Raw genomic sequence first — 72089 nt, 5'->3', positions numbered from 1 at the left:
GTATTCTCAGAAATGGATAAAAAATCAGTATTGAGTAACTTTTAAACTTTTATCATAAAGTTTGTTTGCATAGCATGCTCCAACTTGCTCCAACATGCTATTACCATTGTTTCTAGTGTTTCTACTTACTCCAACCACTCGGAGTGATTAGAAGCTGTGGTAGAAGTATATTAAAGCATATTAGAGCATGCGACGTGAACGAACTTTTAAAGCTAGACAGAGATTATATTCTTTTGTTCTTTTTTCTGTTACATATTGTGATGAATTTTAAATTCTAAACAATTAATAATTTGAAACGTACAAAAATAATGACGGAATTATATACATATATAAATGCGTATCATTCACTCGTTGTATCTTAATATTTCTCAGTTCCGTTAATAAAATCTAATTAAAATTGCATATTCAAGATTCATATTTGCATCAAAATTACATTTCGATCTAAACATAAAATTTAAATATGGAAATACATTTCCACAGGTTGAACTAATTAGCGAAGAAGATACTCTCTAAATTCTTTGGAATGGAATTTCACTTTTAAAGAATGAAAATTGAGTCAGTCTTAAAAAAGAACAATCAATTTTCAAGCAAGTGAAATTTTACTTTTCAAAGTGAGATTTACTCTAATATACAATTGTACTACAGAGTAAGGACCGTTAGAGCCAGGCATATTGCATTGTGTGCGCGTTTGAGCGTTCGATTGTGGATAAAAGTAATGTAATATAACGGGAGAACTATTTTCCCTCAGTAAATGATCCTGTCCGATTGAAAACCAGAGTAGACGTGAGAGGAATCGATTGCCTTGATTATTTCTATTACAATGCAATTGGTATGCCTGGTGCAATCGGTATGATTCATGCTTTACATGCGTGGTAGACTTATAACTCGCAAAAGATGTTTGCCACTATACTTTCGTAAAAGATCAAAAAACGTAGTAAATAAAAGCAGCTGCTACGAAAACATCAAAAGGATCGAAGAATCTTAAGAGAAACTTATCAAACAAATCAAACCGTTGTGTAATCATATTGTGTGAATGAATTGACAGAGTAAATGGACCAGATATTTTGAGAAATATTGAAAACATCCGAAAAAAAAGAAATTGAACAATTTTCTTACAATTTGAACGATTTTGAGCGACTTTATATTAGATTGTTTGGAATGTTCGTTCGAAATTTCATTTTAAGTTTAAGAAAAATCTTTATTATGGAGGGTATTCTGGGTATCATGCAATGATGCAGTTATTCGAGATATAGATCAAAGTCATTGAATAAACTAATAAAGCTATATATATTTTCAATAAAATTATTTTTTGATTAAAGTGCGTCCTGAACTTACATAGAAAAAAATTTGAAATGAATTTTCCGAACAATCTAATATCTACAGATTGTTGGACTTGAGTACAAGTTAGTAAGATAATCGGGCTCTATTTTAGTACTTTTGTTTTCCAGACCATGAATTTTAATTTATCTAAACATCGAAGAAATAAGTAGATTAAGTCAATTATTTAAAAAATAATTAAATTGTATTCTTATAACATGTCAATATGTTAATAAACTCATAATCTTATAAAAGTAACAACAATGGATCTTTATTTTCCATCTTTAACAAAAATTTTTTCATAAAAAAAGAAAAAAAATATATATATATATATAAATCCTATATTTAAGTATATTTGTACCTAATATGATCTATTTTTTTTTAATCTTCGCTGCCTTCTTTTTATTTAAACATATCTTATATTTTTTTTTAATATTCAGAAATGTTTCCCTTCTGAATTTGATTATCAATTTTGGATTCAGTAAAAAAATTAGAAAAAAAATTACAAATCTTAGAGAGACTATAGGGTCTGATTATCTTATATATTTCAGCCAGCTGTAAACCAAATAAAAAATGTACGATTTTACATAAAAAATAGAGGACTTCGAATTTTCATAGAACAAAATTGAAAACAGAATTTTTTTATAAATTAATTTAAAAGCACAAGGCCTACTTGTACAAATCTACGTATCTATACAAATTCTATTTTGATTTCCGCTTGACATATACCTTTGGCTGAATCTTATCCTTCAAATCAGAGCATCCGTAATCAATTTGACTTTTAGACAATTAGATAATATAGCGCGATTTTAACAAACCGCGTTAAGCGTCCTCGAAAGATTCCGCGAATCATCGAAGAAAGGATAATCTAATTTTGGCAAAAGAGCGTGCTTTTCAATTCGTTGCTCAGTTTGCGTACGCTGTAGACGCGCCTATGTGGGTGTATCCTGTGCTCATCGTGTTTTTTGTTTATTATGCTAACATGCCTGCCTGGCTTATATTGTGCCGATGGTGTAAATGCGTGGTCCGCGCCGTTCTCGAAACCGAGATCGGCGATACATAAACCCTCCGAGCAAACCGCACTTTCCATTTCTGCGTCTTTCTGTAAAGTCGATCAGAAATCGCGGATCGTACGGTCGAATTATTTTTCTCGTGGATCACTTCCAAACTATCACGCGTAAACGTGAACGCTTTCGTATTAACATTACTAAAAAAAATTTACTAAATTTTAATACATATATATACTTTGAATAGTACTAAGTAAACATTTACTTGCAGTAAAGAAATGTTTACTCAATAAAAAATATAATCAAATCAAATTAATGGTTTTTGTACGAAATACATATTTTCATTTAGTAAATATTTAATTACTATTCAAACAAATATTTACTAAAATTTAGTTTTTTTTTTTTAGTAAATAGTTGGAAAAGTAGTTTTTTTTCCAGTGTACGTATCGTGTACCGTGTGTCTACTGTGCACATCTACCGTGCAAGTGCTAGAAAAACAATGGATTTTTATCAACGAGCGAGAAACGCTTGAAATTTTCACGGTGTAATAATTGTGCGATTTTATCGTGCTTTATTTGGGTTAATTGTGAATTACCCTACCTTATGGTATATTTTGTGGCCACCCTTCGGTGGCTTCTTTTTCGCGTAATTAATCGCGGCTTTTAACTACGGTTATGCTGCGCAAACGTGGTCGTTCTAATTATCCCCTAATAACATTAATAAATCTACAAATAAAATTATGGTGCATCCGCAATTCGTACATGATAAGCATAATAAGAACTTAAAGATTTTAGTTGTAGGAATTGTTCAATAACATACCGTATTAAGGAAAAAATAGAACATGCGGTTAAACATTAATTGTTATAGTGTATTTTATAAATGTTCTTGATATATAATTTTTGTATAAATATGTTTAAATTTCTGTTGATTTTTAATTAATGTCCATCAAAAAATAATTTATAGTTGAAAATTTAATATAAAAAGTTGAATATTTATAATATTTATTTGTAATAAACTTTATTAATTCTTTTTATAATAACATTAACTTTTCTGATAATTATTCATTAGTTTATATATAGAACTGCACCATCAATTAAGATATAAACTCCATGAGTAACAGTTCTTAATTATATGACTATATTTAACGTGCTCTTTTATGTGTAACATTTAATTAAACGTCGTCGCTTTTTTTCTGTTTGAATATATAAAACTTATATCTTAATGAAAAGATATTTTTTAAATTTCATAATAAAATTTCAAACTTTCACCGTTTGGTGCTACTCTCAGAAAGGAAGAACTCTCTGTAATATTGTATATCTCGCATTCAAGCCAAGTTACATTAAAAGTATGGTTAAGATTTTACGTATTAAACATCCAATTTGAAACAGAGGGACAATTCCATAGGAACTTGACTTTTTATTTCATTTAACCTAGTAATTACAGATGCATTTATAATCGTGGACGAAAATTCGTCAGAAGGACAAAGACTATCTTATAATTTGGCAACAGATTGCTATTGTATTATCAAACTGAATCACGTTTGTGACAAAGTGTTTTTTCGCATAGTGGAAAAAACTGTATGTTACTGTCAGTGCCATGCCGCTTCGATCATCGAATGTTTCATCGAGGGATTTTACTTTTTCACAACCGGTTGGTTTTCCGAAAGAATATCGCAGTGATTTTGTAACACAGGGTAACTGCTGGGAAAGATACACACACACACACACACACACACACACACACACACACACACACACACACACACACGCGTGTGTGTGTGTATCTTTCCCTTTTACATTCGGCATATAATATCTACACAAGAAAAAGTCTGGTTACATTAATTGGAATTCTCTGATTAAAATTAAAATGTTCTGGTTAAATCTATTATAATTCTAGTTGAGATAACCAGAATTCTTGATTGATGTGATTAGAATTTTCTGATTCTTTCATTTTTAACCAGAAATTTTCCTCTGTGTACACACTTCAGCAGAAATACAATTTGAATACGATAGTGAAACGAAGTGTTTGAGTACCGATAGACTACTAGATTTATGTGAATTGCTATGGTTACATAATTTAGTAAAAAAAAAAAGAGACAAGACGTGAACAATCATATGTTAAAAAAGACAAAATTGAGAAAAATTGTTCACACAAAAATTGGAGAAATTGTGCATCAGAGAGAATAAAAATAGATCTAATACTTTCGACGCGTCAAAATTGAATGCTCGCCCTTCGTTTTGAATTGTCCTTTGCGCTTATCGCTCACAGACGCTACTTGTAAAACTGACGTTAAATAAATAAATTCTAAACTAAATGCGTGCCTTCCTAAAGCAATGTAATTAGTTCCGCACATCTGCTCTGAAATCAACGCATATCCGCTTCATCACTTGCCTGTTAATTGTTTATTGCCTGTCGAACGTATATGAAGCATTTGAACGCTATTAAAAGCACTTTTACAATTTTTCGATTAAAATACTGATATAGAAAAATCGACTGAAGCTTTTTAACCTTTCCAATTTTTTTGTACAATATTTTTATGCTGTTAAAAAATTATGAACGAAATAAAACAAATAAAACACTTCTTGAGAAGCAACGTTCACTCTCCTAAAAAAGATAATAATTTTCATATCAGCCGCTTTATACTATTTGCGTGAGACAAATCATGTTTAAAAATGATAATGTTTGAATATCGATAATTCTCTAACAACTTCGATCTTCTCTAACAACGAGATGCATCATAACGAATAAAAATAACGATCTATAGAAGTCGCATTGGGCCTCGAAATGCAAAACAGTGATAATGTCCATGGCAAAATATTCATTAAATATGCGTGTGATATTTCTGTTATCAGGAAGATCATCGTCGTACCGGAAGATATGTCGCGGGTGGAACGGCTCTCGCATTTATGTTGCTCGGACTGCATCATCTGTTTCTACGGGGTACGTCGACTATAGCGGGGGTGTGCGTACCCGCTATCATAATGGCATCGTACATAATTTGGGTGCTATATTCTGCTCGCAGAGATAGACGGAAGGTAGTTACCAGATTCGCACTGTTGTCATTATACTGCATGCTTTTGTCGCTCTCCGAACGATATGCTGGTTGCAGCGAGAGAATTTGCGAAATTATGAGATTAACATGCGAGAAAGCCAGAAATTATGTCGAGATACGATTATGTTTTCGATAAATGCCGACGAGACATATACGAACAATTATGGTTTATTCAAAATGCGATATTGAAAATTAATAGTTACAATTTACTATTACGCGGTTGTCATTTTCCAAATTTTTATTCATTTTCGTCACTATTTCTTTTATGTCCATCTCTGCGTGGTAATGGAATCCCTAGGCAAAATTAATAAACAGTAATTTACTGCGAAAGAAAGTAATTTTTACATAAAACTCGCGAAAAGGCGTTTTGTCAATCGCAGATTAAAATTGAAAAATAATGAGATTATCGATTGATCGTCGGCAATTGATTTCGTGAGATTGTGTCTAGAATGAGTGTTTTCCATTTGTGATACAAGTCGACATAAATATCTATCTTTTTTGACATTCAGACAGCAGCAATGAACAACATTTTGTGTTAATTTGTGTCATCAAATAGAAAATAAAAATTTTATAACAGCTCCCGGTATAACGGAATAAAACATTTAAACTATAAACTTATATTTTATTATAAAAATGGCATACAATTCGGGATGCGTCGTGTTTTACCATTTTTTAACCTTTTACTGACATATTGCAATGCTTTCTGCATTTCTGTTGCGCCACTTTTTTCGTTAAAACTATATTTTGCTATCTCTCTACGTTTTTTCATGAAATGTAATTAATTTAACGGATATAAAATGGTGCACTGCAGGGTTATTTATCACTTTTTATTTGGTAAGTGAATTGCGTGCCTTAACAACAAATATTTTTTATAAAGCTTATATTCGTTAGAAAGCTATTTTTATAGAAGTTGTATACAAATTACATGCAGCATATATTTATATAGACATGCTATTTATAACTATATTTAAATTTTTGTCATAGAAAAAAATGTAACAAAAAAGATATTCAAATTTTAATTGATATAAATATAGCTTATAAAAAATGTCATAAATTTGATTCTATTTGCCTTAATAAAGATATTGCTTAATCATTTAAAATTATACAATATTAAATTGAAGAAAATGTTAAGAACAAATGGAATAAAATGAAAGATATGAAACTCAGATCTTTTATAGAATTTTAGAGAACTTCGATGAATCTAAAGTTTTGGTCAATGCCACGTGAAATGTTTCCTCGTAAAATTCTATAAACAATCGTACGCTCTGAGCAACGGAACGAAAATATCTGCAGTCGTATTTGCCTTTCTGAGACGGCAACCGGATACAAATTCCAATAGACCGGAACAATTCCAGACGCGCGCATTATTACGCTGTCGGACATCAGAATTAGTATTCATATTGACATGCAACGAGGGAAGATCAATCCTCTGAAGAAGCAAAAAGCGAGTGACATGAATAAGATCGTCAATCCTATTATACATAGCGTCAATCAAAGACGAAATTACGAGTAATACGCAAATTTGACAGAAATAGAGCGTTCGTTCGTTCACACAATTTATTTGCGATTCATCAAGTAACTTTTCTTGCTCTCTTTCAATTTCATTCGTTTATATTTAGCTATTTGGCATATCATGCCGGTGATAGTATAATGACATACCATGTATAATAACGTAGCATAATAACGTAGCCAATTAAATAGAAATGAACCAGATATCAAGTTGTCTCCAGAGGGTCCTATTCTTGAGCATGAATAATTTTCGCATACGAAAAAGACAATTTCTCAATTGTGATATGTCGAGTGTATACGGAATTGATATTTTTGTATGCGATATCTGTTCAAGAATAGGGCTCTAGATCGGATTTTCTGTTAATCATCGATGCAATTCGCGATGCAATTGCTACAAATGGGAGTACACAGTGGAGATAGATCTCAGTGGGATAGGTCGCCAAGCCGGAAATATATCTGTCGATGTATCTCGCGACATGGTTGATAATTCTATTTTTCTTCATATCGAGAAAGATGATTCTTCATATCACCACGAAATGTCTATTAAGAATGTGAATTTTGAATTATTCACAAAACTTCGGAAATCGCAAAGACAATAATTAATCTACGGCATTAGAATGAATTTCAAATGATATAGAAATTAATTTAAATTTATTGTGATCAAACAATTAGATTTGCAAAGAAAACTTTGAATTTTTTGTAACTCATTTTCATCTTTCAGAATCTATCTAAATCAATATTATCTGTTTAAGAGTAGAATATCTGTTTGCGTGTATATATAATATTTTATTTTGTACTTTGTATTGAAGTGCACGATAATCGCATATATAATGAATACAATGTACGCAATCGACGAGCACCTGGACCTACACAATGCATTATGCAGATTTTACTAATCATGTGTGGTAAATGTTATATTGTTTCTAATTTGATATAGGACGCGTGCATAATTATAACTACGTCATATGATGTTTTTAACAAGCAGCATGCGGTAAGCACGCGTTTGTAGAGACCTGTTATTCATTATGTAACGTTCATACGCGAAAATTGTCAACAACAGGCGCAATAACTTTCCTCCCAATTTGAGTTCTATATTTGAGGTAAATGAAAGAATGACTTGAACTAATATCCGTATTCATGAAAAATAAATTACATCTGTTCGTCAGCTAGAAAATTCAATATACGCAAATAATAGCTTTTAAAAAATTAAAAGTAACATTTTAAAAAACTATGCACGCGCAATATATTCGCGGAAAATATCGGTTTCGAAATCATCTCACGCCGTACACAAAAGTGGCCGCATAAAGACAAGTTTTCTGTAAAGCCGTTCTTTTAAAGCCAGAATTCTCGTTGTGAAAATTCTTAAGATTGAAGATTATTAGCTGTGAACGGAGCATGACGGAGTTGCGCCACACTCGTGAATGCGGTTGCAAATTTGGTGTAAATTTGGCAGAAATTTGTTTAAGTTTATTTTAACATCGATTCTATTTTTGCATAAAATATCAATTATTAAATACGTTAACAATTTGCACGTCAAATGTTGCAAATAGGTGTTTACAATTATGTACTATAATACTACATATATGATTAAATAGATTAGGACAGAATCAAAGAAACGGATGCAATTAAATACATTGTGCGTTTCGCGTATTTACACACTGAAAGAAAAATGTTTTGTATTTGTAACTATAATTACATATTACTATAATTATGATTATTAATGCTATAACAATAATAACAGTAACTATGTATATAATTCTAGCAACAAATGTATACAGTTGGCAACTTAAAACGACTATAATTATAGTTATTATAAAATAGTTGAAATTATTAGGTGTTGGAATTAATTCGTAGCGTTTTTTAATGAAAGAATGTTATTTATTTCACATGAGCATTAAAAAATACATTAATGAAAGTACTTCCCATCACTTGTAAAACGCTACGAATTAATTCCAACACCTAATAAATTAAAAATTACATAAAAAATATGGTTGTCCCAAAATATAACTATAAAGTTATAGTCATTTGAATCATTTTTATGGTAATTTCAACTATTTTATAGTTATAATAATTATTATATTAATTATAGTTATTTTAAGTTGTCAACTATATACATTTGTTGCTAGCACTATATACATAATTACTATTATTATTATTATTATTATAGCAGTAATAATCATAATTATAGTAATTTGTAATTATAGTTACAAATATTATAGTTACAAATATAAAACAGTTTTCTCTCAATGCATAATCTTGTTTGTCATTAATTTGTTGATTGCTTTATTGCATTAACGCACCTTGGACTGTTTTTGTCTATTATACTGCAATTATAAGAACACTTTTAATAAAAAATAACTATTATTTTGTATAATTATATTATATCAAATACAATTTTTATATCAAATAAATAAATATATATATACACACACACACATATATAATTAATATATATAATATATATGTAATTTTAATTGTTGATTTCAGGCGCTAAGATCTGCCATGGCAATGCAGCTCACTGAGGTTGTTACTGTGCCTTCCAAGTCTACATCTAACGCTATTTGCAAAGATGCTAATTGTAAGAGCGATGACAACATTGAAAAAAACTCGTCAAATCCCTACAAATCGCAGAACACTCGCGAAAATCCAGCTTTCTTTGATAAAGATGAAGTATGAAGGTTAAAAACCAAGATTTGGATAAATAAATATAACTTTGTAAATGTAACTTTCGTCAATAAATGCTCAAAAATATTGCGTGTGTGTAAAATCAATATCGTTTAATTCTTAAGAATTCATTCTTAAAAACTTTATGCAAAACACGTATGATACTATATGTATGCCACTATATGTAGATTAAAAGTTTCTTATGAAGTATTCTTATAAAAATAATAAAAAGCTTCTTCTTTCTCTGTCATTTGTGATTTTAATTTGAAAATTGTGAGACTTGTTGGCTTGTAAATTTTTTAATTAAAATTTTTAAGTAATACCAAGAAAGTTTTTTAAAACTAAATTTATGATGCAATTTCGTGTAGTTTTTATATTTTGTAATCTAATTTTAATTTTTTGAAATTTTCTTTAATCTTATAAATTGTTTTCTTAAAATAATATTCATAGATTACACAATCTTATAAATTTTCTTAAAATAATTTCATAGATTATACTCTAAAATAATATTCATAGATTACACAGACCGACAAAATTTAGAAGGGGTCTTGTGCTTTGAATTTTGAAAGATGTTTTCGTAGGATTTTGATGCGCTGAACGCAACGAAAAAATATTTTTAATATTGTTGGAATATTTCTGAGTTAAATACCGTAAAACAGACATGGATATCATTTTTTGTTTAATCGGAAAAAATTAATAAAAAAGTTACTTCCGGAAAAAACTATTTTTGTGATAATTTAAATGAAAAGTAGTGGAAAAAAATGGACAACGTCGTTGTTTTCAGCATCAAAATCCTACCGAAACATCTTTCAAAGTTCAAAGTACAAGATCGACCCTAAATTTTATCGTCCTGTGTTATATAAGACTGCAATATTAAGGTTATTACTTTTTTTAAGATTATTTTAAATGTAATAATTATATAAATTATAGTTTTTAGATCTGTGATAAAAACAAATTAAACGATAATTAAAAAACTGAATTTTTTAAAACTTATAATTGTTTACACAATAAAAATTTACATTAGATTTAAATATATTTGATATATTTAATATAGTTTCAACATTTCAAGAATACTCTTAAGAATCTTATAAATCATACATTTTAGCTTTATATTTGATAGATATTTTTCTTTTTTAATTTAAAAGTAGAGTTAAATATCATGATGTTCCTATTCATTTCTTGTTATTTAGCTTTCATTAATTCTGTTTCTAGTTGATTTTATTTTTTAATCAAAGTTCTAATGATTATAATCATTGTATTATTTTGCTTTGGTAATGTAAATATTTGTCATATTTATATTCATATAGGGATTAGATTGTTAAACATTTTTTTCCTAATGTGCTACATTAAAAAATATTTATGATATACATATAATATTTATGAATACATCTAATATCGAAATTGTGTTTAACAGGCTATACCGAATATATTGTGCAAATAATCAAGACATTTATGTAATTGAATAGTTTATTAAATCTCTGTGAAAAAAAAGAAATGTAAAATTTAATTAAATTTTCGCTTTCCACAATCTTCGATTACGCTTCTATTACTCTCTCCTTAATTCAATTGCTTTGATCTTTTTTTGTCAAAGAACAGCTAAGTTCAACAGAGAAACAGCTTTATAATTGTTGTAAAATTCTTTAATATGCTTGTCCTTATAGTTCAGATCTAAATGTACAAATCAAACTTATTAAAAAATCTTACAATAGTTGTATGTGTGTGTGTGTGTTTTGTGAGTGCAAAACTATTTTTTTTTGTTGAACGCAGCTAATCATTAAAATCCCATTTTATAAATTATCAAAATTATGGTTTTGTACGTGTTATAAGCATTTAGAAATTTGCATTGATCTAATGTAAGTGAAAATTTTATTTTATCGTACAGATTGTTCAAATTATGTTTTGAAAATTATTAAAATTACTGAATGCATTAAAATATCTGTAATTAATTTTATAATATTATATATTCTTTATAATATTATATATTCTAATATTATATATTCTCTATATTTCAATAAAATACTATTGTTATCTATACTATTTTTGCAAAATCATGAATTATGTCTCATTTACTGACGTAAAGTTCATGTAAATTCTCGATGTGTACTTTCGATCGATCATTGAAAAGTCTAACCATCTCGATATCGTACTGAAATTATTGTATCCCTAGTCATATTCTCGATCTACGAAGTTCTATATTATTATGAGAATCAAGTTGTTAAATATATATCTCGAAGTATAAGGACGTCGATTAAACTTCGCTGTAACGGAGAAAGTTCCAAACGCATTCATGGAAAATATGCTGTATTATATAACTTGAAATTTGATAAGTAAAAAAAAATTCATATACTGATTATAATATAAAAAAAATTATATTAAATTCTCCTAAATATATATGTTGAAGATAAGTTAAGAATATCTAATAGGAATTATGCATATTATTCCAATTTCCTAGAAAAGATTAGAATAGATGTTACAACAGATTTCATCAAAATCTTCAAAATACATCTTCAAAATAAATTTTGCTAGTGTATTCGTCGCAATATACTATATCGATAATATAATGATTTTATCAGTGAGTCATTTGTCACAAATAATCACACTGATTAAATCGCAGTAATTATTTTCAAAGCAGCGCGTAAAAACCGAGTCATTTAATTTAATAGTCTCTGCACAGCCACAATACATCTACATATAAATAATCACATATACAATCACAGTGAACGCATGATTTTTCCATTGCTAGAAGCAGTCCTGGAAGGACTTTTCTGGAATTGCTTTCAGTTCCCTCAGCAAATTTTCTTTTATGGCTTCAATTGTTTCAAATCATTTTCCTTTCATGGGTGTTTTGAGTTTTGGAAACGGAAAAAGTCAAAAGAGGCCAAATCTGGTGAAGGTAAGTGAAGAAATATAGTCGTGCCGTTTTTACTAAAACACTTGCGAACTGACAACGCGGAATAAGCTGTTGCGTTGTCAAAAACCGTTTTAGTAAAAACGGCTGATTGTACTTTCCCATCTATTCTACTCATTAGATTTGGTAGGATATACACATACATTGGGCGCGAACAAAGCGAGCAACTAGCCTGTTCGCCGAACGATTGAATGTGATTGATTGTATCTATAAGTAACAATCAATCATATTCATTTGCTTGACGAACAGCCTAGCCGCTTTGTCGAATTGAACGTATCCATTGTACATGCACGCACTTACATTAAATTAAGGAGTGTTAAAATTTGAAATTCACACCTTAATTTTCTTTTGATAAAGTTTCCTACAATAATTTGTTGTCTGCCCGAGACATTACAAAGAAAAGAGGACCGCCGATAAAATTGGCGCAGGTGGTGGAAACTCTCTATAGCTCGTTTTTGCTTTTTTTTAAATTATACTTTAAATTGATATCATATGTTTAGAAAAGTTTGAATTGATTAAAAGTCTCTATAATTGCTAATGTAGTTATAGAAACTTTGATACATACTAGTAATTATGTTTGGTAAAAACGGGCTGAAAATTTGTATGAAGAAACATAACTTTGTAATTTTATAAAATATTATAAAATAAATATAAGACAAAAGTTATATAAATTAACTTGTTTGAATTTTCAGTTTCATTTATTAAAATTCAATAATTTTTATTTACATATGTAGAAGATGCGAAATTAAAATTTTTTCGTTCAAAGACTCATTAAATTATCCCTTCTAAGTCCTATGGATAGTCGGCTTCTATCAGAGAGAAACCTGAGAGAGGCCATGCCGGCCTTTTTCCTGTTATAATCGAAATCGCTCGTACATCTATTTCATTTTGGGAACTACGTGACTATATACATTTGCTGATACTATCGATAAAATCATATCGTCGAAAGTAGATGTGTTTCGTCTCTGTACTAAATCCTCAGGACAGACAGAAGCGTGCCGACTATAATTACTAGTATGTCTCAAAATCTCTATAATTACTAGTAATTAGCAGAGACTTTTAATAAATTCAATCTCTTCTAAACATATATTGTCCATTTAAAGTATAATTTAGCAAAAACGAGCTGTAAAGACCCTCCACCACCCCCGTCAACTTTATCAACGGTCCTCTTTTCTTGTAAGTGTACTCATTCTTTAAGTATAAAACAAACTAATAAATTTAATAACTCGTTTTAGCAGGTAAGTGTATTTTTAATTTATCTTTAATTAATTTTTTTATTTTTATGTCTAATTATTATTTGTATTTCGCTAATGAAATTGCACTAACTTTTTAAATGTTATTCTTTATTGTATTATCTCTAATTCAAATAAAAGGAGAGTTACTTAAAAATTACTTTAAAATTTTATACAAATTTATATTTGCTAAAATCTTTAGAAAATATACATAATTATTTTAAAGAATATATAATTATTTTATCTAAATTTTAAATAATTCTCCTTTTATCTAAATTAGAGTTAATTTTTATTACTTAAAAATTATTTTAATATTTTATATAAATTTATGTTTGTTCTTTAAAGAGATCTTTAAAAAAAATATATAATTATTTTAGAGAATATATATAATTATTTAAGAGAGAGAGAGAATACATAATTATTAGATAGAAATATTTTATAGAATTATTTTGCAAAATCATTTTATATAATTATTTTATAGAATACATAATTATTCAAATCATTTTATTTAACAATGATTTAAAAATAATCATTTTTAAATCAATGTCAAATACAATGATATGAATAATTATATATTCTATAAAAAAAAAATTAATTTTACACAAGAAAAAAAATATTTACCGCAAGATTGTTCCGACGGTGCTGATGCCTCTCCTAGATCTCCTCCTCTCAGAAAAGCGTTGACATCTCACGCACAGGTTACTCGCGTAAAACACTCGCGAATAAAACTATAATCGCGCGCGGACTATAACTTGAGTCCGATAACTTAAACGACACTCCCGATGCAAACGCGCGACGCGACGAACCGGCTGCGGTTCGTTCATTTTCAAGTAAATCTTCCCCGTGGAAGCTAACGTACTTTTTTATTTTTTACACGAAGAGAATGATTTTACTCAAGTATCTAAATTTTTATCTAGAAATATCATTCAGATAGATCCGACAATTTTTAGATACTTGAGAAAAACCATTCTTTTCGTGTAAATCTTCCGGGTACTGAGCCCTCCCATCACGTCAAGGTGTACCCATGAGAGGGAAAATAATATAGTGAGAAATATATAGCTATTATCTATACTACGCAATTATTATGCAATCGATTAATTTTTAGAAACGAATATCACACATGTCTGCAATTCGTTATCATTGCGAAATAAATTCAGAGCAGATAAAAGGGTTGAATCTTTTATTTATAGATGATGTCTGTAAAATATGATTAGAGTTAATAAAGTGAGCTATAAAAAAAGAGAAATGTTTATTTTATTATATCGGTAATAATAGTTTCAAAGAGTTACGTTTAATTTTTAAACGGAAGGTATACTCGTATAACGGAAGGTGCACAAAAACAAAAAAAAAATAATTAAATTATTAAACTATATTAATTCTGAAAGCAGGAATTGCGTTATTTGCATGAGAGTATTATTCATGTTAACGTTGCTTTTTTTATGACTCGTATGATACCGTTCGTACAGACAAATGCGGCCGTGTCGCATGCCGCTCTTCTTCACATTTCTTTTTGAAACATATTGTATAATAATCGCAAAAAATGCTAGATATATAATAAGAAATGTTGTATTTTATGAATATTCACGTAATTCGATTACTAGAATAATTAATTATTCATAAAGTACAACGTTTCGTATTATATTTAGCATTCTTCGCGATAAGATTTCAAAAAGTAATGTGAAAAGAAGCCGTAACACAGCTACGTTGTTTGTACGAGCTTCGGTAAGGGAATAATCACTGCGCGATAACTAAAAAATAATGTGAAAGAATCGCACGCGACACGATTACCTATTTCTAAGAATCTCAGTAAGGGACCGCGCAGCAACTACGCGTAAACGTAAACATGACGCGCCGCTCCGTGCCACCCCGTACCATCCTCAACACAAGGTCGCGCCAACCGTCGTCTAACTGCCGAAATAAAACGAATATTACGAATAAGTAAAATAATATATTCTTCCCATTTTTAATGTTCTTCGATTAATAAAACGATTATTTCTAGTTTTAGTGGCGCGAATCGTTTAATGCGATATCATAATTATATTGCGATATACCGAGGAACATATTTGATAATTTTTATAATTTTATTTTATAATTTTAAATATCAATTTTTCGTATCAATTACAATGTACTGACTAAAGAAGTAAAAAGAGATTCTTATTAGTGTGATTTTCCTTACATAATTGCTCACGTGAAATGATTTTGACATCCCAATATTATATCTCAATTTTGATTACTCTTTTCTGTGATGTACAATTAAATAAAGATTAATAATATGTCATCCTTTTTTTAAACGAAGATAAATACAAAAATTTATTTTGAATTATAAAACAATTTTGACTAAATAGAATAATAGCATGCATCTAACAATAAGAATCTCATTTTTATTGTTAGTTACCGTACATCCGCGAACGTACGAAATATTTAAAATATTCATGAGCTGCGTATGTGAATAATGAATCTCAGAAATAAAGGGAAAAAGTGCATACAACCTATAATCCTTTTCAATCCTTAATATACTCCTTAGTTTTAGGCAACCTTATGTAATTCGCGTTCGTAGATATTACTATTAATTAATGCGACACGCGGAGCGACTCGAAAACACGTACATCTCCCACCGAGATCGCCTAGCGAATGCCAAAGTGACGATCGACCACTGCGCCGCGCCCCCCTACACCTTCGCCTCGCGACCCACCGCTTTTCGTCGCGCGCGACCCCCTTCCCCCCCGAGCTTTTCGCCAGATGTTTTTAGATTTCACCCAACTATCGCGTATGAAAAATATTCAACGATTTATTCAATTTTTCATATTTTACATGATTTTGACAAACGGATATCGCCGTACATTTCGCGTTTTGCTTTGTGGCATCTCGGGCACAATCCTATATTATTTGCATGGTTCTCTTAAACGAATTAGTAATTATTCGCGTGAGATATTTTTAATATTTTCAATAATTCTCAATTTTCATGATTCTTTTTAATGATCCATACTTCAATAAAGATTGATAAAATATTCTATATATGTTCTTTATATAAAGATAAACGCAAAAAATTTTAATAAAATGAAACAATTTGTGGTTAAATACAGTGGCCTAAATACAGGTTTGATTAAAAGTACTAAATATCTTGTTAATCGTTATTTAATTTTTCAGTTAATAAATTAATTTAAGACACTACTTTTACTGCAAATTATTCTGTGTTTCAGAAATTCTTTAAATGTATGTATAATAAAATAATTCTGCATTACAAAAATTTATTAATTATGCTCCTATGTTATCATTTTTATTATATTGTTGCAACAGCATTGATAATTGTATATTGTATTGTAAATAATTAATATAATTGTAATATCGAATTGTATAAAGGATAATACAATAAAGAATAATATTTAAAAAGTTATTACAATTTCACGAAATACAATAAAATAATTAGACATAAAAATAAAAAAATTAATTAAAGACTGCAAAAACGGCTACTAAATTTATTAGTAGCTTGTTTGTTTTATGTAAATATACTTACAAAAAAAAGAGGACCACCGATAAAATTGGCGGGGGTGGTGGAGGGCCTCTATACCTCATTTTTGTTAAATTATATCTTAAATTGACAATATATGTTTTGAAAAGATTGAATTTATTAAAAGTCTCTATAATTGCTAGAGACTTATACTAGTAATTATATTTGATAAATACTGGCTGAAAATTTACATAACTTTGTAATTTTATAAGATATTATAAGATAAATGATATATATAAAATAAAATTCACTAAATTAACTTGTTTTTTCAGTTTCATTTATTAAAATTCAACAACTTTTATTTACATATGTAGCAGATGCGGAATTAAAATTTTTTCGTTCAAAAACCCATTAAACTATCCCTCCTATGGATATTAGATAATTAACTCGCTTCTATCCTGAGGATGTATTACAGTGACGAACCACTTTCGACGATACGATTTTATCGACAGTGACAGAAAATGTATGTAGTCATGTAGTTTCCAAACTAAAAATGTATTGGCGGTAGTGTACGGCGATTTCGACGGTAATGGGAAGAAGGCCAGCATGGCCTCTCTTAGGTTTCTCTCTGGTATGGTCGATTATTTCACGAAAAATATAAAAAAGACAGGGATCAAGAATGGACTTTGTCAGGAGCCTTAGGTTTCTTTGGATTTCTCTCTAATAATGCCAAGTGAATTGTATTTTTTTATCCATGTTTTATGTCTAAAGCTGGAATGACACATTAAGGCACTGGGGCACTCGTGAAGTTTCAACTAGCAGCAACCTATATTGCTCCTGTCTTATAATTTATAGTCAGCTATTTAACCATGGCAATTTAAAGTTTGATATAAAAAAATAATGTACTATCACGAATTTAAACTGTATGATGTAAAGAAGTTGAATTCTATTTTGCACAATTAATAAGGATGACTAAATAATATCGTTATGTTACAATTTATGTTGTCTCATTGAACAATATTAGTATACTGTTACTATATATTACTTGAATGTTGAATACACAATAATTTGTAATTTCGAACTCATTTTAAAAGTAACAGTGAAAAATCATTTCATTCATGTATGCTATATTTTTAATGAATAATGGAAGCCATTAATGATGTGGAACAATTTCTTGCTGATATTTGGCATGATATTGCTGGTTTTGTAAGTGAATCTGCGGTCTATATAGATCATGCAGCAACGGAATGCCTTCACTGGCATACTGGTGGCAAGATACATTCCTTCTTTAAGGATGCTGGTGCAATGTCAGTTCATGAATTGGATATGTATAACTTTCGTGTATGTGATTAGCAAATGCATTTGTCACAAAAAAATTTCATAATTAAATAATTAATTTATTATGCAATTTGTTACAGTATGTCAAAGTACAGAATTGCAAAAAGGTAGTTATTATTTCTACTTCTACTGATCTAGCTTTTTATCAACGTACAGTTAAGATGATGTTAGAGAAAAATGCATTTGAACATTGCACAATTATTACTGCTGCACATTCAAGCGTGTTAAATTATGAGGATTCAGTGTCACTAGAGGATAGAACAGATTATATCAAATTAAAGAGAGATGTAAAAAGCTGGATGCATTCTAATCAACAGTTGCAGGTAGTACTTATTCGTTTAATATACAAGTCCAATTTCCAACTTTAAATTATTATATAAAGTTTATTATATATTATTAAAATTTTATTATTATACATTGATTTTTATAGGACTGTTCAGTGACAATACTATTTCGACCAATTTTTATTAGTCTAATTGACAATGGTCTGTTTGTAACACCACCTTTCAGTGATCTATTATCACCATTAAATAATGCATTGTTAAAGAATTCACAGTATGCAGTTGATCATTTTGTGAGTTTGTTCAACAGTTTATTAACATATTTGAATTTGAAAGAAGATATTTATTCAATTGGAAAATTTAGCGAATATGTTGCTGAAAAATTAGAAACGTTACCAATAGCCATCGATCGTAGAAACGTAAGTTTATGAAAGAATAATTCTAATGATTACAATTAAAAAAGACCAACAAAGATTTTAAAAATATTAAACGTTTTACTTTAATATTTAATTTTATATAGAGTTTAGTTGCTACAAAGAGAAAGGGAGTATCTTTAATCTTTGTCGATAGAGTATTAGATCTTTGTACTTCCACTAGTAATAATACTGAATCGTTGCTATCCAGAATATTGTGTACTTTACCTCATTTACCTCATCATTACAATGACGTTGCAATAAATATGTCTCCTCTATTTTGCGGTCCACAGGTATAATAGCTCATTATAATATGTGATATACATATCTCATTTAAATATTATGAACAAGATTATAGAATTGTCAATTATTACATGAAAATTGCATAAAAGTATTTTTTATATTTTAAGGAATTTATCGATGTACCAGGATGCTTGGCTAGCAATGATAAAACGCTGATGAATATATTAATCACAAAAAAACAAAAGGAAGTATTGGCTACTATGAATAAAATACTTATCGACATACTTTCATCAAAAGAAAATTTAAAACTAAGAGAAAACTTGAAACCAAAATTAGCAACGAGAATTTCTGCACATAGTTTAGAGAAGCTTGTAAATAAATTTAAAGATGTAGATGATCTTCACATTATATCAGAATCAAGCAAAAAGCTTCAAGTATGTGTACCCTAATAATAAAATATTAAAATTTAATATATGCTTTGCTTTGATAGTCAAAATGGTTTCTAGATATGTATAATTTTCTCTTCTTAATATCATATAAACAATTTAGAAAAACATGTATTTGAATATTATTTATTTTATAGGTGGTACTGGGAATTATACAAGCCTTAACATCAGAAAAGACTTCACGATTAGATTTATTAATTAGTCTCGAGAAATTAATTTTACAAAACATAGCTGTGAGTCGTGATTCTACAAGCGTGCTTGGGCAAGTAAATATCGTATTTAGTTTCTTTTACACTCTCAATATTTCCATCATTTTTAATAAGATTTCTTTCGAATATTTTCAGTTAAGCAATATAATAAAAACGCGCGAAAAACGAGGCCTAGATACAGATAATATATTGGCACTTTTGGTGCACATTTATGCGTTAGTTGGAACTGAAATACAATTCTCTCTTCAACAAGAGCAACAGTTGAAAGAAGCGATCACTGATGCTATATTTGAGGACATTACAAAATTAAAAGAAAATATACTGAACAGCAAGATGTCAGTGTATCAACAAACTTTATCGCTTTTCGGTTAGTAAAATGTGCTATAAAATACAAAAATAATAAATCATTAACATATTATAAAAAATATTTTAATATTACAAATATAAAACAAAATCCGAGAATATATATAATAAGTAATATAAAATTTGACAATGAAAAATAACATCTATTCTGTATATAAAATTGATTGTATTTAATCTAAATTATACAAAATTGTTTTTATCTTCCTAATATATTAAACTATTTATTCATAATATATACCAAATATATATCAAATATGCTTAAAAATATTATTACACTGATAATAATTTTATGTAAAAAATATAAATTATATTAAACTTTTTTATTTTATTTTATGGTCAATTTCGTCATCTCTAGATAAGTTATCTCTCAGATATCTCATAAATAAATGAGATATCTGGAAGATCTCATAGATAAAGTTATCAACAACTTAATTAGAGATAAAGAAATTAATTTTTTATTAAATTTTTTTATATAAATGTATTATGAAAATATAGATTATAAATTCATTAAGATGTTTGAGCTTATTGAATAATTAAAGATAAGTAATAAGTGTGTAATATAATAATTTGCAACATAATACTGATATATATCTAAATTAGATGTTACAGAGACTGAGAGTATAAAGGAAACATCTGTAAAAATAGCGAATCATATTATGAAGACGTTACATGAAATAGCACAGCAACGTGCGTCTCTACATAACTATACGTATGAAATTATAAAGATATATACATATCTTATATATAATTTACACATAATTATTATAGAATATGTATTTATGTCTGTATATGCATATTACACATTTTTTAATATTTATATTTACAAAAATAAAATTCATTTTGAAATTGAATATATTCGGATTTAGAATGATTCTAATTCTTATTTTATATTTTACGTGTTTAAATATTCATATTTGCTCAAATATGAATATAAAAAATATATAGTGGCATTTTAAATATTTCTTACAGTTCTATGATGTCTAAATCAAGTTCTCAAGAAATCGTTCGACGTGTCGGCATCTTGCAACAATTATTAACAGATATACTCCAGCCAGATAAATATGAACTTCCTGATTTACATCAGAGATCACCTTCGTTTATTTCTGCTGGATTCAAGTAAGTTTATATATTATATTATATTATCATCTACATTATATTATGCATTATTATAATATATTATAATATATTATATTATATGTTTATTATTATAATATATATTATATTAAATGGATGTTGTCTCAGTTTTCCTAAAGAAATTCTGAAGAAAATCTAGTTTTGAATATCTTTGACAGCTTATTTTCTAAAGGAAGAATAAAACATCATCCATGTGATAACAATTGGATTATCATTTATGTCATTGGAGGTATAACACCAGAAGAAATAAGAGAAACTAAAGAAATTATATCATTATTTAATTCAAATTGCCAAATAACAATAGCAGGTTCGAGACTGTTAAATCCATTAGACATAGTGGAGAAGGTTCTTCTTTCATCAATTAATTACTGAAACTTATTTACTTTCAATTTATATTTATTATCTCATCCATTTTATACCAGAATCAGAGATTGTATAATAAATCTGTTTTACATTATTAGTAAATTGTACATGACACATAAACTCACGAATTCTAGTACTTTTACTAAGCTGCAGTCTATAATTTACACCTGTCCTCTCTAATGTATCTGTACATTCCGCATATGATTCGTACTTGGGCACTGGTCCATCCCATCTAGTGTAAACTGTCACTGTGTGAAACTGAGATGTTTGAGACCGAATGATTTTGAGTAAGCTTATAGCATAATAATTCATAGTAAGTAGATTCTCTTTCCTTGCCTGCCAATAGTATGCCAGTATATTATCTATAGCTAACAAAGTGATTCTTTTATTGCTGACAAACTCGTTTTCAAGCGTGTGCAGAATCAGCAGGAGTTGATCGTTGTTACAACAGTTGATCACTGTTAAATTTTCCAGAGATTGATTTATTATGTAGTCTATCGTTTCGGCTGACGGTTGTACATTAGCTACCTGATATGCGTTACGTACCATGGACGTCATTAGTTCAGCTATCTTACTCATCTGTACATGGCCAAGTGTGTTGATCAGTATCGCACAAGCATCACATCCGTCGATCTTGATCTCCTTATATTGCGCGGGTAGTATACATTTTGCTATGAATTGGCACAATAATACAGTCTTTCCAGTGGATGAAGCCCCGGTGATCTCTATGATGCTCTTATTGCTGATATCAGTTGAGAAAAGAACGTCGTCGAGGTTAATTGAACGTGATTTCTCGCTAAATCTCGATAATAGCTCTAACCCGCTTTCAGAATGGAACTGCATGTTATTAATAATTTATGAAGATATATCTGTTTCCTTTCTATTTCATTATAATGATTCAAATTTTATTAATTAATGTGTATCAATCTATTGTTAATTATTCGCAGAATTCGACCAAATCCCGCCAGATCTTTCGTAGCAGCCATTTTTGTTTTAATGACGTCACGTAGATGCGATACTATCGATATTCCATCGCACACAATTCAATTCTAATATTATTTTCAATATTAAAAATTCTTACATATGTTACAATTAATTCGTTTTTTTTTGCCATTTCTAATGACTAATAAAATATTTCAGATTATATTTCTACATTAGAAAGTTATTATAATTTATTGTTTTCATCGTATTGATGTTTCGAGAATCTATTCCTTATTTTTGATAGATTTCGAATTTCGTAGAATTAAAAAAATGAATTCAAATCGTTTTATTACAGATATATAATTCTTACGTATATTAAATTCATTATTACAATTATTAGATACAATAATTTATTATTTTTTAGCCATGTCTGATAATACGAATTCAAATCGCTTCGAACAGATTCAAAGAATATAATATAAAAATTATTTTTTTCAAGAATTTACTTCTTTAATGTATATACAGAATATGCTGAAATTTGCAAATCAAAATACAGCAAGAAGATTTTTAAAAAAATTAAGTAATGAAGTTATTTGTAAATTTTTATTTTAAGCAATATTTTGCAAAATAATAAGGCTTTAAATAATGTATTACATTTTTTAGATGGTTTTAGACGATTTTAGACGATTTTAGACGGAATATATTTAAACGTTGAAGAGCGTATTTTTTAATATCATATTTTCATGAACAGGTGATCATCTAAACATAATTTATAATTGGTTATATTTAAATATAAATTATATGTAGGTCACATATGGCTATATTTATACATTTATATTTTCCAACATGTTTTCAATATTTTCAATAATATATATATAATTATATAATTTTACAGAATCGATGAAGGAAAAATTACACAGGCATACAATAAAAAATTTTGTTATTCGTAGCTTAGACAATTCTTATGTATTTTGATGCTCTAAAGTCTAAATTGTTCTCCATCACGTCACAATTTTTTTCTTTCGACGGAAAATAGTTCGATATTTCAATATATTTAATCTACTACTTGCATATTAACTTTATAAGCGTGCATATGATTGTCGAATTTATTTTTGTCTCTTTTATTTTAACTAGCATATTAAAAACTATAAATGACTAAAAATATTAGAAAATCGAGCTATTTTCTATCAATAAAAAAATTGTAACTTGATGGAACAATTTGGATATTGGATTCAGTTTCAAAGCATTAATATATGTATAAATAGTAGTCTAATCTACGGATCAAATAATGAATTTTATTTTAAGTGCCTGTGTTATTTAAAATCGATTTTTTCGAACAAATTTGATTACAACAATAATTGAAAAGGTTGCAATTAAATAAAAAATTTTAAGTTCCTATATTAGAATCTTATTTTATATATATATATATATATATATATATATATTTATATATATATATATATCCCTAATATAGGAACTGAAAGGAATACAGCCACTTTGAATAATAATATACGGAATTAAATTCGAAATATGTGCAATAAAAATGAATATCTATTTAATATTTTTTAATATTTTATTTATGTATGATCAAATTCGCATTTTTATGTTTGTGCAAGAATATAACAGCAGAAGTATATTAATAATAGTAATTTTCTATTTTACATCGTCAAATACAGCGCCATGATTCTTATTACAAATTTCTCGATTCTAAAATTTCTAAAATTTTATATTTTTTAAAATTGTATTTTTTTAATCAAAATTCTTCTGAACGATAAATGAAAATAAAATCACACAATTAAATAGAGAATAATTTTTTTATTTGTCTAGAATGTTTAGATAAATTATAAAAATTTAAAATTCAAGGCCGATACGAATGTAAAACACAAATGTATGTGCAATGTAAATATATTCCTTTTTTATGCATTTTCAATGAAAAAATTCTTTTAATAAAATAAAGTCAATCGAGGAATTTTTTGTATGTACAAAGAATTATATCACAGAGATTATAAAATTGCATTACTTTCGTTTTTATTTCATAAATAAAAGAGTAATAAAAGAAAGTATTCAAAAGGTTGTTAAAAGAATTAAATTAAACAATACTTTTAATTAAACTGAAAAAAATTATACTTTTTTAACGATCTCATCAATACTATATCTTTAAAATTATCTCGATTCATAAAAAAAATGTAATCTTTTTCAGATGTCTCAAAATTAATGGAAAAGATGAAAATCATCAACGTTATAAAACCAAAATGGTAAAAAATGCTAGAGTAAAAAGATTATGAAAACATTTTTCTTTATCGTCAATAGCTATTTCTATAACAGATAAAAACAAATAATGATATTTGTAATGTGATAACGTCAAGCATTTCGATCCACTTTGTATATTCTCCCTGAAATTCTCAAAATCAAGTTTCGCCGCGCCAAACTCAACAGGCCAAATCAGCACACAGCATGCTGCCTAACATCATGCCCACACGAATGTCTTGCCCCTCCACAAGACGACCGTTCGTTTTTCACCCGTTCGCTTGCTCATTCGCCCGTATACTCACTACCTACATATTGCTAGCGAGCTCTCCCAGTTCAGGCAAAGTGTGAAGACCAGTACAATCGCGTTGCGTTTCCCGCTATCTCTACGTATCAGTCCGCATGAGTTGCTCGGTGCGTGAAGGTTGACAAGACTGACCCGCCTATATCTCAGTCTATCTCAGTCAATCGACCGATCAAAGAGCAGTCGATAGTATTCGTCGTGATGAGTGTCCGCGGCAAGCAAGTGCAAAATGGTACCTACGAGTTTGATTATATGCGAGCACCTGATACTAGAACTCGCTGGCAAATAATTCGCCATAGTTTCCACAATCCGATAGAAGGAACTTACTGTGGTCATACACCTAAAAAATGGGGTAAGTTATTTTAAATATTTCAAACATCTGTATTCAAATACTTAGATGTTTAAATAGTTGAGTAAAGTAATTACTATTGGATACATATAAGAAAGAACTTAAAAGTTTTATTCGTTATTGCTCGAAAAATGATGTATAAATTGAAACATTATGTTATACTGATGTTAATATTAGAATTTTATAAAAAAATTTTTGAAAGATTTCTCACTTCTCTCATTGTAGTTTTTTTTTTAATTATGCCTCAGCATAATCAGTACTCACATTCCGAAAAAAAATCGACGTTATAAGATAAAATTAAGACAGAAAATTTGAATCACATACTATATTTTTATAAACTGTTTAAAAATAAATTAAGCTAAATTAATAGATGATAAATTTTATGCGTAAAATTAAAACTGATTTTACTATGCTAATGTCTTTTTATATAACTATTTCAGATTAATATTTACTACTTTGCATTTTAATATTGAGATTTGACAATTTCTAATTTTTTTTTTAAATTTAGGAGAACATTTTAATGTTAGTAAAGGATTCTATTGATTAACATCGATTTAAATTTAAAAGTGGAAATACGAATGCATTATTTTACATTGAAATTGAATAACAAGGTTTTGTTTCTATGAGAATATGATTCCTTGTAGAAAAGTATTTAATTACAAGGACGATAGTAATTATATTCGTATTATTATCGACATTATATTAAAAGAATTGTTATTTTTCTGTTCAACAAGGGAATTCTTATGATTCATATAAAATTTTACGATCAATATTTCTTAAGAATTGCAGTAAATCAATTAAGAATATAATGATACTTTTATAGTATAATGCCAGGACAAGTTTGTGATCATATTCAATTCAAATAAAATTGATTCTTAATCTTATTATCTTCCAGTGTTAGATTATCGATATGCAGAAATCTTATCTCAAAAACAGCATGACGATATAATGACATCTATTTCATTAAATGTCACTCCGCTAATCGGAGTGACATTCTCCTCCTCCTACTTTTTTCATATTTTGTTTCATACATATACATATTGATAATTTTGTTTTTCAAATTATTTTTGAAACATTTAAATGCGGTATCTATATTTATGATGCATACAATTAAAAATATATATAATAGTATTTATGTTCATGCACGCAAGCAATTTATAAGCTACATCTTATATTATTGTTTTGTTCTGCCTAATTACATCAAACAGAGAGTAACGAGAATGTGAGATAAAAATCATACTTCTGCAGTTAGAATTAAATGTATGATCAAAACACACGATAGAGAGTCTCAAATACAAATTATTCTGACTAAAGAATATTAAACACAATTATTTTATATTATTGTATATAAGTACATATATATAAGTACATATAATCCGTATTATTATATACATTAAAGCAAATATGCTTGTATTTTATTATTAAATATATTAAACTGTTTTTCCAAATTTTTACCTATTTTTAATAAATTACTTGAATGCTAAATTTTTCATGATTAGAACTTTTTATTAAATTTTTTAAATTATTAATATTATGAATAACATTTTTACACGTAAATTTCTGACAAGTCTGATATTTTTCTTGAGAGCAATTTTAGTCGAAACGATTAATGCATTAAGTAGTAACGTATCGTAGTGTTAGCGTTATCGAAAGAACTCAGATAACATAGAGTTCAAAAAGAATTTAAAAAGAATTCAGTCGTATGTGATCAATTCTGAATTAATTTTCAAATGTAAGAAGAATTTTTTTCGGAACTTTAAAAAAAAATTCTCTTTATATCTGAAAATGAATTCAGAATTAATGATAGGACTGAATTCTTTTTGAACTCTTTATACTATCTGGGAAGTCAGATATTGGGTGCTTTCCAGCAAGAGACACAGATGACACAATAGTAACGTAATAGTGAATCATAATATCTTTGCAATGTTAAATACAAATGAAACGATTACTGTGTCACTTGCTGTAAAATATTATTCCTATCACGATATTTTTTTAAAGAATGAAAAGAAAGAATATTATATTTAGACGCATAGAAAAGTTTTATTAATATTCTTAGTATTTCTTAAGTTATTAATGAATATTAATTTAATGGATTAAAAATAAATATTTAATGATTAATCATTAATCATTCAGTGAATTTACAAATTAATTTCGTGAATTAACTAAATTAATTTTGATTACACATAATGATACTTTTTTTATTTGATTTATATGAATGAAGGAGTTATTGAAAATTAAATATCCAACAGTGACACGTGCATGTACGTATATACACATACTGAAAATGTTTTACGTAGACTTCTTGGCGACTGCTTAGAAGCAGCCGACCCTGAGTCTCACGTTTTGGCTAGTATGAGAGAGCACCGGAAATAAGTATCGGTGATGGTAACATATAGCGAACAACGAAGGGAGCATTTGGCCGCTTCAGCACGCTATCTTTCTTTCAAATCTTAAGATGTGAATCATGTCAATCGCGCTTCGAGTAATTCATGCTTAGCAAATTCACAGACGTTCACGAATGTTGGAAAACATTTTCTCTCCTTTCTTTATAGGATACAAAATGTTGTCCTTATAATCCTTCAAAACGCGATTTTTAAGATTCTATTTGAAGAATGTATTTGAGAACGCACTATACAAGTGTGTCTGTTAATGTATTATATTTGACCATATATTTCTCATCAATAACATTATCAATTTTTTCTTATATATTTTTAATGATGTTACTCACTGAATTTTGTAGAATATTACGAAATGCACTCGGAATTTATGTCTCTCGCGATTTTATAATCCGTGTTCTTCAAAAAGTCATGAATAAGATATTTGCGGTGTAGTGAAAATTGTAGGTAAAGTTAGATAATATTAGATTTTTTTGCGCAGTGTGGAAGGATGAATGTGGTTAAGAAATTTAGTGTAAACCAAGTCTCTTCGTAAGCTGAAAAAATAAAATTCTATTCTATAATCCGTGTTCTTAATACGTCCTTCATTGCATTTCGCAAGATAGTTGTTCTTAATTGAGATACATATGTAACTTATAATGTAGAACGATTTGTGAAAGTCTTGTTTGACTCACAAGAAACTTGGCCTTTTTATAATGTCTTTGAGAAGTCTTCCTTTTAGTAACAATTTGAATTTGAACTAATTCGAAAGCAATCGAGTTGGCTTATTTATATTTTATCTTCTCAATTTGATTCCCTGCAAAAAAGTTTTGTTTTTATGAATTATAATTTTTACTAGAAAGAATACTTATCAATTAATATAATCTGTAATTCAATCAATGAATATTATAATTAATACATACAAAAAATTAAATTGCGTATTATTTTTTTATCGATACAGCCAATATATAGTTATGGAACAGACATTGAAAAATATGAAAATGACGTAAAGCTTAATAAAATAAGAAAAAAGAAAAGTCATGTATAACGAGCTTAAAATTAGTTGTAATTAAATTAATAATACAAGCATAAAATTCATGGCAGAACTTTCTTGACTTTGTCTTCATCAGCCATATAATTAGCTGAAATGATATAATAATAAATTAAACACATGTAAAATGTTAGACGTATGAATGATTATGTAAATAAAAATCAAGATAAAAATAATGACAAAAGCTGTATCCACTATTAGACTTACAGGAACAATGATATAATAATTAATTGTTAAATTAATACAATAACGCATTTTTATGGTGTAAGTAATTGATATAAAGATATCTATATTATAAGATTGTGAAGATTCTTTTCGAAGAAACTGATGACGAGAAATAAGTTATGTCGAAATATTTTATCACGAATCTCATGATTGTAATAAATTATTAATTTAATTCCAATTAATTTTATTATCCATGACTTTTCATTTGTCTTCAATTACGTTAGCAACATGAGCGCAATTTTATTAATTGACGTAAAGCTATATTAATGTTGGTGTCCTCATTAGGGCAACGTTTCAAATATTATTGCATGTATGCCAATTGCTAAAAATAATATATTCAAAAGCGTCCAAGTACATATAAGTAAATTGCTTTTGCAGATATGTAATCAATTAGCTAAACGTTTTTTCATAAAATATACGAAATCGATTTGATGTTATCTTTAACAATAAGTCTTCGTCAAAAATATCAGTCTTGCAACATTTTACTCATTTCAATTGAAAACCTTGATTTTAATTAAATGAATGTGTATTTTATTAATTATACTTAGTAAGTCGATTTTGTCATGTTACAATCAAACGAACTCTATCAACATTATAAATATATCTCTTCTAATTTTTACGATGACTTTTCGATTGTTTTATTCGAAGAAGGATAATCAATATAGCGCGATTTCGAGTAAATTATAATCTCGGATCTTTGGTTTTTGAATAGTAACATCGATTCCAAACATCTTCTTTGAAAAAGTTGCGCAATAGAATATAGTAGAAATCGGTGAAACGTGTCGCAATGTGCTTTAGGAGAAACGTTGATCACAAACATGTTTTGTATGTAAAACAATCGTCGAAAGATATATTCAATGCCGTTCGCTTTTCACATACAGTCTGATCGCTCGATCGTTTATTTGAATTTGTTGCATCGATATTACGATAATGATTATGACGACGTTGATTAATGCGGCACATGCATCTTTAATTAATTTCACATTTAGGATCTGTTGTTTTTTCAATGAAATATTTCTATGAGTAATTTCAAATTGGTCATTATTTCTTATTCTTACCAATTTTACTTTTTGTGTTTGCATGTACTATTGACATTGATTATCGTAAAGTTTGACGCAATCAAATGTTCTTCGAAATAATAAATCTTACGATTTACATAATGCGCTTGGAACTTTAAACTTTTAAAGCAATTTTTATCAAAATAAAAACTCAATAATTAGTAATTTAAAATAATTGTTATTAAAACAATTTAAGATAAAAATAATATCTATTTTAATATCTTTATTCTATTTTAATATCTTCAGATTGTATTATTTTTTCTATGCGGAAAAATCTTCATTTTTTTTTATGTCCAAATATACATAAATTATCGAATATTTATTATAAATATTTATTTTAATAAAAGTAAAAACATTGATTTAAAAATTATAAGATAAAAATAAAATTCTATTTGAGTAAAGAATGTATTTCTCTATTCTCTAAAAAAAAACTTTTATGTTCAAATACATAAATATTTCAAGAAAGACAGAAAATGTTTTATTCCTTAAAATGAAAGAAAAGTTACATGTAATAACATTTATAATTTATAAAGTTTATGCGCTGGCAATGTTATATACTGTCAATGTTATTCATTAAGAAAATGTCATTTTTCGACGATAAGATTCCCGTGACAAGATAATTCAAACGTCTTATCACGAATATACTATTTTTTCACTAAATTGATGTCATCATGTCATTATTTTCCTTCTGTACAAGAAGGAAAATAAGGAACCAGTCACCAGTAGCGTATTCACAAGAAATACATGTTTTCGATCAAATTATATATTACCGTGACCGCATTATTGACAATTATGACATCCGATATTCGCTCTATTTATGTGATTAGAATGTGCTTCTTTATACATGAAATACTTTTCAGCTCAAATAGTTTACTGAGGATTGACTGACGATGAGTGTGAATATATATATCAAGCACGCAGAAAAATTGTTTTCCAGGTTTCTGGCTATGCGATCATTCACGGATATATATGTTATGTGGATTAGCACGAGGTCGACGCAGTGATATTCAACAGGTGTTTCGCGACGAACGAATCTTTTCTTAAGGAAACATTTATATTTATATTTTACAATATCTCGATAATTATAAAATAAGCAATATCTTAAGGTATGATAGAAAGAAAAATACTGAATATAAAATACAATAGATATTTATTCTTCTTTAAATTGTTTTTATATATTAGGTGTTGGAATTAATTCGTAGCGTTTTTAATGAAAGAATGTTATTTATTTCACATGAGCATTAAAAAATACATTAATGAAAGTACTTCCCATCACTTGTAAAACGCTACGAATTAATTCCAACACCTAATAATATTATTGTATATATTTATTAATTAAGTGATAATTTATGGATAAATTATGCAGGTCTTAACTAACAGTAGTTTAACATACGTCAAATTATTATTTTACTAGAATATCTGACTCATAAGGACTTTTTAAAATTTGCATTCCGCATATATATCCGACGAATGATAAATTAGCAAGTGCGTTACTGTATTCTTTACCGCGACTGTAACATGGATGTATACTATATACATACAATTCCATTTGTAAATTTTTACGCTAATCAAATCCAATTCTCACGCGGTTTCAGTGTCGCTAAATTCTCGTGTGACTATGCAATCGAGGATCGGATAGAATTTTCAACAAAAAAGAAAGGAAATGGTGTTTCGCTGAAATAAAATTTTGTTCTTGAATTTTTGCACGACGCGATACAAATCGTATGACATTTACATTACTGAGAATCCGACATGAAACTATTTAAAAAGAATCTTTGAATCTTTCGAAGGAATTCGCGTGTACAAATATTTCTTTCTTATTCGTATTTCACCTAGAAATAACCAGCGTGACATGAATTGATTTTTAACTACAATTTTCTTATTGTTCTGCTCTCTTATCGTAATTTAATTTAAGATCGGTATTCATAATTAGTTCTTACATTTAATACTGTCTTAAATATAATCTTAAGATGATCATAAACTAATCACAGAGCTCTATTAATAATACACTCAAAATACACATCTAAAATGATCTTGAAATAAGATTTAGCCAATCTCTTTTAAGCTACAGTGCTTTTAAATCTTTTAAACGCAACGAAACTCATTGGAACATTTGTAGAAATTCTCGAGACATCTATCTCTATGACGGACAATTTTAAAAAAACGTTTTAACGATTCGATTTAATTTTCCTCTTTGTGCGTTTTTAAACTGCTTTAGTAAAAATTGGAATGTTATTTATTCAGCTTAATCGAAATTCCGAAGTGATTTCTTAAGATGTTTGCGAATTTCCTGGTTTTTGCGAATTTCCTGGTTTTTGCGAATTTCCTGGTTTTTGCGATTCATACAGCACATACTTTCAAGGAATATCCTTCCAAAGGACAACCTATGTCCTAAAAATGTTTCCAGGATAAATGTGCTGTGTGAAGAATCATAATCGAAAGTACTATGTAGTTGTAGATCAACAACCGGATGATGATAACATCCCCGATCACATGCGGTCACGTGTATTATCGTGTTCGTGCTATGTACATTCCATCTATAGCTTTCAGGCCTTATCTTGCAACCTCGAGTGTACTGTCCTGAAATATGTTTTACCGATTCGCATTCTCGATCTTATACAGACAAATTTCACTTTCAATCTGCCAAACAGAAACTCCAAAGCCAGACAGCGCAGACACGTTTGATGATATCACTGTGCTTCTGGTGCAACTTAATAAATAAAAGACCCACATTTTCTTCACGCATCTAAAACCGGTCCGTTCTATAGAATCATGATTCTGTTAGGAAAAGAATTAAAGGAAGAAGACTAGCATACTTAGAATAGAGTCTAGTTTAACTCTTTTCTTTCAATGTTTATTTAAAAGCTTGCAATATTTATTTTTATTATAATTTAATATTTTTTGTATATTTGTAAACTTCTACTTAAATAAGTGTTTTATGTATAAAATATTTTTAAAATAGAAGAGCGTAGGGTACGTATATATTTTAAAGATCATGTAAATGTGACTGTAAAACTTTATTTTTGAATTAACAAAGTCGTGGCTTATTTAGAGCTTATAATTAGATTGACTTTAAATTAATACAATTAATATATAACAATGTAAATACAGGGTTGGCCATATTCGACGGAAAGATGTTTTTTTTTTCAATCATGGGAAAGAGATGTTAGATCGAGTAACGATGTTTCCCATGATTGAAAAAAAAAAACATCTTTCCGTCGAATATGGCCAACCCTGTACTATATAATAATCTAAATACAATTAATAAAATAATATAAAATTTTTACATTTTGACATTCAAATCTTATATGAATTGACACATTATCACTGGTTTATAAATAGTTCATTATATGCGCTATCTAATTGGTTTGTTAATTTAATAATGTATTTTTGTTTTATACACTAAAGAAAGCTTTGTAAGCCGAAACGTTTGTAATTTTATATTTTTTTTATTATTTTATTAATTATATTTAGATTATTATATAGTATTTACATTGTTATATTAATTGTATTAATTTAAAGTCAGTCTAACTACAAGCTCGAAATAAGCCACGACTTTGTTAATTCAAAAATAAAGTTTTACAGTGTCACATTTACATGATCTTTAAAATATATACGTACTCTACGCTCTTCTATTTTAAAAATATTTTAAATATTTTTTTGTTAATTTGTTTTAAAAATATACGAGCATTTTCACTCTGATTTTATTTTTGAAAACAAGTTTCCATTCACAAATTTTATCAAAGTTTGTTATATTATGATTTTAATCCACACGATTTGTCATATGTTTTAGCGTATTATAAAATATTTAATTATAGTTTAATATATTTATTCAAAAATTAATAACTGATAGTTTCTAAGTAAACTATTTCTATTGCTATATTATGTGCAACTAGAGAGACTGTCTAATAAGAGTCAAGTCTAAATCTAATAAGAGTGCAGTTTTGTATGCAAGATAGATTTTAACAAAAAATTGCGAAAGAGAAGGGTATACATTTACTATTTCTTTTTCTTTCTCATTCTATTGTATCCATTTTTTATTTCTTTCTCTCTTTCTCTTTCACAGAAATTATTAAAACATAGCGAACCAATCAAAAGTGGCTTTCTCATGTCCAGACTTTTATTAGAAAGTGTCTACGTGTAACGCATTTTAGTATGTGATTCTCCTGTGAAAAGCAAGCAACACTTAGATATTAAAATTGAAACACAATACATTTGTTACGTTATAACAAAAAACTGTCATTTGAATACTTTGAATATGATGTACTTGCACGTAGCGCATATTGTTATCATTCTAATGCATCACACTGCGCGATTATGTTCATTATGCAAATGAAAATAATGACATGATGAAAAAGTTATCACGAACGATTCAAGAAATCTAAGCTAAAGCACTTAACGTCGACACTCGAGGGAGATATGATAAGAGAATAGCTCGATAAGCATTTGCTTGAAAGTCCTCAATTTCAGAGACATAATAGACGCCGTATATTTATCAAATGTTAATTAGGAACATTCCATCTCTTTGAGACACTTCAAAATAATTTTATTGTTTTTTAATAAAGTTTTAGTAAAATTATTATAATTATGATTCTTAGATAAAAATAATAATAATAAATAATAATAATTAATATTAAAATTATCATTAAATTTATTTTTCCTAGATGTTCTCAATCTTTATATCTTCATCACAAAATTTTGAAGAACTATTAATGATAAATAAAAATACACTAGAAAAAATCTTGTTATGTTGATTAGAATTCTGATTCAACCTGAAAGATAACAAATCAGATATTTATAGTTAAATTTATTAAACGTCCTAGTCAAGAAAACTAAAATTTAGGATAATTAAAATTTTGATTTACATGATCAGAATTCGTTTTATTTGTATTTTCTGTCGATACAATCAGAATTATTTTTCTCAGTAATACTTTTATAAGTCTTGTATTACTCGCATACATTATAATTAAATTAAAACTTTCAAAGCGGATTTATTGTGAGTTACAGCATTATTGACTATTTAAAATGTTTATCCTATCTTTTTCTAATGTCTCAGAATAAATTTTCATACAGCCATCTTTATGTTAGATAACAGAAGATAAGAATAGATAGAGAAAAGCAATATTCAACAATTCGACATTACATGCAAATTTAAACGAATCTTTTTCTTCAAAATATATCTTTTTGCAAATGCATATAAAAATTACCTAAATAATAAATAAATTTTTAAACATTTACGTAATATTCAAATGCTGAAACATCCAAGTATTCTACGGATTTAATCTTCAAAAAATATTTGAACTTTTTCTGGAGTTAATAACAGTATGATGTAGCAGTTGGCCGCTATCATGCGATCCACGTTGCTTCTGAAAAAGAATCTATATTTAGAGCGTGTGCTGGCGCAGTGCCCTGTGCTTTAAATATTTTCTGTTTGATCAACGAAATATTGAAAACTTTCGTATCTGTGTGGTTGCATAAGTAACCGAAGTAAGCAGGTCATAACACCAAACTACGAGTTTAGATCTGTCTACAGGAAAAAAAATGTGTGGGAAAGGGAATGGGCTTATACGTTAGTTACTCTCACATGGTTTTTAAACACACACTCGTGTTCGCGCGCGATGAATATTTGGATCACGCAACAGCGCTCAGATACGTCAATGACGAAAGTATAAATAACTGATAATTCTTATTCCTCTTTTTTTTTCATAAAATTATAAAAATATCAAAATTAACAATTTTTGAATGAAAGAATTCTTTATATATCATATTTTTTTTAATGCATCAAAAGATTGTTAAACTTTAAAAATATACCATTTTTATGTTAATCTATTGATCGTTTATTTAGTTTAGTTCATTATACATTTTTACGTAACAGAACTTAGCATAACCATTCATATTCTTCTTAACATACAGAATACAAGGAAACTCATAAAAGATGATAATAATCTTCTCTCACGGTTTTGTATTCCTTCAGGCATAACTCTTATCTTCTACACTTTCTTCTATGCTGCGCTCGCGATACTTTTCAGCATTTCCATGAAAGGCTTGCTGGCCACATTGAGCGATGAGAAACCTAAATGGACCTTAAGTAGCAGCATTATAGGTACTAATCCAGGTAATCACTCTGACACGTCTAAAAAGTTATATATTATAAATCAATCTGATTATTTTTTATTTTTAATATTACTTTTTGACAATATATTTTTAAAAATTATGTTATTTGATAGAAATAATTATTTACAATACATACTTGAATTAATTCGTTTGAATTTTTTGATTGCGTTTGTCAATGCAAATCATCAGGATTGGGATTCCGACCGATTTCGGATAATCCCGATGAGAGATCACTTGTTTGGTACAGCGCATCAAATGCGACTGATATACAAAAATGGACAAAACGCTTGGATAAATTTTTGGAAAGTGAGTAATATGAAATCTATTGACTTATTTTCAATAATGGCATTGCTGTTAATTCATTAGTGTTATTATACTATTCATATATACTATTCATATATATATATATATATATATATACACACACACACACACACACACACACACACACACACACGAAATACTGATTATTAGTAATACATTAAAAAAAATTATTAAAAAGATATTTACACATCCAAAAAAGCTAATTCTTATTGCAATAGAAATATAATTAATACTTTTCCAATTTTGTTAAATTCAAATATCAATTTAAATTAAATTCTCGAATTTTCCTTTAATTTCAATACTCTCTTCCTCTCTCTCTCTCTCTCTCTCTCTCTCTCTCTCTCTCTCTCTCTTTCTGTTACATAATTTAGAATACATAAATATCAAATATAAATGATATTTATAAATATATAAATATTATTTTAATAAATTTGTCCATTTCATATATTTAAAAAAATTCTTTTCACATTTCTATCATCGTTAAAATAAATTTTCATTTTTTTATGTTATAAATTAATCATAATCCAATCGTGTTTCTATTATTTACTTAAATAGACTACATCAATCCATCACTTTTGTCAAATGGCGGCAGAAATCAACAAATTTGCAGTTATAACAAGCCGGCAAAACCTGGTAACGTATGTGCAGTCGATGTAAACAATTGGGGACCATGTTCTCCGAATCAACAATATGGTTTCAATAATTCGGCACCTTGCATTTTCATTAAACTTAACAGGGTAAGGCAGCAATACACGCATAAAATCTTTTGCTAAATCATATCATATAAGATTGGAATGAAATGTATCTTAATTAATAGATCGGATCAGGTCGGGAATTTTTATTGGGATTGGGTCGGGTTCCCGAAGCTTTCGGGATTCTCGATAGAGTCAGGATTCCCGACAGAGTCGAAATTCTCGAAAGAATCAAATTCTCGATGGATTCAATATTCTCGAATCTGTCGTTTTTCTTGAAAATTTGATTACCGTTTCGATTACTCGTTTTAATAAAAATTTTGTAATTGTTTTTGTAATTGTAATTGTAACCATCAAGCATAAATAATCTGTCGTTAAGTCTTCATTATTCGTTAAAACGACTTTAAGTAGCAATTGGGTTGTCGAAATTTTCGGAAATATAAATTTTTTCGAGAATTTTGACTTTATCAAGAATTTCAACTCCCTCAGGAACTCCCCCGAACATTTTCGAGAATTCTGATACTTTCGAGAATCTTGAAATTTTTGGAACCCGACCTGACTCGACCCGATGTCTTCCCGACCCGTCACGATCATCGGGTTCTCGATATTTTTGGGTCCTTGTGAGGATCCAACACACACCTCTTTTTCTTAATTTATCTGTAAATTTATTCATAAAAAATTATGTTCATAAAATTTTATGAGAATTCATATCCCATATACATATAAATGTCCAAATTATCACAGAGACAGCCTAAAAATATCGTTTGCAGAATCCGTATAATATATTCAGAATATTTCTATGTGTAAGATAAAGCAATCTAATAATAGTATCTAAAAACCTGTGGCACACGATGCTTGTTTTCCTGCTGGATTGCTAGCTGGATTAGAATCTTACTACCGTATTGGCTGCGCCAGCATCACAGCCAAAGACTTAAAAAAAATTATATAGAAAAAGATTTTTCAAAATTATTAAACTTTTTTAATGTGAAAATTTTATCATGCTTATACAAAGAGTAGATACAAAGTACGAAATATGGTACACCTTGTATCTATACTTTGATTGTTACAACATTACATGTACAAATTCGTTTAATAGAGATAATAGTTTGTAACACTTTATGTAGGCTATCCTGTATAAGGTTTCTTTCAAAACTTTTTAAAACATTATTTTTCAGATATACGGATGGATTCCTGAGTTTTATAATAATACTCAGAATTTGCCGCCCGATATGCCAGAGACCTTAGTCAAATATATAAAATTAATCGACGCTTCATGGGTTAGTTAGTCGGTCAGTCAATTATATTAGTCGATAAACTAAATCTGGATCGAACGAAGATTGGAAAGAAAATTCATCATTTAGATTCGCAACCCGTATTGGTGCATTGTCTATGAATTCTCTTAGCGTTTCTCAACGCTAATTTAATTTTATATTTAAAGCTTAAAAATAAATAAACAAAAATTAAACTAAAGAAAGAATTGGAAAATTATAATAAGGAAAGTATACAAGAACATTCAATAAAATAGGATACAACTCATTTTTATCTTCGTTATTGATTAGTCTTCGCATTATCTGTTTATTTAACAATCAAACAAGAATAAAGATTGTGATGTGTTAATTATATTTTGTCTGTATGTGCATACTTGTGAGATATGTTCGATCTGTACGAATACATAGAACTAGAAATTATAAAAATTATTATTATCTTTTGTCCAATTTCTTCGTTCTGTACTAATGTTGCGATAACACAACTCTTGTTATACGAAATGTTATATGTATTTTTAATGTTATATGTATAGATATTATATTATTGGTATAAAATATTTTTTAAACGTCACATAACAGCAGATGTTTATGCGTAATATATGGCATAAAAATAATAGAGAATACCTTTCTTTGATAGGCAAAGTATAATTAGATTAATTTAAAATAAATTTCAGTTTTAATCAAAAAAGTTTTAGTATAATATATAAAATAAATATATAGGATATATTTAATAATAATTTTTTTAAAGAATATTATCTAAAAATATTATAATATGTTAAAAATATTTCTTTAATATGTTGTTCAAAATTTAAAGGATCTCCAAAAAACTTGAAAATTTGAACGAAAAATTGTTATTTACAATTGTACCTTTTTGAGAATTTTTTCGTAGAATTTTAAATAAAATTGTGACATTAAAATCTCACATAATATACAATTCATATTTTTTTCACATTGCAGCTAAATACCGTATGGGTATCTTGTAAAGGAGAAAATCCTCACGACCGAGAAAATATCGGCGAAATGAATTATTATCCTAAAGAACACGGTTTTCCAGGATTCTATTATCCATATGAAAATATTCCCGGATACTTAAGTCCAGTCGTCGCTGTTCATTTTGTTCGACCAACAAGTAAGTTAATACTAATTAATATTAAATATCTTCTAATAACACAAGAATGAAAAATAGGATTGTTTATTTTAAAAGATTACAGAATGCAAAAAATCTCAAATCACGTAATTTTAAATTTTCGTATAATATTATATATATAATAATATTATATTTATAATATTATATTACAATATATTTTATATAAATAATATTATATTATAAAATAAATTCGTTAATACTTCTTTTTAAAAAATTTTCGCTTTTGTAGCATTCTCTCTCTCTCTCTCTCTCTCTCTCTCTCTCTCTCTTTCTCAAATATTTCCGAATGTATAAAGCAATAGTTAAATTTATCGGAATCTTTCACAATATAAGTTTATTTCTGATTTCCAACGTGATATGCAAGTTAAACACGTATTGTGTATGAATAAACAATTTTTTTTATTGAAACTACTAACACCGACTGGTTCATGTGACTTGTAAGCAAATGACGCACTCCAGATGAAACCGGTAAAAGCCGGTGTGTTGCAGCACGTATCGGTCGTCGAAAGGTGTCATCGGCCTGCTTGCCAAAGCTACATCATGCTTTAATTTCGTCTTGTTTTAATAATCTTTCGTAAATCGTATATTTTTTAAATAAAAATTATATCACAATATTTTAGATCATATTAAAAATTTCACATATTATTTTATACATTATGCCGTAGTGTACTTTTATCTCTGATTGACTTAACCATGATCTTTATTAAGCAAAGTAATAAAATATTATACATTGTTATAATTTAATGAATTATTAAAATTATTTAAAGGATTGTTTAAAGGACGTTAAAAATAAATTATTTTATGCATTTTTGGAATAAAAAAATGAATAAAATGCATTTTATTATGAATATTAATTATGAATATTATCTAGTATATCGTATTTGTAGATATAAATGATTTTAAAAATACGGCAAAATGCAAAACAATTACAAGATCTTACTATGTATTTGAAAATCATTAGGTTGTGTCTTAAACTCGACAAGAAAAGAATAGACTGCTCAATGCTGCACTATAGCGTATTCAAAATTATAATTTCATTAAAACTTATGATAAAAAATTTAATTTAATAAAATATTCTGAATTTGCCTATGAAAAAATTTAAAATACATTCCGAGTAGCACATTGGCGAGATGTTCATTAAACATTGACATGCATTAGGGATATATTAAGCCAATATTACGCCAATAAATAATGCTACTACGGATATAAGCGTACTCCACGAAAAGTTTCATTCTAAACCGAAAACTTTTTTTGTAGGAAACCAGATCATCAATGTAGAATGCCGGGCATGGGCGAAGAATATCGAATACAGTTCAATTAGATCCGAAAAGAAGGGTGCAGTACATTTTGAACTGATGGTCGACGAATGATTGTACGTTACAGTCGTGGAGATCGTCCTCGACATCTCTTTCATAGTTTTATCATATTTTTCGAATAAGAAACTGTGCACGAAACAAAAGATGTACGTTAAATAGTACTTCGTGTCTAGATTTTCGATTACGATGATAGACAATCGCTCGTGCCTAGAAAAAAACAGTAGATTAATAAATTTATTATCTTTTAAAGATATTGCTCACATATGTAATTAACTAATAGGAATTCTTGCTTATCGAGCCACTAATTTGAATTTTTAATCTTAGAAAATTTTTGTTGCTTTAACAGAAAAAATGCTTTTTGTTGATTTACAGGTACGTACAAACAAGATCATGGGAGATATATAGAATGATGACTTTCGTTCAACGTTCTTCAAATTCTTAGCGTTATTCATATCATTGTATATAATTAAAAACTTATTACTAATTAAAAATTGAACATATTACATATACTGAAAATTTAAAATTTTTCTATAAATTTATTTTTTAAATTACTTTAAAATCCGAAGCGCCACTACGGTCTGAGTATTGAGATGTTGAATAATATATATATTTTCAAACAAATGAATTAATTTCAGAAATGATAATTACGTGCCGATATGGTTGTCGGCATTAACGCAATTGATCTGAAATATTAATAATCCTCTCAAATTTCCCAAATTAATCTTAATCATTTGTTTGAAAATATATATATTAGTTCAACATCTCAATACTCAGACCGTAGTGGCGCTTCGGATTTTAAAGTAATGTTATTTAACATAAACGGTTTTGTTTTCTATCTTATATTTTTTAAATATTTATTATCTTTGGCTCCCTAAAAAATTTAAAATTTTAAGAAATTCAAGCTAGAATAAAGCTAAATTAAATTTAAATTTAAATGTTTCAGGAAAAAGGGATTTAGAAATGTAAAAAAATATTCTATGAACAAACTATACGACACAATAAATTAAAGAATCAATTCTTCTTTTAAAAAGAAAATTTTTTAGAAATTGTAACTTTGTCAAAAATAATTGCATTGAGATTCATAAAAAATATTGTTATAAAGTTTAAGTTGCATTATTGATAGACAGATGTAAATTTATTGTTTCCCTAAAAATCATAAACGCCATTTACAATTTTGTATTATATCACATAGAAAAACTTAATTTAAATGTAAACAATATATAAGAATCTTAATTTAATCTTAACTTAATCTAGCTTAATCTAATAATTTAATCTACTCTAACATATTCTAAAGAACGTACATAAACACATTGATTTATTTGCTTTCCAATTATCACAACTTCAAAACCACGCTCAGATTTCTTTACAATATATATATTATATATAAAATAACGATCTTTATAGCAATAAATGTTCTTTGTTAATTTATTATGCTGTAAATTTAATATTCATATTTTATTAGACATTTTATAATAAAAATATAAATGCAAAATGTATTTTTATTCATTCAATTTGAAAATAAAAACTGATAAATCGGTAATGCTATAACACACTGTTATTTTTGACAATGATGATAATTTTTAATATACAATTTTTATCTGAAAAAATTATATTTTATATTATTTTATAACAATGTATGAACTATTAATTATACAGCAATCGTTCGTGTCAAACATTCATTAATTTTTATACTACTTTATTATTACATGATCTCAATGCGATTATTTCGACAGTTACAGCGAAATTTAAAAGTTCTTTTAAAAAGGGATGATTATTTATTCTTTCACATAATATAAATAAGTTTTTATATTCCTGATGAAAAAAATTCTGATATCTCATATTTTTAAAAATTATTCATACTTTAAATTTATAAAAATTTCTAGAAGTATTTCTACTTTAAATTTCTTCAAATTTTATAAGCTTTCTTCAGAAATGATGAATTTAAAATTTTATAATATTTCAGAATTCATACGTGCAAATACAAAATTTTAGAAAAGATTTATTTATTTCTTTTAAAAAGTGTTATAACTTGTATAAAAGATCTGAGAAATTGTCTAAAGAATTACAAAATTACAGAAATACTGAAAAACTATATGAAAAGTTATAAGAAAATTTTTCACCGAAGAGTTTTAATAATTTTGTTTAGTATTTGAAGATCTATACACACATAGTATCAAAAATATTAAACACGCATTTAAAAAAAAGTTGACATAGATCATAAAAAATATAACTAATTTTCATATTAAAATATTGTTTTAAAAATGAAACATGCAAATTATATAATTATTTTTGGAGTATCCTATATACCTCTTATCCTATTATCTTGAATTATTTGTACGTATCACTTAGAATTAAATAAGCTATACTTAGATATGCTCGAATATTAGATATGTCGATATGAATAATTTGCTTGCAAAGCATCCTGGTACTTATCGAGGTGTAGGTGTAATAATATAAATTGTACAGAATGAAATAATGTCGCGTTCTATAATAATTATTTTTTAAATAAACGATAATGATGGAAAAATAACTCGACGTACAAGTACAAACGTCTTTTTAAATAAGTGCGAGCATTGTGTAATCATTAATTTATTCATTGCAATTATATGCTGATGTTAATTTATTATCCTTACTCCTTGGCTCCTTTGTAAGTTTATTCTGTATGTTATAGATTGTATAAGTAAATTATCCAAGAATAATGTTCTTACATATATTACGGACATTTGCAATATTCAATAAATTATCTAAGTTTTAAAAACGTAATCTATTAAAAAAACATTAGGTACACATATGTTGTCCCACGTCAGCGATACTTATATCCTTCTTACATGAATGAGGATTTTGGGATTACGCACAATGATATCTGTTTGACAACATGATAAATCATTGTTTTTAACATTCTTTTTCTTCCGTTTTGTCACAAAACTTTTTAGCGTTAATATTAAATTTTCATATGTACCTTATATATTATATAATATATATTATATAATACTTATATAATACTTATATATTATATTATATTATATTATATAATACTTATATATTATATATATAAGTATTTTATATAATAGAGAAATGCATAAATAGTGGATTTCTATTTTATTTGTCAAGAATAATGGAAAACAAATATTTTTATGTACCACAGCTAAACTGATTAAAAATAAAATATGACAAAACGAGAAAGTTTGAGTAATCAATATATTGCGATATATTTCGCATTTTATTACATAAGATGTATTTATGTTAGCGTAAGATAAAAAATTCGATTCTATAGTTGCTGTTATTCTATGTAATAAATATGACTTTTATAATTTTAAGAACATTACTTTCCGATTAATTTTCGCAACATCAGGTATATATTAGTCACAGGTCGATTCACGTTTTTCATGCTCGTGAGCATCATTTGTCCTTATTTAATCTTAATAAAAGTATGAAAAATAATTCCAAAAGCGCTGTGAATCGGACCGCGGCTATTATTTTTACTTAATTTAATAATAATTAAATAGTCTTTAATAAAGAAATGAATCAAAAAATAAAATTTTTTAATTTTTCTTCGTTATTAATTAAAAATTGTGATCAAATAATTATAATTTTCGACTTTATATAATATATGCATTGTCCGCTGTATTGTATGGATTCCGAGAGAAAGCAAAAATTTATTAGCTGCCATTTCTTAAAAATATTTCCACGTGTAGATTTAATCGCAAATAAATCGCAATTACATAATAAAAAACAAATTAATATCTATAAATATCTTAATATCGATTAAATTAGTATTTATACCTTTTGTCATTAAAACTAAGCATTAAGCATAAGTCATAACGCTGACCTAACATTTTCTTTGAGTCAAGCCATTATATTTATTTCTATATATTTCAACTCTATGAACACTATTTCTCTCCTTTTCTTTAAAGAAAAGAAAATTATCTTATTTCTAAAATAATTTTTACAACACATATAAACAATATTTTAAAGTTGAAATTTAATTAAAATTTAATTAAAGAAATAAGAATAAAAAATGGGGTATATCAAAATTTTTACTTGTTTTGATTTATACTTTTTATATTATATTTTATTATTGAAAAACTGTTTTTTATTATATGCAATATAGGCATATGATATAGCATCAATTTATTGAATTACATAAAAATGTTTTAAGTCTGCATTTTATCAGATTTTGTAATATTTACAGATACTGTGATTAAATATTTGAAATATTATCGTGTTTGATATACTTGCCAAATTTGTTTTAAATTCCTTATTTGTAAAAAATATTTATACGATTACTATCTATTTCGCGATCCTTAATTTCTACTTGATAAAATTACTGACGCGTTCCAGTAAGGTAAAAAATATAATATTACCTGAGAACGTATTAATTTCTATAGTGTCATTTGAATATTAAAAAAGTCTTCAAAGTTGCTCGCCTGATTATAAAAAAAATCTATCCAGCTAATATTATATATATGTATATATGTATATGAGTATATTAAATAATTTCAAATGAGATTCTTTTATATGCTATTATGTTGGTCGGTTTTTATACGTATATGTATAAATTGCGCTTATGAGCAAAGGAAGGCACGCGTAAATAATTGTAATTCTTTAAGATTTGATTATTCTACTTTTTCATTTGTTCTCAATTTTCAATTGCACAAAGGCGAAATAAATTCGCGCTTATGAGCAAATGAAGGCACACATCCCTGGCGAAAATTCTTTTAGAATACTTTATATAATTTTTTAGAATTTTCATATCAGAATTCTGTATCAAAATTTTTTAAAATTCCTGTACGATTTCGAAATTTTTTAGACAGTTTGTCAGATATTTTATACAAAATACGAGAAATATTGAAGAAATCTACATTTTTTTCTAAAATTTTTATATATAATTCTGAAATATTCTAAGATTTTTTTATTCTTTAATTTTATTCTATAGTTAGAATTTCTGAAGAAAATTTATAAAATCTAAAAAAATTTAAGGCATTTTTCAGAAATTTTTATAAATTTAAAATGAATATGACAAGTTCTTAAACATATATTATGAGATATTATGAAAAATTTTTTCACCAGAGATAGAGGATTATAATTCTTTGAGATTCCATTGTTTCATTCTATCATTTCTTTCCAATTTTCATTGTAAAGAGGCATATTAAATTCATAAAAAAATTTCTTTCATCGGCAAATATGCAACCAATATCAACAAGAATAACGGCAATATATTATAAAATGTAATATATTAATAATATGTAATGTAATATATTATAAAATAATATATTACAGACACAAATTGTAGTCAAAATTAGCAATACTATAATAATATTTGGAATACAAATATTAATTTTATCAAGAAAAATAATTTTATGAATATCATAAATGTATAAAACTATTATATTCTTAGGATTCTTGAGAAATAAATAATTACTAATTTAATTGACAAACCTAAAATGACATATGACATGATCGTTTAATCATAAGAATAAAAAATCTTTTTTTGTATACGCGTGTTAAATACACTCTCTAAAAATTCTTTTTAAATAAATTTATGATTATAAATAAATTATAATTATAAATTTATGATTATAAATAAATTATTGAAACATTAAATCTAAAACAATAGATTTAATGTGAAAGAGAAAGATTTATTAAAAAGTGACTATCATATTTTCAATGATAGCCCTAATTCTTAATATTAACGTTCATCTTTTTAGTCATTATTCTCGCTGATATATCTTCATATGCAATCTCTCAAAATTTGTGATTTTCATAATCCACCATTTAAAGTTTCGGAAATGTCTATTGTAAGAACTGCTTTGTTTTGTACTCAATTAATGTCATTCAGACAATCAGGGCAACATGTCGTCAACTTCGAAAAAATATTTGCTCATATTTTTATTTGGAAGATGAAGGTGCCTAATGGCTTCCTCTAATGTCTCTCGAAAGACACTCGTGTTACTTTAAGAGACTTGCATAGGGTGCCGAAGGCAGTTTTTAAATTTCGTTAATCTATCATCAGCTCAAAATGGACCGCACCAATTTTGTCGTTACGACTGTGCTTAATATTTTTTGCCCACGCTTTGCATTCGACATTTATCAAAATTCCAGCTGAAAATGAAAGATGAATGTAATTTAGTTTGTGTTTTTTTATTTTTATTTTTTCATTACTCTAAATAATAAGTATACTTTAATATAATAATAATTGCTAAACTGAAACAAAATAGCAGTGATCTTATTATAAATAAATAAAATAAAATGAATTAAACACTCTATAGGAGCAACTCATTATTTTTAGTAACACATATCATAAAAATTTATTTTCTGATTTTTATTTTTAAATCAACAAAACTTTAAAGAAGATTTGAAAACGGATTTATATAAAGTGAATAATAGAGATGCAGCCATATATAATCTTCTTGCATTGTATGCTAGTAAAAATAATAGTTTTGTTCTTAATTAATACACAGTATAGTATTTAATTCATTTTATTATTAATTTACTTCATTTTGTTCATTATAAAATGATTATTTAATTTTAACTTCCCAAACATTTCAGCACCCTTATATTCATAATACGCACATATTATACTTACTTCGTGGTCTGACAAAGTGCACTGCAACTAGTGGGCTTAGGTAACCTTCAGAATTTTCATAAGGATAAAAATAACCAGGAAAACCGTGTCGTGGCAAATAATTAATTGGTCCAATATTCTCCTGATCAGCAGGATTTTCACCTTCGCAAGATACCCAGATTGTGTTGAGCTGTAAGGAATTATTCCCTTTCAGACTAGCGATGTGTTCTTTGAGATCAAGTGGCATCTTTTCTGGTAAATGTTCAGTATCGTTGTAAAAGTCTGGTCTCCAGCCATAAATCTGATAAACAAAGATACAAAAAATATTATATATTGATTTTCATCAAATGTATAATATTGATTTTAGTTGATATTGATTATTAAAGGTGTTTAAAAGTTAGTTATTGACAATAATATTTGCCAATAAGCATCTTGTTATACAGATTATTATATATTATGATGCACGTACTTTGTTCAGCTTAAGGAAAATGCAAGGAGCGGATTTATGGTAATTATATCTGTTCTCCTTAGTGCAAGGATACCAATTTTTTACATCAACATCACAAACTTTTCCAGGTGGCGGCGGCTGATTATAATCGCATTTGTTAATGTTAGCGCCAAGACCAAGAACAGACCCAGGGGTTATATAATCTGAAATAGTATACGAAAAATTATAATCGATAATTATATTTGGCAATTAAAAAATTAAATATAGAAATTAATTAGGAAAGAATAATGGAAGTATGCAAATGTAAGCATCCTGATTGATAGATAAATTTCTTTATTTATTATGAATAATTACCTTTTAAGAAATTTTGTAGTGAATCAACCCAGTGTTTGAAATTTTCGTTGTCGGTGCCTTTATACCAAATCAAAGTACTCTCCACATTCTCTGTCGGTGGCATTGGTCTAAATCCCAATCCTGTATATATAAAGCATAATTTCGTTTCCTTTAAGAATTGCAACATATTCCCATATTTTAATTTTTATATTTTATATTTTTTATGCTAATTTTATTATTTTATACTAAAAAATATAGATTACATAAATAATTCTATAAATAATTAAAAATAGTTACGACAGTTATTCAATATTTTAAAAAGTAGAGAGCTTAACCATTTATACATATCGATCTACTATTAATAAAAGATAATACACTAGTTTAATAAAAAAATTATTTTAAACCAAATATTTCTTATAAATTTTTGAATGTATATATAAATGTATTATAAATACTATACTACAAATCAAATTCCACACTATATCAGTATATCAGGTTTCCAAAATAATTAAGACTAATCAAAATTTCAAAATAATGTTAACCTTTTTTATTAAAAAATTTTAAATATCGTAAAAAATCATTTTTTGCACATTAAACCTCAATTATTTTGACAATCTGACACTATGCATTGGTGCAATTTAGCTTGCGCATTTTTACCATTTAAAAATTTATAAGAAATACCTTATCTTCAAAATAATTAAAAAAAAATGTTTTTTGTAAACTAGTGTAATTTACCTGGATTTGTTCCAATAATAGACCTTTCGAGTTGCCATCTCGGTATCCTTGGATCGAGTGTTTGAAAGAATCCCCAAAAACAAATGGCAACGAGCGCCGCCAGAACACCATAGAATATCAGGTAAAAAAGTCCAATTTTACCTATGTAGAATAAATGTAAATAATTAACAACGTATATGTAAATTAAATTAAAATAATTAAATTATAAGATAGGATAACTAAAACTGCATTCCGAACAGCATTAACTCTTTACTCGTTCGCAAAAAATATCGAAAACTTTCCATTAGAAGGCAATTTCGATCAACTTCCGATTAACTTAATCAGCAGATAATGCAATCGACAGAATCATTTAAAATAAAATTCTTGTTTATATAATTTGTCGGCCTTGATCTAATATTTTTGCATGTTAAACAATCAAAAATTAATAATTCTATGCATATTAATAAAACAGGTATTACTTGATGAGCTAATCATTGATTAAATTAATCGAAGTTTAGTGAAAGTCATTGTTACGAATCTTCGATATATATAAATATATGTGAAATATATGAATTAGAAATATATATATATAAATATATGTGAAGTCTTATTGTATTACGTTATTATATTTTAGTATGTTTACTTTCTCAAGTAAGTATTTTTCTAAGTATAAATATTAAACAACAAGTGTTAAATATATTTTCTTAAGGGATCATTTGAATTTTTAAGCACATATAGATAAAAAATATCTCAAATATGTAATACAATAGCTTTAATCAAAACATGCTGTGCGAAGTATTTGCAGTCGCATGTACAGAAAAGCTGATTCTCGTACGCAAGTACTTCCTATAATGTAGGTTAATTGTATTAACCGCGGATTCAATTCGTAGAGGAAGATCAAAGCGTCTGGTCAAACGGTGCAATTCAATTACGCGTTGACGCGTTTTACGACGTTGTTTTGTGGACATCTATCAAGTAGGGTTGCCCGTGATAAAGCTGTGTACACACATAAAGGAACACTATTGTATTCGATATTAAACGTAACACACTATTTTTTTAAGAATCTAAATATTTTTATTTTATGTATATGTTAGGATATATTGCATAAATATATTAGGTGTTGGAATTAATTCGTAGCGTTTTTAATGAAAGAATATTATTTACTTCACATGAGCATTAAAAAATACATTAATGAAAGTACTTCCCATCACTTGTAAAACGCTACGAATTAATTCCAACACCTAATATATTTATGCAATATATCCTAACATATACATAAAATAAAAATCATTAATTATTAATCGTGAATAACAACTGATATTTAAATTTGATATTTAAGCTTAATATTTATATAAACAACTAAATATTTGAACTTATCTATAATAAGTTTTTAAATAAGATAATTCATGCATTCCAGAGAAAAAATATTTCATATATAATTGTATATAATTATATAAAAAATTGACATATTTTGTATATATATATATACAATTATATATATAAATTATATATGTAAAATATATCCATTTTTGTATACAATTATATATATAAATTATATATGTAAAATATATCCATTTATATAACATTTTTTCCCGAATTTAAATTAAATTTTTATTATATTTATACATAAATATAACAATCTTAATTACATTTTTTTAATAAACTAATACACACTTATGTATAAACAAAAAACTTTTACCATTTACAATTTCTGATGAAATTGTAACTCTTTAAAACCGATTGATCAAACCATACCTCTGCATTTTTTTAAAGATATGAAAAAAAAAGTTAATTTAATGTATTTTTCAAGAAAAAAGTACATAAGAATTAAAAAACAATTTTACAAAAGAACATTTCAAAAGTTTAATACTGTGCAATTTTATATCCTTTATACTCATTTATCTTCTTTTTCTTTATCTATTTCAAATCAAAACTACAAATAAAGAATACAGATCGAATAAAATTTTAAAATAATTTTTTAATTATTTTTCAATTAGTCACTTTCTAGTAAACAGTAACTAACAGTAACATTGATATTATGTTACTGTTAGTTGGTGTTTGTTGGATTTTGATCATTTATATGAGAAAACTATACATTTTTAAACACTTTATTTTTAACATTTCTTTTTAATATCTAAATTAAAATATCATTTTATATAGCTCAAAATATAATAAAAAATCTATTTTTTTTTTTAAGAAAAGAATTGACAGATAGTCAATAAGATTGGAAACAAGATCGTTTGTTAAATACATTACTTTAAATACGAAACGCTTTAATACTACGGTCTGAATGTTAAGATGTTGAACTATTATATATATTCATATAAATGAATTAATTTCAGAAATGATAATTGCGTGCCGATATGATTGTCGGACTTTCAACGCAATCAATCTGAAATATTAATAATCCCATCAAATTTCCCAAATTTAAAAAACTGTAATAAACTTATTATAAAAAATATTGCCTCGACCGAGAATCAAATCCGGATCTCTTGCATTCATGCGAGAGAAAAGAATTGATATTTTGGTTATTTTCAAATATGTATATTCTTGAAACAAAGTTATTCCTAGAAAATAAGCTGCAAAGTATCGGTTAGTTCCTAGTTATAGAACTCGACTATTGAAAAGACGTCTTCGAGCTCTCTTCTAATGATAATAATGAAAAGTAGGAACTCAATGGTAGTCCATTTAATACTTCTTGACCTCGATTATAAAGCAAAATGTATTGCATTTATCCAAATAGACAAGGAAGCACATCTTTACATCTTTAGAAATCAAATATTTATAATTGTATATTTTTGTCTATTCTTAACAAAGAACTCTCTCTCAATACTAATTTATAAGATTCAGAAAATTCAAAAAAATAAGATAAATAAAATATTACGAAATTATGCTTCATATCTATTTAACTTTTACTCAGAAATACTAAATATTTTTTTTACATGACTATTAATTGTAACTTTCTTTATTTAATATTTTTGATTAAATATATAGAACAATACAATCTCCTACAATTTAATTATGTTTTGCAAAATAAAACATCTTCCGAAATCTTTTTCAACGAAATAAAATCTTTTACAATTCAATCATGTTAAAATAAAATAAAACTTATTTACGTAACTGACTTTATACTTCTTGAGAAGCTCATATTTCTTATATTTAAAAAGAAATGTTTATGAAACACAATTAGTCATAATCTGTACAATGATCATTATGTTAAGGTAGCAACGATGATCTTGTTTTGTTACGGCTGATTCGTAGTTCTCAGAAACTTGATAAGCAAAAATCTTATTCAGTAATTCAGCTTACATTACCATAATGCAATACGAGCCTCACAGAAATATTGGACCAAATTACACGTTGCTTAAACGCGATTAGTGAACGCAAAAAATCTCAGAAATATAAATTTTAATTGTGTTGCTATAATCTGGAAAAGAAAAACAATTCATAGATTTTTTGACGCATCAAATTCAAATTTGCGAAAATGTTTTAGCATATTACGCTTTCAAAAAAAAAAAATGTTTTTACCATCTTTAATAAAAATTCGTATCTAGTAAACCTAATGTGATAGAAACTTTGAAAAAGTCTTAAGGCTCCTGAGTCACCACAGCCATATTTAATCATGACGTCAAAGCGAGAAATGATATTTAATTAATTTTTATTACGTGCCATTTATAAATAAAAACAATTTGGATTTTATTACGTGCTATTTATAAATAAAAACAAAATGATGAGAATGCTTGCTTATCCCCCTTGACAGTCAGTAAATAATCATAAAAAGTGATAAAAGACACGTGTAAGTGAAAATTAGCTACGCATGCGCATTGAATAAATTACTTCATGTGCTTTTTATTACTTTTTACGGTTATTTACTGACTATGAGGAAGGATAAGCATAATTTTCATCCATTTTTACAAATGTTTTAAAGCAATTTCTTGTTTTATCCAAATTGTCTTTATTTATAAATGACACGTAATAAAAATTAATGTGTCATTTCGTTTTTGACGTCACGATTCAATATGGTTGTGATGACTACTCAGAAGCCTTAAATTAAAGTTGGAATGGTGTATTTAGAAATATGAACTTTTCACCGCAGACATCAAATCTTTAGCGCGTTTTATTTTAAAGATAAACATATATGTGTATAAGATGATATACGTTTATAGGATTGCATTAAACACAATTGCAGCAAATCACAATTATTTTTTTTCACACATTAAATCCTTAGTTAACATTTCTATTATATACAACAGTTTACTCTGAGCTTAAATATAATTCTATGTCACTCTATTCACGCTTACTCCTAAAATAAAGCGCTAAAAGTTCGATAATGCCTATGATAAATTTATATATAATTAAATAATATTTTTTAAGATGCAATTAATGTTTAAGCTTTTACTTTGAGCAAGTTTTCCAAGTCTTTAAATATATTAAGTTTTCTAACTACACAAATGTATTTAAAAATGATAAAAAATTATTTTTTTGCGAAATTTTAATAACATTTTCTTTCAAAAACTTTTAATGTGATAGAACATTTTCGCTTGTGGATTCAGATATAACGCGTCAAAAATTATAAAAAACAACTTTTATTTTCCAAACCATAAATTTTTGTATCTTTATATTAGCACTTATTTTTTCAAACTATTAAAAAATTGTTCCTTTCATACAAAGAAAAATAAGAAGCAATTATCTGAAACTTTTTGCATTTGTATAAAAAAAAGAAGGAATTATTTGTTATAGAAAAGAAGATAAGAAGTTTCCTATTTCTTAAGTCAAAGAACAATTATAGTCACTGGTTGCGCAATCGCATGAAACAAAAGAAATACAAGTCAACTTATGTTTAACGAAAGATTGCAAGACCTGACTTAACTTCAGCAATTCGTTTTCTATAGTTTTGATAACAATTTCCATAATTCGGGTTGTCTCAGGTGATTGTAACTGGACGAAAGACAACGGCACAGTCGCGTGGGTATACCCTTCGGAATGGCCCTAAGTTACGTAATGCTATAATACCGCCGTTTAAAGCCAATTGACCTCGTTATACACGTTTGCGCTAAAGGAAGTTTAACAATTGCCATTCAACCGGGCAAACCGTTGTATGCACCGCGAATCAAACACGCTCCATGCTTCCGTCTTTTTCTAGCATCGCTTCCATTTACCTTCCTCACTTATCGCGTTTTATAATGCTTCGGATATTAATATGGAGCTGCGTGAAAGATTCGAGTGGAAGATGATGCACACTTTGTACAGGATCCTATCTCATAACAAGTGTAAAATATTTTAACAAATCTATAGAAATCCCCCAGAAAGTTCCTTTATACTTTTTTAGAAAAGTAACACTTTAACGGTTTTTTTTCCAGTGTCTTAGAACAAGAAATTTTAAATAGCAGACTCGAAGAGGGATGAATAAAAGTATATAAGATTTTTTCGCTGTATGTCAAGGTTAATTATTAGGTGTTGGAATTAATTCGTAGCGTTTTACAAGTGATGGGAAGTACTTTCATTAATGTATTTTTTAATGCTCATGTGAAATAAATAACATTCTTTCATTAAAAAACGCTACGAATTAATTCCAACACCTAATATATTTCAAGGATATAAGTGATTCTTGATATATGTATTTTTCGAAGCTTAGTGTGACTGGCGTGAAACTTCAACCGTACACAGAGGCTTCTGAGCCAATTAAATCAAAACAATCTTGAATTAATACACAGTGTTGTGCATTTGAAAGTCTTCTCTTTATTGTAACAAGGAAATTGAACTGACCAGTCAGTTATCGATATTAGAAGAAGATATTAGAAGATAGATTGTAACATAATCAGACTATTATACTTGAATTTAATTAAAATTATATAATTTTTATATTATTATTATATATTATATTATTATATAATTGTTATATAACAAGTTTGGATAATAATATAATAATTATATTTATTATATAATAAATTTATAATATAATTACATATAATTATATATACTATATAATAATAAATTTTTATTTTAGAATACTTTAAGCATGTTTCGCGATATTTCGACAACACATATTAGAGCATTTTTCATTTTTGTGTACATTTAATTTGTATTAAATTTATGTTTCTTTCGTTTTCCGTCTCTAAATGTTTACATTTTCGTATCAAGATAGACATTCTAGCGAATAGGTTTAAACATTTGAATTTTTAAAAAATTACCATCATTCGAGGATATCACGTTAAACTGTAAGGACTCGTATATATACTTTATATAGGCGAGTGCGTAATAACCGTTAGGTTCGCCATCGCCATAGCGACAGCCGTAAACACACCCTGGGATATATAAAGACAGGGCAGTAACCACGTTCGGCATGATCGACACGGCGCCGCTAGACTAATTAATTGAAGCTCGCAAACAGTCTTCTTTACACGCGACGTAATGAATGTCTCTTTATCTTCCCTAGCTATTTCGGAAAGAGCTCGTCATGTTTCAGCCATTTAATAATTGTATCGTTTTTGAAATTCGAGACATCAATGTTGACCTTCATAATGGTATTTATTATTGATGGTCAATTTGTATGACGTGTCAAATAATAAATTTATTAGCATTAAAAATATATCATATATACATACATTAATTTTTCATAAATTTAAAATATTAATTTATTAATAATATTAATTCTATATTAATATTTAAATAATAAAAAAAATCTCTTGTTACAAATCCATGAATCTAAAAGTACATTTGTAATTATAACTAGATATTAATGATTACGTTTTAGTGAAGACATCATCATATATCTTGGGTCATTGACACTATCACGTGCTAAAAAACAAACATGCAGTAATTGCCGGTAAAATATACTGGCATTAATCGTTAACATGCCGTCATGACACATCATGTAACAACGAACGATGCATGTTAATACTTAATAGGTAGTGTACGATTAGTAAGCATGCTTTTTAGTTTTTTATTCTTTCAATATTTTATAAACTCAGACAATAAGAGAAAAAAATAATTACAGCTATTATGATATTTATCTATATTGCATTTCTATATGACCATATAAGTCATTTGTGCCGTAGTTTATAAACTTCAACAAGTAGATTTCATTGAAGAAATAATTTATATAGATACAAATCCATTGCAAAAATTGCACGTCCCTGTGTATTTCCTTTTATTCATCATTAATGTTGTAACATGCCTGAAATGCATAGATAATATTGCCAATTTCAACATTGTTAAAATAATAGTTGTTAAAATAACTAGAAATTGTAGTATGTAGAAAATAACACAAACAGAAATTTTCGTACAGAAAATTCATACAAAGACCTATTATTAGTTTATAACCTATCATTAGTTTATAAATCAAAGTATAATCTATTGTATCATTATTGTATAATATTATTATCTACTGAGGATATTTCTAAATTATAAATATAAAAAGTTTTGAAAAGTCTATTAATCCAAGATCAAATCTATGATTAAAGTAAAGTAAATAATTATTTTTTATATTTCATTATTGTAATTTTATATTTCTTATATATATAATTTATATAAATCACTTTACATTATTACAAGTTATCTGATATAATTAATTTTACATGTCATTATAGAGTATTCTTGGAACATGAGATCTTGAGTAATTTTCCGTAGTAGTTTTTTACGTATAAGTAAGAATTTTGCATATATATTATCTCACTCTCTTTTTTAGAATAATTCAAACGTTTTTTTTTTTAATAATGTATACGTACAGTACTTTGTAGTTTATTTAATTGTATACATATTCTAAAATATTTTCTACATTCGTGTACTAATTTTTAATTTACGTATATTTTTTCACCGGGTTTTTTAAAAATTATATTAATTATCATTAAAATGCCAAACTAATAACATTTCTGATCTGAAAATCAATTCTGGAATTAAAAAATTCTATCTATTTTGTAACTTTACCATAAAATCAAAAATACTAATAACTTTATGTTTAATTCTTTCAGTCATAATAGAAAAATATTTATTTAAAACTGACAAATATATAATTATTTTACCCTCAATTTTTTAAAATAGAAACAATTATAGTCTTGTTTAATGTAACACTTAATTTTAATGTGAGATATCATTAGCGCGCAGTGTCACTTATAACAGGCACATATCCTCATTTATTCAATTATTATCACAAGCTGACTCAACAAAGTAATGTTTAATGTGCAGCATACTCACAAGAATAATCTAAAAATGTTTTATTTCTTAAAAAAAAAAACGTAAAGCTAATAATTTATTTAGATGGTATCGTAATGAATTGAGCTAAATTTATATTTATGTATAATGCAAAATAAAATAATAAAATTTTAAATAATTATGTCAAAATTTAAAAAATGTTGAAAACGTTATAATATTTTAAATAATATTGTAAGAAAAGAATTTGTATAAATAAATATAAATCAATTAGTGGACAAGAATCAGCTGACTAAAGAAAATCGATTATTATATTAAACTTTACGTCAATTTTTATTTAAATCTAAATATTTAAATCATTGCTTACACCATTATGATTATATAGCATTTGTCTATTTAAAGTCTATAATTTGCTTAATTTTTAATTTTTAATATTAAATTTTTTAAAAGTTTTAATTTTTCAAAGATTTTACTCGTTTTTTTCTCTATTCATTGAACTCAAGAATTTTTTCACAAAAATTATAATGAAATCTCAATTAAAAACTATTTGAATGTATTCTAAACCTTGAAATTGACTCACAATTTTTTTCATATTGATTGAACTTTTTAAATGAGAATGTCAGTTGTTTAAACATTGCTCTGAGGATGAGTCACCCAAGGTGTGTTAAAAAACGAAAGAAAAAGGAGTGTCACGAAGTACATAAAATTATTTTTTTAATTAATTTTTATCTTTTATTTTTATATAGATACAAAAAAAGAAAGTGTATAATCATTTTTTTATTAAAAATAGTCAACTCTAGAAAACTCCAAGTTTGCTAAAATTAATTTTGCTAATTGATGTATTAATATTTAAAAATCTATAAAGAAAACCCGACTGACACGCCCTACATACATGTGTACTTCCTTTCAATAGTATTAGAAATGTTTGCGATAATTAGATATATGTATAGTACATAAAAAATATAACTTGTTTATTTTTTTTTATTTTCTACCAATACAAATGTTTCAAAAATATTCGTTGGAAAGGATGGAAAGCATCATAACGATTAGTATCGATACTTTCCCAGACAATAGAATAATGAAGTTGATTAAATAATTGGTGCGCAATCGGTCGAATAACAATGGCGAATTAAATCGACTTCTGTGTAAGAAAAAAAATTGCAAACTTCGAAATTTTTTAAACGTAACGTCAGCAGGCGGATCTTCTTCAGTGAGAGTGTGAAAATGTTCGAGACGCTTTAAAATTAAGTGACGCCGCGTTTTTCGCAGAAACGATGCCAGGTGTGTCTACTTGGAGAAAAAAAATCAAACAATATCGACAGGTATCCGATTTCGAGTTAGCGATAGTCGATACTCTGTTAAATCGCATCATAACTCCTATGATAGCTATCACATAATTTCTTCCATATCGCATGGAAGAAATCCTAAAGCTGGCAACACCGCGCTTACCCCAACTACTGGCAGTCCTGCCCATAAACGCGCCGGTCTCGCGATTGTATAGAAAGGTCTTCATAGACTGGCTGACCGACATGCTCGGTGGTTTTTCATACGGATTCATCAGCTCCATCCCGGTAACCATCTTCGGATCTTTGGCCACCATCTCGTCCCACCTGTTACAAGAATGATTCACAAAACGCGCGCACCCGCCCGCGGTACCTCGAACACACCGAGTTTCTCAAATTCGAAACACTCTGCACTCGAAAGTAGCTTGCCGAGCGAGCGTTCGCGCGTTGGGATTCGCTTTTCTCTTTCTCTTTCTTCGCTAATTCGAAACGCTCGACAATTCCAACTCGCAGGTTACTCCGACTCACAGGCGTCGCCAACAGTTCTTTCTTCGGCGCCACCAGGTTGACTAAACGCGCCCAAGCGCGCGACGACCTTCCTCCTTCTCTTTCGCTTCCTTCTCCCCTCCTAGCCTTTACAGACTGCCCCTCCTTGACCGCAGGTTCGGACCCAGTTCTCTGCGGGACCTAGGTGCTGCTAAGAACATGTTTACTAAGAGAACCCTCTTTAAAAAGGGAAAGAGGAATATTTAAACAAAATTCAATATTGATTGCAAGTTAAATTTTAATAGATAAACTTTCTTTGTAATTATTAATAAAACACGTGAACAATATTATATTATTATAATTATAAATCATATTTAATGTGAGATACACGTGAGTTGTTGTTATCTCACATGATGTGAGATGACAACAAAAATTATAACAAGTTATGAGATCATATTTTATTTTTAAAAATTGTACTTTTTTACCGAATATATTTTATGAATATTATCTGGTTTTCAAATAAAAAATTGTTTATGTTAGTTGAAAATTATATTTCATACTTGTTATTTTCATTTATTATTTTACATTTATTATTTTCACACTTCAAACAGTGGCATGTCCTTAATTTGAGATAAAATTTGAGAGGTATTGTAAAATTGGATGAAGAGTTAAAATTTAGAACAGTCTTTCTTATTTGGAACGATTGATCACTTTAGTGTACACAAATCGTTTTTTACAAAAACTTAACAAAATCTTTAAATAAACGCTTGCATCACTTAAAATTATTCTATTTTTAGATATAATAGTTTAATGAATAGAGAAGAGAGTAAGTGGCAAATAAAAAACTGGCGAGAAATATTAGAAATCTAGAGAAATACTAGAAATCTAGAAATTATAATACATTGCGGCATATAAATAATACCTAAAATAAAATATATGTAGCTTCTTCAATATAATTAAAATTATAATACATACAATTACTGTCGCAATTCCCATATGCTGCATTTGATACTATATCATGTTTTTAAAAGATAAACGAAAATATTTTAAAATAAATTTAAAATTATTCTTAAATTTATCACATTATGATTCAATTTTTAATAATTACATATTTAGAAATTTCAAAAATAATGATCTTGAACAAACCTTTTACAATAGTTATTATTTATTATTATAAGTTATTTCTACAAGACATACAGCATTTCGAACAATATTTTTGTACAAAATGAACTTATTAAAGGCTCTCAAAATTGAAAATTAATTAAAAATTGCAGCAAATGAGAGTACGGCGCAGAAATTGGTGCGCAAATTTTATATAAATTTTTTATAAATTAAATAAAAACTATATTTGACTTGCTTCACATCGAACGTTTCGGCCACACTGGTTTAACGATTCTGGCTTTTACATTGTTGACAACTTTATAACGTTTTGAATTTATTTTATAATTAATATATCTGACATTGGAAATTTTTTCATTTTTTAATTATCTTACTCTTGCCTGTAGATTTCTTTTTTTTTATATTATTACTAACTTAAAGAATCATGTTAAAATATTTTGAATTATAACTGAGCAGAAACTCTCACCTATTATGCGGAAGTGTTACAATCTCTTTGTGTTTCATTGAGGATGTGCCCGAAACATTCAATGTATGAAACAAGTTCAATATAATTTTTATTTATAAAAAATTTATATAAAATTTGCATATCAATTACTGTGCCGTACTTTCATGTGCCCTGATTTCTGATTAATTTTCAATATTTTTTAAAAATAATAGTAATAAAGACGTATAGGTGTTTTCTAATTATTTATTATAGATGAAATTTAATATTGGTTACGTTCTAAAATTCATTGCCAGCGCTAAAAATCTACAGTTTACGTTACTATACATTTTCAGCACTGGCAGTGAATTTTGAAACACAGTATTGTATTAATTTATGCGAAACTTATTTAAAAAATAATTCGTATGTAGGGACAATAATGCTACGTATGAAAGAGAGAGAGAGAGAGAGAGAGAGAGAGAGAGAGAGAATGGCATATTCTCTTTTCAAAATAATGAGCTTCAGACAATGATCTTTACCACTTTTAAATTATTCATGCTTATATTAATCAATGTTCGGGATATCCGTGTTCTAATCGCGTTTAAAAGTGACAATTGTTCATTTTCCTATAGATCTCAAGCACACCCTGTGCGGATACACCATAACGTAACATGCTGTTCCTTTTATGACGTGGCAGATCGCAGATGCAGGTGCGTACATGTTTTGTCAATGATGGTACGTTGACATTGTACATAGTAATACACACGTATTGTAATCAGTGATGTATTTCTTTTTCGCAGGACCCTTGGTTTCCGTACGCACAAATAAAATGCATATTCAACGTATTTCTATGCGCGCGTTGCATATTTATAACAAGTTTGATAATTTTAAAAACAGTGATTATATATATATATATATATATATATATATATATATATATATATATATACTTGTAAAATAAATATTAATTAAAATATAAAAATAAAAATAATTATTTATTTATTACATAAAATAATAACTATTTAATGTCAGCAATTTCCAATTACTACTCATATTTGTATTTATATCTATTATTAGAACATAACACACGTTGTGAAATAAATCTAAAGCTAATAAAAGAGAGACACGTAATAAAATTTGTTTTATTTTATTTTATGTGTGTTTAATTTTAATATAAAGAGTGTCCCGAAATTTGCAAATTAAAATATTATAAGAAAAAATAAGTAAAAATATTATCTATAAATTTTTAGCTTAGTTTTTGAGATATAAGGATTATGGGAAATTACAGATTATGTTTAGGCAGCTGTTTGTTCATGAATCGCGCACGTACAGTAAATTAGTGAACGCTGGTGAGCGTGCTTACTAATAATATTCACAGGTACATGACTATCTAAACGTAATCTTTATTATATAAAAAATTATTGCTTAAAATAAAAATTTGCAAATAACTTTTTTACTTAATTTTTTGAGAATTTTTTTGCTATAATATTTTCATGAATCTCGGGACACCATGTAATTAATTTTTATATACACACAATAAATGGTTAATCTTTTTTTTCCTCTAACATATTCTTCTCGAAATATTTTTATAAAATTTGGATATATGCTAATAGAGAAGATAAGGTAGTATTATGGCTAATATAGATCTAATCTCAAGAACAAAGTCACGATAACATCAAAATGACATTAAAATGAATTGGAAATGATTGAAAAATTACTTTTAATGATCATTTTGGAGTCATTTTAACATCATTTTGATATCATAATGACTTGTTGTTCTATTTAGGATATGGCTCCTCTTAATAACTCCGCTATTAAGTGGCGAATTTTAGCAATTACTTATGGAATTATTTGCTTAGCAGCTCGCTGTTTCAGTACGATGCTAATATACAATACACAATACCAATACACAATAGTTAGCATTTACTATAACATATTTTTTCAAATATTTTGAAACATTTTTAAAATATAGCATTTAATTTAGCTTTAGCATTTAATTACGCATATTTCCCCATTCTTCTTAAATTTAAATGTATTATCACATGAATATATGTCTGTTTAAATGTGTTCTTTGTTATTTAACATTTTATTCGGCTGTATACAGTTATGCAAAATAAAACAGTAGTATCACATTTTGCTAATGTGTGCTCTCTAAATGTATTGATTACTGACTATCCCTTTTTCGAAGTTTTCATATTAAAATATTTATTCCATAAATCGATTATAGCTCCACTACAATCTACATACAGTTTACATATCTACATACAGTTTATATGTATATTTTTAGTACTGAACAGTCTATATGCTGAAGGAGTTACATACATTTGCATAATTTGAATATATATACTCTTCTATATATATTTTACTTTTTTATTAATTTTGTAATTCTTGTTTTTTTTTAAGCCAAACCAATTTTTTAAATTTATTTTTGTTGAAGGCCATATTACTTCTGTTTCTTTTCGAGCGATTATACAATATCGCCATATTTTTTATAAATAACGTTCTAAGTAATAAATATTTCGTAACTTTGAATCTAGAACCGATTGAATAACATTTTGACAAATGTAATTGTTAAGTTTTAAATTCAAAAATTGATTATTAACCAAATTATTGTACAAAAGTAAATGGGATGCCATAATACCACCTTCTCCTCTAATAATTTGTCAAAAATAAATTATTCTGTAGTATAAACATATACTACAGGATAATTAATAAAATGTAATTTATTATGTAGCATACATAATAAAATTTTATTAAAGCTAATTGAATTTGATCGACCTTAATCCTTTTTCTCAAAGCGCTCGTTAAATATCACATTTTTTTTTATTTTGACGATTACAAGGCATTATAGTATACTTCAAAAGAAAACGCATTTAATTTGAAATACGGGGACATTCATATTAAAACTTATAGGGTTTGTTTATACTGTAAGTGTTTACAGTTCGGCTAATCGTAGTTGCAGTAATTGATTGGAGTAATCATCTAATTGGGAACTGAATAGATATCATTATTTCTTATATTAGATCTGTTTAATTATAAAATTTACATTCTTCATTTTTAATGCTTTCATTCAGTATCAATTCCAAATATATATAAACATTTTCCTTATTATATATATATATATATATATATATATATATATATATAAACATTACCCTTATTATAATATCATGCCAATCTCATTTTTAATTAAGAGAATAATTCATTTGGATAATATGTTTGATATTGTTTCTTTTATCTATTTTAATTCTATTTTCCGTAATAAAATAAATATATGGCATCAATATTTACGAACGATTTAGCTGTGCATTGTTATGATGTCTGCCCTTCATTTGATTTCCCATAGTTTATCCGACGCGATTCAGAAAACCACGAATACGATTTCCTCAACTGAACCGTCGAACAAATTGGGGGCTAAGGTCAGCTCACGTGTATGTGACCTTAGTAGCCGCCATGGCAGGCGTGTGCGCGGCTCGCAGCGACTGTTCGATTAGTGGTCCACTCCACTCCCTTGATCGCACCGGGACGAGCTAGGCGCGTGTAATGTGAGTCACACACAGAGACCGATCTGAATTGACCACATCCTGCCCATTTTGTCATGTGACATTAATGTCATTGCCGTCCTGACGGAGAATTTCGAGCGAAATAGACGGAAGAATCAGCGTCATACTTCTCGACACTTAAGTATCCCGACCTCGTACGGAAACGACTTGCTTCCGTGAAATGTGAGATTACACATTTATTAATTCAGACTGTTACAAGATTACTAGACCGATTTATTATTATCGCGCGAGCGGTTCTTTTTCTAGATAGCAAAATCCTTATTACAATTGTAGAAGATTTTACATAAAGTAATATTAAAAAAAAATAAATTAAATCTTCTGAAATGAGATATAATTTCCTTTTATTTCTGCTGTTATGTAATAAAATAAATTTGAACAATTCTGTAGATCCGATTTATTTTCCATAACACATTTCAAGTATAATGATGTCATTATACAATCATACCTATCGTGTGTCTTATTAGCCAATTGTGTTTAAATCTTTCGCCGTCTACAATAACACATCTGCATCTTGAAAAGAATGTCACATAGAATAGGAGTCAAAATGTAATCATCATCTAGATAATTTGAAGTATAAAGTGAAACAGATAGAACTTTTAAGCGTAGTAAATTTGCAATTTTTATAAACATTTTTGTGAGAATTTTGTAACAAAATTGTGGGATATTTTTACATATCATCAAAAAAAGAGGAGAATTTATGCTGTCGGGAGTTTTCGACTCTAAATTTCATTCTAAACTATTAGAAATGAATTCTATTATTATACGGAATCTATTGAAATCAAGTAATATTTATTAGCTTAAACGTATTTTAATACCTATTTATCTTGTATATTGCAAATTTCATAACTATTTTGAAAAACAATTATGTATTTTCTTCACATGAATTTATTTATCTCATTATTCTGAAAAATATTAAGAGAAGTATGACAGAAATAAGATATGTGATTATTAAGAAATTAATAGAGTTTACAAGATATTAATTTAATAGTTTATATTAAAATATACCAAAATAAAGAATACGATATCTTTGAAATTATTGATTTCTTTGTAATTTTACTTTTATGTACAGAATAATTAAAAGAATCATATTATGTAAAAATATCATACAACTTTATTTTAAAAAATATTTCAGATGAAAAAATCATATTGTCTAAAGGGGATGAACAATGGTGAAACTTAACTTTCAGTGTAAGCGATCAAAGTGATAAAAAAAGAAAATAACTTTTCTCAAATCATATTTAAAATTCGGAAAAAGTTTATTTAAAAAAAGGTTTATTAATCAAAATATCACATGAAAAAAAGAATAAAAAAAGAATAAAATAATTCGAATATATTGATTCTGTGATGCAAATATAAAGATAATAAGAATTCAAGAAACATAATAGACAACACGCATGTCCGAAACGAGACATAAAACGTCTCAAAAACATTTTAAAGAATATTTTAAAGACGTCTAAAAAACAACTTTAAGACATCTTATGTCTTGATTTTGTTATGATTTTTTGTTATCAGGGAAAGATATGTTTGTTCGTTAAAGATAGTTTTCCAACTGCATTCTCTACCTTAAATTATCGCAGAGGATTGGTACTTGTAACAGGATACATTTGATCAAACTGATAAAAGAGAACTAATGATACCTATATGACACAGGTAGCATCAATCACATAACGCCCAATACAACAACTTGTTAACAATTATCAGTCATCAAGGATGACAGTATATAATTACGGTAAATCTAGATATATCTAGATTATACAGTTACTTTAATCAACAACAACAAGGTTATATCGCAATATGTCTAAATAACGCTAGAATCTGCTTTAAAGTGCAGTCGTATGTAGGAGATCACTGTCTATATTACGAAAAAATAAACTTCTAATATTTAATATCAGCTGCATATGCAAGGATTATGATGTCCTTGACAAACTAGATGAATGCTTATTCTTAATAACGTGCACGAGTTTCAGTAGTCTTCTTCAGTGTTGCGCTTAGATGACTAAATAAAAATTATCTAAATAAAAATAAAATAAATCATACGTATCTAAGATTATCTAAGATTTATCTTATATAACGATGATTTGCTAATATTTTTAAGATAATAAAAATGGGGGTAGCTAATACATATTCTAATAATCTAAACAAAAAAAACATAAAAGAATTTCTTTATTTAGATAATTTTATCTAGATAACAGCAAACACTGCTCCTCTTAAATTTGTTGTTTTTCCTTTCAAGATTTGTTTTTTCTTTTTTTTTTTTAATTTTAATGCGTTCAAATATTTTCCTCGTACATGAACAGTTTTCAAAATGTGAAAGCAAATAGAATATGTTAGAAAGCGGAGTATAGAATATAAAATCGGATATAGATGATTAAAATAATATCTTAGAATTGTCTATAAAATTATCCTAAACAAATCTTAACTAATTACCCAGAGCGCAGGACATTTTATAGATGTCTATTTTATGTTCATTTTACGTCCGTATATCCATGAATATGAAATGAACATCGATCATTCGATTTGGACATCCACAGTACATGTACATAGGATGACTCATATTCAATGTAGTTCGAAGTTATACAAACGGACGTCCAATGGACGTCTGATCGACCAAAATTGAACGTGTATATACTAACGTTCATAGGACCTTCATTATATATTTTATATTTATGACATATATGCGCAATTATTTTATAAACAAAATTAAATCTTTTACTTTATTGTTAATAATGAACCTCAAAGATTACTATATAAATCTTTCACATCCAATATTTGATAACTAAATTATTAATTCTTAAGTATTAATATTAAATTATGAGACGTTACATATAATGTACTATATCGAATTTAATGAGCATTTAATTGTGTGTGTATATAAGATTATGCATTGATTGACATTTACAATACATAAAGTTATTATTACTCATCTTATTGAAATTTATTAATACTGATTATGTGAAATTTACTTTTATTATTGTATTATATCGATATTCTATTATTGTGTTATATCGATGTAATTATTTTATATGCAGTGAGTAAAAATATTTGAAAATTCCATATTATTTGGAATAATTTTATAAAAAACAAAAAAATTTTATTGCCAAGTGTCTATTAGAATACATCGTTTATTTGTCTAATACATTAAACAAAGCACATTATAGCGATATATTTCTTTTTGTAAAATTATCCCAAAAAGAATGGGTTATATAAATATTTTTTACCCATGTATATATAATAGGGATTAAAATTACTATTAATTTATCATCTCAATATTATTGTTCCTAGAAAAAAATAGCTCAAACAAAGTCGTGTTATTTCAAAGAAGGCACAAATTGTTTCTATTTGCAAAAAAAAGTTTAGTTTTCAGAATGGTCTTTGTTAAGAAAAAGTTCTTTCAATTCAACTTGTGTCTCATGAAACCATCTACCTTTTGTTTGATTTATTTTTCTCTGGAGATAATACTGATGTAAATTAAGATGATAATTTTAGCGCACTACGCTGAAACATTCAGAATGAGAATGAATTAAGTTCATAACTTGTAGAATACAAAATTGTATTCTAATGAAACTTTACATTTTCGCTCTAAATACTTCATGTATTTTCACTAAGAAGTAGCGAAATGTGAAATTATAATAACATTGTACATCTTTACGTACATCTATCATGTTCGTAAACAAGCTTTACTCAATGTACATGTATAACGTAATAAGACACTGCTTAAACACTCTCTTTATCCTACACAGCTTATCAATAATTCAACAACAAACAGTATCTAACAAGAATACATACGCATATAATATCAATCTTTTTAAACATATTTGCTAATGATATCTGATTAAATATTTTGTTAATTAAGTAATGCATTCTTCTGCTGTATATAAAGCGCTATTGCACGGATATTAAAATTCGGCTTAGCTTCAATTACAACATGGATGTACATATATGTAAGTATATGATATATGTAAATACGCGGATATATCTAGCGTATTGGTATACGTAATGAATCGTATTACAAGGTCCTTTTTTGTATTTATCTCGCTTTTATGATGTTTTTAAAACATTTTCTCAACATTTACACTTGAATGATAAATGTTAACTTGTTAATCGCGTTTCTGTATAATAAATGGTATGCAGAATAACCGAGATATCTAAATTTTGAATTGCAAAGAAAAAAGTCTTTTGATCTCGGTTTCAGTCAAAAAGCGCATCTCAAAAAGCAGATCATTGGATCCAAATGGTTGACTAAGTTTAAACACAATCAGCTTGAATTCGATGTGTACATATATTATTAAAGATTTATTTTGTTATTCTTTCTTTCTTTTTATTATGTATATATCAAATTTCACATATTCCATTTTCCCTCTTTTATCTTGCCTTTCTTATCTGCACATAATTCATCTGAATTTTATACTTTAACAATTAAAAACAAATCGATTGCATAAATAATAAATAATATGTAACCCATGCAGTACCCAACAGAATTTGCAGCAATATCGCTGCAAAATTTTTGCAATATTGCTGCAACATGCAATGTTGCTGCAACTTTTGTGTAACTTTGTGCTGTAGGGGAGCCATCCTCGTGTAGTATATTAGCATATTTTTTCGGTACTACATATATTTGTATATATAATTCGACATTTTACCATTTCCTTCTCTTTCTTTCATCTTTTTTTTCTGTTATCCTTTAACGTTTTTTATCCTGTAATATTTTTCAAATTTTAGAATGCCCATGGAAGATTATTCAAGAATCTATGCATTTAGCTATCTATAAGTATTCAAGAATCTTCGAATGCAAGGATGTTTCAAGAATCAACTTGAAAGTTTGCTAGCTGATTTATAAATTTTATAAGTTCAAAGACTTAAGATTCGTAAATCCAAAAATTTATAACGTCAGTAGTCTTACAAAGACTGCAATAGCTTTTTACATACATCTTATTTAAGATTATTTTGAGATCATTTCTGCGCATGTGGGCGGACATTAATTCTGGATATCTGGTGCGCATGCGTGAGATTATAACTTTAGGGCTGCGTTCCGTTTCACGCATGATGCGCATGCTGCATTATTTATCCTTGTTATTCATCGAATATTAAATAAGGATAAATGATGCATCATGCGCACCATGCGTGAAACAGAACGCAGCCTGAGTTAAAGATGCATGCTGCATTGGGCGCGTCGCTCAAAAATAGGAGAGAAAAGGGAACGAAATATAATATTAAAAAAATAGGCGTCTCCATTTTATTTATTATTCCCTATTACTGCCAACCGATATAGATTATAATTAGACCACGGATGTGTTTCAGATGTCAATGGCCGCTACTCGACGACCACGCAGGCGTTATATTCGTAAAAGAAAAAATTGTGAGCGTGAAGGGGAAGAAAAAATGTTATCTGGCGCAGTGGCTTTCATTGAAAGTCAAGCTTGCTACATCGAGTGAACCCGCGATCTAATTACAATTTCTTCTAAAGCTTTAGTTTCACCAAACTTTAGGCACGCGATACGCAGAGGAATTAAATAGATCACGTTACAATAATTACTATAATTACTGTAGCAACATCTCTCTTGCATAGTCCGAAAAATGTCGTATAATAGACAACTTTAAGATGTTATAAATAAGACGCACTTTTCAAAGAGTCGTAAGATATTCAATCGACATATTTAAAAACGCCTTTTTTGAAAAAATCTTAAAGATGTCTACAAAAGGACGTTTTACAGACATCTTTCTAGATGCTTGTATTATTCGAATAAATGTTAGGAAATTTATATCTCAAGATACATGATTGATTTAATTCTGATTTTTAACAAACAGGCGCTTAATAGACTTAAGACTATCATAAAGATATTAATCAAAAACTTACGAATAATAATAGGTTTAAGAAATTATGAAGAAATGATTATAAATCTGCGAATATATAGATGGATCTGTGCATGTGTGGATCGATGGATCTGTGAACCTGTAGATCCATGGATCTATTTTCTTTTATCAAGCTGTGATGCTATACACATTCGTATAGAAGCAAGGGTCTATGATGCTAAATGTGTGATCAGTGAATCTATGGATTAACAGATTTACGGATTTTAAGATCTATATTTTTATATAACCGATACTTATCTACTGTAATACATATTATTCGCACAGTATAATTAACCTAATAAAACTACATAAATTACTTGTACATAAAATTTGATACATCGTTTTCTTCAGGTTCTTTCTTTAAGTTCCATCAGGAGATGCTCGTATCAATAATCTAACATTCGTTTCTCAACATCTCGATCATTTAGATCTTCGGAATGTATTATCTTTTGTCCAATATAATATCGTGTTAATGCAGAAAAAAGAACGATTTTACCGATATTTTCTCTTAGCCGCAGAACTTAACAACTTATAGGATACAAGATTATGTGAACTAATATTAAATATTATATGATACAATATAAATATAAATAATATGCATTTCATATCGCGCCGCATAATTTCAAACAAATATAAATTTTTGTGTGCAATATATATATATGTATATATATAACGCTTTACGTTAATCACGACTAAACGCCCATTTGTGATATATCGACAGTTAGGTTTAAGATCAAATGATGCCTTCGACTTAAGTACATTTAGAAATTAATCGTTTAGATTGGAATTAAGTACAATACTTATGGAGAGCTACCACGATCAGTATTACTATTAATACTTCAACAATTTTAATGCTTTAGCTATCGATATATTATATATCATTAATATAACATATTTATATTATTAGTATACGATCAATGTACATTTTTCGTACTATCACTATAAATGTAGTAATTACTGATCGCGAGTGCTCTTTGAAAATTGTTCTTCAAGTATAGACTTTAAAATTTCCTTCCGGTAATTTTATAGCGTTTTTCGCGGTATTCGCTTATTCAATAAGTACTAAATGCGCATATGAGAGTTCCTTTTATTATTGTTACAATGTATCTTGTCAATACTGTCCTGATAGTGTTGCAATTATTTGTTCTACAAACTTATACAACTAAAATATTTTTCAAATTGCAAATTAAACATTAATTAGCAAAATCAATAGATCCTTGGACTTACAGATTATTGTTTTTGGAAATTTTTTGTATTCGTAAATTTTTTAATTTGAATTTTTAGGTCCACGCACAGATCTTTAGATCTGTAGATTCTTGTTGATTCTTGCTGTTGATTTATAGATTCCTGAGTATATAGATTTTTGCCCTCATATATCCTCAGATAAGAAGATTCTTGGGCCCATATAGAGTCTTAGATGTACAGATCGTTGATATCACATAAATCTTTGAATTCATAAATTCTTTAAGTTTATATATCATGATCTGCATTTCTATATTTCATGCATCTTAACGCATCTTTGTTTTTATATATTTTTGCATCTTCGCGCACGCACATACAAACTCGGATATAAAATTTTGAACGTTTCACGCCTTTCTACACCAATATTCGTTTCAAATAAACTCATTTCTGATCAATCGTATTACTTTGTAAATTTTTTATCAGATTTTTATCAGGAGATTCTTAGATTTATGCATTATTACTAAACATCAAATTTTTTAAATTTTAACATCAAAATTAAAAAATACATCTAAATTTAAATTCTCGTAAATTTTCTAATTAATTGTATTCAATAAATTCAAGTAAATGTAATTGACATTTTTTTCTACTTCAAAATCTCATAT

At 27.3% G+C, this 72089-nt stretch overlaps 5 protein-coding genes across 6 annotated transcripts; 3 read left to right on the top strand and 2 right to left on the bottom strand.

The window, feature by feature from the left end:
* Positions 1–2564: 2564 nt before the first annotated feature.
* LOC105146415 (uncharacterized) lies at positions 2565–11717 on the top strand. The gene is made up of 3 exons (XM_011056644.2): positions 2565–3974; positions 5177–5359; positions 9373–11717. The coding sequence occupies exons 1-3, from the start codon at positions 3921–3923 to the stop codon at positions 9559–9561; spliced, it is 426 nt and encodes a 141-aa protein (XP_011054946.1). The 5' UTR covers positions 2565–3920; the 3' UTR covers positions 9562–11717.
* Positions 11718–17720: 6003 nt separating this feature from the next.
* On the top strand, positions 17721–22073 carry LOC105146345 (sec1 family domain-containing protein 2). Of its 2 annotated transcripts, XM_011056529.2 has the most exons (10): positions 17723–18478; positions 18556–18798; positions 18906–19175; positions 19277–19462; positions 19580–19846; positions 19996–20124; positions 20203–20434; positions 21031–21139; positions 21400–21546; positions 21723–22073. In XM_011056529.2, the coding sequence occupies exons 1-10, from the start codon at positions 18281–18283 to the stop codon at positions 21934–21936; spliced, it is 1995 nt and encodes a 664-aa protein (XP_011054831.1). In that variant the 5' UTR covers positions 17723–18280; the 3' UTR covers positions 21937–22073. The 2 variants fall into 2 exon arrangements, with proteins under 2 accessions (XP_011054833.1, XP_011054831.1); XM_011056531.2 differs by lacking the exon at positions 21723–22073 and having other exon boundaries at positions 17721–18478; positions 21031–21117; positions 21400–21538.
* Xrcc2 (X-ray repair cross complementing 2) lies at positions 21940–22954 on the bottom strand. The gene has a single exon (XM_011056528.2). The coding sequence runs from the start codon at positions 22768–22770 to the stop codon at positions 21964–21966; it is 807 nt and encodes a 268-aa protein (XP_011054830.1). The 5' UTR covers positions 22771–22954; the 3' UTR covers positions 21940–21963.
* Positions 22955–25208: 2254 nt separating this feature from the next.
* LOC105146416 (sodium/potassium-transporting ATPase subunit beta-2) lies at positions 25209–44853 on the top strand. The gene is made up of 8 exons (XM_087404771.1): positions 25209–25751; positions 36432–36572; positions 36761–36877; positions 37451–37632; positions 38763–38864; positions 39810–39981; positions 41257–41371; positions 41688–44853. The coding sequence occupies exons 1-7, from the start codon at positions 25601–25603 to the stop codon at positions 41367–41369; spliced, it is 978 nt and encodes a 325-aa protein (XP_087260897.1). The 5' UTR covers positions 25209–25600; the 3' UTR covers positions 41370–41371; positions 41688–44853.
* A 131-nt stretch (positions 44854–44984) lies between these two features.
* Positions 44985–64336, bottom strand: LOC105146347 (sodium/potassium-transporting ATPase subunit beta-2). Its single transcript, XM_011056532.2, has 7 exons — positions 64128–64336; positions 58973–59500; positions 49397–49537; positions 48683–48802; positions 48350–48531; positions 47902–48181; positions 44985–47417 (listed from the first exon to the last, which is right to left on the bottom strand). The coding sequence occupies exons 2-7, from the start codon at positions 59121–59123 to the stop codon at positions 47314–47316; spliced, it is 978 nt and encodes a 325-aa protein (XP_011054834.1). The 5' UTR covers positions 59124–59500; positions 64128–64336; the 3' UTR covers positions 44985–47313.
* Positions 64337–72089: the final 7753 nt, after the last annotated feature.

Source organism: Acromyrmex echinatior, chromosome 3, assembly GCF_024713525.1.
Source record: "Acromyrmex echinatior isolate Ae372 chromosome 3, ASM2471352v2, whole genome shotgun sequence".
In the NCBI taxonomy this organism is placed as follows: domain Eukaryota; kingdom Metazoa; phylum Arthropoda; class Insecta; order Hymenoptera; family Formicidae; genus Acromyrmex; species Acromyrmex echinatior.
Note: the sequence above shows the minus strand (reverse complement) of the source record. Positions and strands in the feature narration are given on the sequence as shown.

Excerpts from the sequence above, each read along its gene's own strand:
- LOC105146347 (XM_011056532.2), bottom strand. The coding sequence starts at position 59,123 with ATGGTGGCCAAAGATCCGAAGATGGTTACCGGGATGGAGCTGATGAAT. Across the intron at positions 48,532-48,682 it reads ACTACAAAATTTCTTAAAAG|ATTATATAACCCCTGGGTCT; the intron begins GTAATTATTCAT and ends ATACTATTTCAG. Across the intron at positions 48,182-48,349 it reads TTTTCCTTAAGCTGAACAAA|ATTTATGGCTGGAGACCAGA; the intron begins GTACGTGCATCA and ends TTTGTTTATCAG.
- LOC105146415 (XM_011056644.2), top strand. The coding sequence starts at position 3,921 with ATGCCGCTTCGATCATCGAATGTTTCATCGAGGGATTTTACTTTTTCA. Across the intron at positions 3,975-5,176 it reads ATTTTACTTTTTCACAACCG|GAAGATCATCGTCGTACCGG; the intron begins GTTGGTTTTCCG and ends TTCTGTTATCAG. Across the intron at positions 5,360-9,372 it reads CTCGCAGAGATAGACGGAAG|GCGCTAAGATCTGCCATGGC; the intron begins GTAGTTACCAGA and ends TGTTGATTTCAG.
- LOC105146345 (XM_011056529.2), top strand. The coding sequence starts at position 18,281 with ATGGAAGCCATTAATGATGTGGAACAATTTCTTGCTGATATTTGGCAT. Across the intron at positions 18,479-18,555 it reads TGGATATGTATAACTTTCGT|TATGTCAAAGTACAGAATTG; the intron begins GTATGTGATTAG and ends AATTTGTTACAG. Across the intron at positions 21,140-21,399 it reads GCGTCTCTACATAACTATAC|TTCTATGATGTCTAAATCAA; the intron begins GTATGAAATTAT and ends TATTTCTTACAG.
- LOC105146416 (XM_087404771.1), top strand. The coding sequence starts at position 25,601 with ATGAGTGTCCGCGGCAAGCAAGTGCAAAATGGTACCTACGAGTTTGAT. Across the intron at positions 25,752-36,431 it reads TCATACACCTAAAAAATGGG|GCATAACTCTTATCTTCTAC; the intron begins GTAAGTTATTTT and ends GTATTCCTTCAG. Across the intron at positions 36,573-36,760 it reads CATTATAGGTACTAATCCAG|GATTGGGATTCCGACCGATT; the intron begins GTAATCACTCTG and ends GCAAATCATCAG.
- Xrcc2 (XM_011056528.2), bottom strand. The coding sequence starts at position 22,770 with ATGCAGTTCCATTCTGAAAGCGGGTTAGAGCTATTATCGAGATTTAGC.